Source organism: Microplitis mediator, chromosome 6, assembly GCF_029852145.1.
Source record: "Microplitis mediator isolate UGA2020A chromosome 6, iyMicMedi2.1, whole genome shotgun sequence".
Lineage (NCBI taxonomy): Eukaryota > Metazoa > Arthropoda > Insecta > Hymenoptera > Braconidae > Microplitis > Microplitis mediator.
Genome location: NC_079974.1, coordinates 9,768,692 through 9,840,780, shown reverse-complemented (window position 1 = coordinate 9,840,780; position 72,089 = coordinate 9,768,692). Strand labels below are relative to the sequence as shown.

General features: G+C 33.3%; 2 protein-coding genes across 2 annotated transcripts; one reads left to right on the top strand and one right to left on the bottom strand.

Annotated features, from left to right (window-relative positions):
* The first annotated feature begins 40,710 nt into the window (after positions 1–40,710).
* On the top strand, positions 40,711–44,538 carry LOC130670507 (uncharacterized). The gene has a single exon (XM_057473918.1). The coding sequence runs from the start codon at positions 40,711–40,713 to the stop codon at positions 44,536–44,538; it is 3,828 nt and encodes a 1,275-aa protein (XP_057329901.1).
* A 671-nt stretch (positions 44,539–45,209) lies between these two features.
* On the bottom strand, positions 45,210–48,641 carry LOC130670506 (uncharacterized). The gene is made up of 4 exons (XM_057473917.1): positions 48,108–48,641; positions 47,558–47,981; positions 47,090–47,326; positions 45,210–45,466 (listed from the first exon to the last, which is right to left on the bottom strand). The coding sequence occupies exons 1-4, from the start codon at positions 48,639–48,641 to the stop codon at positions 45,210–45,212; spliced, it is 1,452 nt and encodes a 483-aa protein (XP_057329900.1).
* Between the last annotated feature and the right edge of the window lie 23,448 nt (positions 48,642–72,089).

Genomic DNA, 72,089 nt, shown 5'->3' with positions numbered 1-72,089 from the left:
ACAAAACTTTCAGAAGGATTGGGGAGGCTCTCACATTTTTGTTTAATAATTTTGACGAATTTCGAAAGTAAATTTTCGAATAATTTTGGGTTACGGATTTACCTGTACTACCCGACAATGAATTCACAAGTTTAAAAATGAACAATAAATGAGATTTCTTAGTTATAAAACTTTCCTTCTGTCTTAGTACTGGCGCAATTTTAGACAACGAAAATTTTGAACTCTATTGTTTATCTCTTACATAAAATGCTACGGAATCTTGTGATCTTGTAGTTATTTTAAAGTTGGGAGGCTGTGATCACAATGTGTCCCAATTTTTATGTTTAGAATAATTTGAAGATTTGGTAAACCAATCAAAGAATGTTAAAGAAGATATTTTATCGTCCCCCCCCTCTCCTGAACAAGAAAGGCTGAGAAATAGAGAACTGAGTACGAAATTAAAAAACACTCATTTCGTATGGATGATCTTGAACTACTTTGAAAAATTTAGCATCATTAAAAGGCATTAAATAAAATTTATTTTTATAGAATTCCTTCCACATTACTTTAAGAAGTGTCGAGAAATAAATTTTGTCGCTTATAAAAATTAGTTCTTGATTATTTGATTGTTTGAAAATTTCGAAAGGTTTTTTATATCCTGGAATTTCTTCTAAATCTGCGTTAGCTTTAACGTCCCCCATTTGACACGTCCCTGAATTATTGATATCTGAATCCCTTATTTCAGATAGAAGTTTAACTTTTGGTTGCCTTTCTTTAAAAATTTTAAATTTAGAATCGTTTAATGTTGTACAATTTTGACTAATAGGAGATTTTTTGAGAGAAATATTTTTAGTATCTGCAAGGATTAAAGGTTTTTCCAAAATTTTGACACTTTCAGACCTTTCTTCAACTAATGTACAACTTGGCTGGAAAGCAGAAATATCCGGACTGCTCAAGTTAGAGAGAGATTCCTCACAGAAAGTTGCTTCTGGAATAATTTGGACGGATGCTTGATAAATCTTTTGTAAAACTTCGACTTTTCTTAAACGCCCAGACAGTAGAGTAAAGTAGGTTGTAATGGGTGTGCTTATTATATTGGTTTAGATTGTGGTCCCAATATAATAAGTGTCTCACACATATGCAAAACTTGAGGCGTTGTGCGAGCCTGTCTGACTGTCTCAGTGTCTCCAAGTGAGGGTAAACCCCGACTGGACCACGCAGTGAAAAATAAAATTTAAGAGAGAGAAAATTCGTTGAAGCTCATACTTGTAAAGGGAAATGTTCAGAAATAATTAATATGTAGATTTTATAAAATTAATGAGTCTGGCATTTATTTAAGACGGGTCGTCTTACAAGATTTTATAATGACAGGTGAACAATATAAAAAGGATGATGAATTTGACTCGACAATTTACTTTGAAAAGATTTATCTGACTCTACTATTCTAATACTATAAGTGACTCTATTAACAATATTTCTAAATGACTCTATTAACAATTTTACTAAATGACTCTATTAACAATATTATGATAACTCTATTACAATTTTACAATCGAGAAAACTCTACTCAGTTCAACACTTTTGCTCCAACAACTGTCCCAAGACCACCGCCAATCTCTCCAACAAGACTCCAACAGATTTCGCTGGTCCTCTAGCCTCTCAGAACCCAATCCTCAGTCACCAGGTCCCAACTCCACTTCCAAAACCCAATTCTCAATTGATCCACAGTAATTGATAATAACCAAAATAAGCTTCCACTTACCAGTGGGTTTATAGGCTCTTGGCAAATGGCGTGTGTATGAATAATTTATTACTGGATGTTGAATGTATAATTTTATAGTATATCTGTATCAGTGCGGGAAGTGCGTCCGTCTCTGATGAACGCCAAAAACCAAGAGAGCGTCTCTCGAAAGTTGTCGAGCCTCGTACCCCTCAATCGCAGGTTGGCCAACGTCTACAAAACAAAACTGCCCCAAAACTCGACAGCAGTGACCCCAGCGATGAGTAGATTATTTGTTTATCGGCCGTTGTTGTAGGAGGAGGTCGCTCTCGTTTTGGCGCGAGTCGAATTTGAATTTGAATTTAAAAGATCTAAATTTCACCTCGTTACAAGGTATCAACGATAATAGTATCAACAATAGGATTTGATTTTTGAATCGGCCTATCAGAGACTCGATAGTCGCTAAAATATCGTCCCCCATTTTTAACTTTCCGCTAAAAAAAATTGTAAATTTTCGAAAATTCGGGAAGTTATTGGTTTCGGTCTGATTTACGAAAATCGAATTTTCATCAGATGTCGACGTTTTGAGGTCCTAGGAAGCTATTCTGACTAATTTCAAGATGATGTCCGAGTGTATGTATGTATGTATGTACGTACGTACGTACGTATGTAAATATCTGTATCTTTTGAACGGGTGAACCGATTTTGAACTGTAAGGTATCATTCGACGCGGCTTGTCAATATCTTGAAGCTGTGAAAAATTGAGCTTGATCGGTAGGGTTGGTTCAGAGATATTCCAAAAATAAAATTTTTTTAAAAATGTTTTTTTTGAATAACTTTTAATGTGCTCGATGGATTGATTCCAAAATAGACTGGGCTCTAGAGCTTCATAAGCCGCGTCGAATGCCACCTCGACTATCAAAATCGGTTCATTCGTTCAAGAGAAACCGTTCTCGAAAGAATTAAAAAAATTTTTTTTTTATTTTTTTTTTAAATATCTCAAAAACGACTTGATAAATCGAATTCAAAATTTGATCAGCTTTAGAACTTGATAAAACGCGTCGATTGCCACCGCAACCGTCGCAATCGGTTTATTCGTTTGAGAGACAACGTTGGAGAAAAAATGGTAAAAAAACTATTTTTTTCGAAAAGAACGGCATACAAAAGTATTTTCGAAGAGCTCGAAAATGAATTCACGATAAAGTTTTCGAGCTCAAGGAGCTTTTTAGATTTTCAAAAAATTTTTAGACCATTTAGTCAAATAAACTCTGAGATATTTAAGAAATACGAAAAAAAAAAAAATTTTTTTTTCGTTTTTTTTTCGATATTGTGACACCTGTTAGATCGATCAATTCAAAAATCTAATCAGCTCTAGAACTCGATAAAAGCTTTCAATTGCCATCAAGGACGTCTCAATCAGATAATCCGTTCAAAAGATATCGTCGACGAAAGAAACAATAGAAAACCATTTTTTGCAATTATCGTCGAAACGACTAAACCAATCATTCCCAAATTTCTATCAGCTCTAGACCACAATAAAACGCGTCAATTGCCACCTCAACCGTCTTGATCGGATAATCCGTTTGAGAGATATCGTCGACGAAATAATGAAAAAAAATTGTTTTTTTTCGTTTTTCGTGAATATTTCGGAAACTATTGAATCGATCAATTCAAAAATCTAATCAGCTCTAGAACTCGATAAAAGCTTTCGATTGCTGCCAAGAACGTCACAAGCAGATAATCCGTTCGAGAGACATCGTCAACGGAATAATATATGTTAAATCAATATCTGCTTTTTTTCATTGAATAACATAATAATTACTGAACAAAATTACTCAAAACTAATATGTTCTTCTTTATATAAGTCATTGGAAGTGACTTCCTAAAAATCGTCATGTTCGCTCGTATCAGGATATACTTACACGATATAGATACAACAAATCACGTAAATACTTATTTTTGAGCTAATTATTGAACATAATTGTGAACAAATATAAAAAATGCTCATTCATTTATTATTTTAGATTCTAAATTTTTAAACTTTAACATAAAACGTAACTCTGTTGAGCTTGATAAGCTCATAAAAATGGGTAGCAAAGGTATCTTCAAGCTCGAAGAGCTTGAAAATGTATTCACAACAATGTTTTAGAGATCAAGGAGCTCGAAAACAGCGGGGGAAGTTTTAGGGCTGGCCCGCAGGGTCAACCGATAGACAGATTTTTTTTATAGCGACAATAATCAGAGGATTCACGACTCGGGGAATGATGAGGTTTATAAGAAATCGCCTCTTGCCTAACCGCGAGGTAAAGTTTTTCCAGTGTTTGAGGATCTTTTCTAGCTGCGATACGCTTCATATAATCAGGTAAATTTTTATAGAATGTGTCAAAGGCAATTCGGTATGCTTTTTCGGACACATACTCAAAACCACTATTAGGGGTAAATGACAGCCAACTGTCGATTATGATGCACAACTTGCAATAAAACTTGACTATGCTATCTTCATCCTCTATGTCAGCGTTTTCCAATTGTGTTTGCCAAGTTCTTGGATTATGGAGTGTAACTCTCAGAGCATTGAGAAGGTCATTGACGCGTCGAAAATGATTTCTTCTAATGTTAAATAACATTATATTCGTACGAATATGGCCCGCCATTCTTTGAAAAATTCTAAGCATAAAAATCTTACCGTGATTGGGATGGATATACGGCATCCATTGTCGAATTACGGCTTCGAACTTCTCAAAATCTCGTTTGAAATCTGGACGTCCACTATCAAATTTCGACAATTCCGATGAAAACTTTAAAGATAATTTATTTTGAAATGACTCAATGCTTTTCTCATGCAACTGGGCATTTGGCAAAACTTCAGATTCATTATGATCCATTTCTTTTAAGGGAATCCTTTAAAGATGAAGATAAAATTTTGAACAGTACTACCAAATAATTAAAGATGATGTTATATCACAATGTAGCTTAATGTTAGATTTGAACAGTCACCTGGTTTTTTGACTGATGTAACCTGATGTACACAGTCAGCAATTTTATAAATGACCGAGAATGTCATTGACTGGGCAAGCTACTACTGACGAAAATGGAAAAAAAACATAATTTCATTGCGAAACAATAAAGTGCGACATAAATTGAAGTCAGCAATGAAATGGATAATTGACACACAAAGAAAATTTTATTTTGAAGTGTCGAAACGATACAGAGACGGTAACGCGAAGTAGGTTACCGACTCAGCAAAAATTTTGGATTTCGATACGAGTAGGGTGTGGTCCAGTTATACACCGGCACAAATAATTTGGATATTGAAATATTTAATTTTCAAAAACCAAAAAAAAAGGAAATTTTAATGAAATAATATTAAAATTTAAGGAAAAATTTTTTCTTTTCAAGAAAATCCGATTTGGGGAAAGAAAACGTAAATGAATAATAGATTTTAAGGTAAATCCAATTTCTCAAAGAGAAGGATTAACACCTTTGAATCCCACCGCTGCCACCAGTTTTCTTTATGTTATGTCCGCCGTTAGATTTAAATTAATTATCCGGAATTTCTCCCTTTGGTAGGGATAAAAAAATTTAACGAGCGATTTGGAGGATGCGGACAACAGTAAAGAATACGAGGAAGGTTTTCACTTCCCATATTTATTATTTATTGTGGGTTTTTCGAATAGTACGAACCCAAACGCCTTCGAGCTTGGTCCCGTTGCATTTATAAATCGATCAATAGAGAGAAAATATTTTAAATGTCTCTTACTTACCTTCAGATGAGTCTTTCTTCTAGTACGGCAGGTTGTATCCCTCCAGGACTTTGCAGCTCACTCAGCCTCTTTCCGAAGGAGTTGGTTGAATGGGCGCGGCTGGGGTAGTAGGATAGAATCTTATGTGCTATTTTCGAATGAACTCACTAAGTTAAGATTATGATCTTTTGTCTTTTTATTTACTTTTTCAATTACAGCACTTATACACTATAATTGTTACAATGGTTTGCACTTATAAAAGATATAAAACCATTTAATGTGGTTATTATTAATTTTAATTATTTTTACTCATTTTTAAATGCGTCCTTATGTAGCCTTATGGCTTTTTATGCGCAGATTATCTCGACCCGAGGTCGGACTTAAATTACACTTGATTGTTGTGTCACTATTCGATCGAGTCGGAGTGATTTTTATAATGGTTGTAAATAGCAAAATAATACCGCTACACGATAGGAACTATCGGCCAAGTACCTTTTATTAAGGACGGTTACTTATTGCCTTATCTAGGACAGATTTTTGCAATAAGATTACGGGCTATCGACGCCGTTAACGCGGACCGTAGGACTCAAAATTTAAAGATCTGATCAACAACCACGACACCGTTTACACGATACCGTAGGACTCGAGATCTAAAAATTTGATCAACAACTAAGGCCCTGAGCCATAGTGCTCAGGCTATTTAAAAACTTTTGATTGATGTTTGATGGGAGTAATTAAATTGCTGTTATTGGTGGGAAATGACGACAAGTTTTAATTTATTCGTCAATCGTTATTGCAAAAATCATCGCACTACTTTTATACGCATAAGTGATGGTAATACTGACGCTGCGGTTTCGCGTGCTTTTGTAAAGAGGAGTTTCGTAAATTTATTTATGAAATAAAATAAATTAAATAAAAAAAATATTGTGGACATAACAGAACCCTGTTGAAACAATCTTATAGATTCTCATAAAAAAATACTTACTCTAGAAAATTAATGAGGAATGGCAGTGTATTTGGCACTGAAATTCCTCATAGTTTTTCATAGAACGATTGTATGAAAAAAAACGCAAAACTTTTATTTTTTATTCAGTTCTCATTAAATCTGATAAAATTTTTATGAGGAATCAAAAATTTTTTTTATGTTTATGATATTATATGAGACATGAAATCATAAGTAGAGCAGTCTATCATTTCACGCAATTTTGAATGAATTTATGCGATTGAAAGGTATTTTCGTCTTATAATTAAATGAGAAAGTATTAATAATCGACTGCGATTTTCCTATGAGGTTTTATGTGGAAATAGTAGATCTTTGTATTTTTTCAAGCGATTTTGAATTGATTTATGCGATTGAAAAGGATTTTTGTCTTATAATTAGATGAGACGTATGAACAATCGACTGCGATTTTCCTATGACGTTTTATGTGGAAATAGTAGATCTCGAAAAATTCTGTCCAAAAGACAGCTCTTAATTCCAATTTTATGAGGTCCTTCATGGAACTTTAAGATTTCCCATTTAAATAACATGGGAAAAAAGTTTTTTAACAGTATTTTATCATGCAAGCTGGGAAGAAATTTTTTTTCGATAAAATGAATGCATAGATCTTTTTAAGCATTTATTTTTGACAATAAATTTCATTGAGTCAAATGTCAATTGTCGATATTTGAGTTTCTACGGATCTTAAAAATTTTAATTTTCTAAAATTTCGCGTTTTCTGCATTTTGCAGCTAAGCTATTGGAGATAGAATAAAAAGTTAAACGGCTATTTTGTAGTTCGTTTGATGCCCTATTGAAAAGTTTTTGTTGAATTTTTCATGTTATGAACAACAACAAAGTTATACCCAGTGAACACATAAACTTAACAGGGATGTCACATTTATAGAATGAAAACTGCTGGTTACGTAAAATCGTAAGTCACATGTACATCACATCTTCATAACATGTATATCACAATATCACACTCATTTACGTAACATTGTTACGTAACATAATGAACGTAACTGTGATGTTAATGCAGGGATAGGGAGTAGGAGTTTTGCTCTTTTTACGAAAAACTCCTCAAGCGAGTACTCCTGTGACTGAATAGCCTAAACTCATTCGCGAGTGATCCCCACTACTTCTTCATCTAGTTGAGCTCCGAGTGAGAGCAAAAGACATTTTCGGTATTTCGCTCCACTCAGGAGTTTTTCGTCGACTCCTTAGAAATGCTCGACTCGCGAGTCGAATGAGAGCAAGAACTCATGAAGTTACTCCTGAGAGGAGCGAGTCGGCCCAAGACGCTTGACCAAAAACTCCCCCCACCTTTGTTTTTCTCGAAGCTCTCTATACGGAGAGAGGTATCTGCTTTACCATAATGAAACGCCATATGCTAGCGCCCTAAACTTGTCGTCGTCATAAATTTCAACTTCTTTCTCATGTTCTCATCATATTCACAAAATTTTTTTTTCTTTTTTTGTATGAGCAATAATTTAGAAATTTTTTAAGAAATCGATCCGACAATGTGTTTATCAATAACTTGCGAATTTCGTTGAATGGATAACTAACTTATCGTGTCAAGAACGATTATGCAACTAAAATTATTTTTTTTTCTATCATTCATTTATCAAACTACTTATTCTATTATTAATATTATTATTAATAAAAAAAAACTTTTATAAAAAATCGACTCGACAATGTATAAATGAATCGGAATTTGCATTTGATTCATATATAACTTGTCAAGACGATTTTTTTTTATTATTGACTTACCGTAATGAAAAAAAAAAAAAAACTTCATTTTGAAAACGTTCTCGTGATGATTTTTTAAAAAATTATTAATTTATTGTTAATAAAAAAAAAATTTACTTTGCGAACATTTTATGTTCATGAGGTCAAAAACGTTCTGAAATTTTGTGAGGTCATTTGAAACCACAAATTCAACGGGGAAATAAATTTGTTACCAGACAAAAAACCCTACGCGACTACTTTTTATTAACAAAAAAACGCGTTTCACGATGCGACCGCGGAAATGAATGGCTCTAAAACAAAAACTGTTTACAAGATCAGGTCATCTAATAACTTTTATTTCGTAGAGAAAGAATCATAGAAACTGTGTACCGAATTTACCATCAAAATATTCGACGCTTTTCAAGTTATTAATGTTTAAAGTCAAAAACGAAAATTTATGAACAGTTAGCCATAAGTATAACTATCAATAATATTTATATATATTGTATATAATGTAATAAACAAATCGTCAAAGTGTAAAAAAAAGAATATGTTAAAATTCTGAGTGTTGAATTTTTAACATTTTTGTGTGTTCATTTAACACACAGTATTTATCTTGTTTAATCAGTCGCAATTGATAGATTTTTTAACACACAAAAATGTTTTTTTATACGAAAGTAACACTTTTTATATGTTACTGTCAAGCCAACATACGAAATACGTTAAAAATAATATCGACTATCACAAAAGAATTCTTGAAAAATTTGTTACTTTTAACATATACGCGTTTTCAGTATGAGGACAAAAAATGTATTGCTGCGGGACTTATAACAAATTGAACTTTACATATCTTCGAGAATTTCTAGAGAGAGAAAGTGGGCATAAGACGTAATGTCTTTCTCTAAATGATTACGTCTGCGCGTATCCCCACGGACAAAGATTATGATCTTTTTTTTTCGTCTCCAACTACTGAAAAAATCGTTTCTACGATGTAGGTACTAAAAGATCGCAAATTTCCTGAATCGGAAAAATAACTTATCGTGTACAGAACTTTTTTTTTTAAGTTTATGTCCTTGTTTATAAAAAGCCCAAGGACCGTGGGGATACGCGCCAGACGTAATCCTTTAGAGAAAGACAACGTAGTTACGTCTTATGCCCACTTTCTCTCTCTAGCAATTCCCGAAGATATCTAAGTCCCGCAGCAAGAAATTTTTCAAGTCCTCATATTGAAAATTTGTAAAGGAAAAATTAAAAAAAATCGACCAAAATTCGTATATACCATTTGATTCAGAATTTAGCGAGATGAATTTCTGTCGTTTAAAAAAAAAAAATTTCCGTAAAAGTTAAAAATTCGTGAAAAAAAATTTTTTTTTCTTTAATAACTTTTTTTACTAATTGGGCTATCGAGCATAACTTGACTTCAAGAGAAGCATCTTTTCATCATCTACATGATTTTCTACATATATATGCAAAAATATCAATAATTGTTATAATAATGGCTAATTGCTTATCAATTTTTGTTTTTGACAGTAAACATTAATAATAAAATAACTAAAAAATTTTTGAATGTTTTGATTTGAAAATCAGTACACATTTTTTATGATTCTTACTCTTCAAAATAAGAGCTTAGATGACTTGATCCAATAAATAGCTTTTATTTTAGAGCTGTTTGTTTACGCCGTCGCGCTCTGAAACGCGTTATTCGCTTATAAAAGTAGTCACACATGGTTTTATTCCGGTGAAAATATTTTTTCGCGGTATTTATAATGTTACGAATCATTCCACGAAATTTCTATACTCTCAATATTTTATACAGTATGACTGAAGCTTTCTTATAAATTTTTAACCTAACGGTTATCTGTTATAGTTCTCTAACTACACACATTTGTGTATAAGAATTAGCATATTTTTTATTTCTTACAATGCTTGCTTATATCTCATAAACAAATAATGTTATGACAAATGTTCTTCTGGACCTTTTTGTTATCCGATTATTAAACTATTCAAATATATTGTTTTTATATTTTTAAACTTATTTGTTTATGTTATTTTGGAATAAAAAATATATACCCGAATAATTATTTTCTTTATACCTCGAATAGAACTTGAAATTCATATTTTTATATTAAGGAACTTCGTTCCTATCTGGTGTCCCACGACACCACATGGTTTTTTTTTTTTATTCAGTACATGTTATGTCCAGATTTGATCAATTAATACTAATTAATTATTGGAAATGGTCGCGTGGGCCTCAAGTGGGAGGCACCGGGCAAACAGGGTGATTTTCCTAGAGGATTAGCTCTAGGTTTTATTTTTGTTGTGGGAACTCGAACGATAAACCCCGTGGGGGCCTCTCTGTGTATTCGATGCAGAATTTGGATGCAATAAATTAAAGAATTTGGTAACTTCACCTACCTTTCGTTGTTCGCTGCTTACTTGTAAGTTGGTCTTTGTAGTGTTACGTCTGGCAAAAATTAGACAATTTTATTTTAATTTGATAATTTTAAATAAGTAAAACAGAATAATGAAAGTATACATTAAGTGCCTCGCTGATCAGTTTTAGAAATCGTTTTGGTGCGTCACAAAAGCTTTTAACGGCTTAAAAACCAAAACAAACAAATAGATGGAAATTTTATGAGTTTTCGAGTACTAGATAAGATCTGAACACATTTTAAACTCATTTAAAAAATGTTTTAACTATACAAATGACTCATTTTTGATATTTTAACTAAAAACATTTCATAAAAATAATTCATAAAAAATGTTTCATAGTCTGATAAATAATAACATTTCATATTTTTATAAATAATAAATAATAATTAGTAATCAAAGGTTCTACCCTGTGGAAAAGGTCTTATAAAATCTCATAAAAAAAAATTGGCTATGAGAAAACGATCAGTATTTGTCCACGAAAAATCTCAAAAATTCTGATACAATTATTTTCTCATAGATGGTGCATCAAAAAAATTTTTTTCTTAAAATTCTCATATAAATTATCAGAATCTGTAAGAAACAGAAGCTGTAATATTGTAATTATAAGTATTTATAAGTTTTTGAAAAATGTAAAGTTTACAATTGAGTAGATTTTGGAAATGAATAAGATTGTATGAGACGATTTCTAAAGTAATCATACAAGATTTGATACTGATTAATCAATTAGAGTACAGTTATTTTCCATATAGTTTATATGCTAAATTATTGAATTTTTTAGCATGAATTCAAAAAGTTTCTATTATGTATACTCAAGAATATTTGTATGAGTATTTACGCGGAAAATCTTTAGCAATCTATTCACGAAAAATCTATGAAATTGAGTCCGTTTATTTATTCATCAAATTTACTCAAGTAAACATTAATATTAAATATTAAAGTCATGATGTATTATGGGATATACCATAGTACAACCTAAACAGGTACTTGTTGGTCTGTCAAATGACAGGAGTACTCGAATAAAATCGTATTGAAATTTGGAATATAACACTTCTGAAATAAATGTCTTACCAGGAACACTACAAATCGTAGGCGCGATCTCGTGGCGAGCACCGAACTACTCCCGCTGCTGCTGCCTAGCACCGGTGACTTTCTCCTTCTCTATATCGATCTTTTCTCCCGAGAAATTTTTTCTCTTGGCTTAAACAACTTTTGTTATTTTGGTCGGAGAATACAAAAAAACTTGCGTGAAAAGAATAGTACTTGTTCCGAGAAATTTTATTCTGTTGAACCAAAAAAATGCAATATCACTACAAAAAAATAATGTATCTTGCACCAAAAAAAAAAAAAATGGGGCAAGATACATTACTGGGTTTGTAAAAAATCACATAAAAACTTATATTTTCACTCATCTCAGAACAGTTAAAATACTTAAAGTACAAGAAATAGTGATAATATTAGTATTTTGGGTGTAAATTCTTATAAAACAAAAATGAAGTTAAGCAATTATTTTTGAATGAATCTGATAAAATTAATATTTTATGTGAATGGAAATTATTTATAAAATCTCATAAGTACTCCATAATATTTTATAAGTAATAGCCTTCTAACTAAAACTTACAAAAACTCATAAATCACATAGCTTTTAAATTAAAATTAAATCTTTTAAGTTTTTACAAGTTAATTCGATTATAGATTTTCTTACTAATTCTCATAAAATTTTTATGAGAAAAAGGTCTGCATTTGTCCATGTGATTCCTGATTCAATCTCATAAAATTTCGAAGAAATACATGTTAAATATTTTCTCATAAAATATGACAAATATTTTATGATATTCAATAAGATATTATCTCCTAGGATAACTCTTACTAAAACTTATAAATTCTGAAAATTTCGTATAAAAAAATAATCTTATTGAGATTTTGTAAGTATTATAACATCGGAATTCGCCTGATCAATTCTTATTGAAAATACATTAGAATAAACTGTAACAATCTTATAGAAATGAAAGTACTTATTGAATCTCATAATCGTTGGCGGAATTCGAGTCACAAAATCTCATAAATTAAAAAATCTTACTCATTCTTTTAAAAATCTAGTACGGAAATCATGATAGGAAAACATCAAAAGCTTTGACTCATAGATTCTCATAAAAATTCATATGAGAATTTTTTTAAATCTCATAGATATTTTCGAAGCTCATAGATTCTCATAAAAAATATTCAATATTTTATCAGAATTTATGAGAGCTTTTCCACAGGGTAGGCGGCTCGCCAGGTCTGATAAATAATAACTAATAATTCATAAAAGTTAAATAGTAAAGATGATGTACATGAGTATGTATATGTGTGTGTGTGTGTTTTGCTCACGTGTAAATGTGCTTGAGTGTGGGTGGACACATATACGAACACATATGTACACATACACATAAGAGAGCATCCACCTGTAGTGGAGTTCATACGACACTCTCTGGAAAAACTAAGAGTGAGGGTAAGGGCCCAGGAATTCGGACACCTAATTAGTCACGCTTTTTCCCTCAATTGAGATCAACTGGAACGCCCCGAAAATCGAGACCCAAAAAATTGGTCGTATGAACTCTCTCTCTCTTGACCAGGATCTCCAAGTATGCGGATCGTAAAGCAAACTTAGGTTCAGTGGCCGGGTTCACCCGGGTTCCTCAACGTAGAACTTACAAGTATATTTTTAATTAGAGTCAGTGAGCGTTATACTAGGTGTTCTCTAGTATATCCTTTTATTTAAATATTTTCGCAACGGTAAATACTGCAAGGTGAAAACCCAGGTATGTCAATAAATATTTAATATAAAATACCACAGATAAAATTTTGTAAGAGACTTTAAGAAATAAACTGGTTACAAATTATTATACTTGAATTTATATGGGAATAGTTAACTTTTGTAAGAGACTAAGAAATAGTCTGTTCACAAATTATTATACTTGAATTTATATGGGAATGTTTAACTTTTGTAAGAGACTAAGAAATAGTCTGGTCACGAATTATTATACTTGAATTTATATGGGAATAGTTAAATTTTGTAAGAGACTTTAAGAAATAGTCTGGTCACGAATTTTATATTTGAAATTGTATTTTGGGATAATTAATTTTATTAAGTGTTGTTTAACATTTAATTTTGCGATTAGAATGTATATTGGAATAATTAATTTTTATTCGGTTTAATATTGTATTTTAGATAATTAATTCTATTAAGTGTTGTTTAAGATTTAATTTTGTGTTTAGAATTTATATTGGAATAATTAATTTTTGTGGTTTAAAATTGTATTAGAATAATTAATTTTTGTTAAATACCGTTTATCATTTTTGTTCGGTTTAATATTGTATTTGGGTAATTAATTTTATTATGTGTTGTTTAACACTTAATATTGCGTTTAAAATTGTAATTGAATAATTTTTAATAACTAAATTTTTGTAATAGTTATTTAGCAAACAATAATATTTGTACGGTTTTACAATATATGTATTAAATTTAAACCGAGAATTTATCATTTAATTTAACCTTCACCAACAATATTATTAAGACAAAAACCTCTGGAGTTCCCGGTCTATAGGCTTCGGCTTGGGCCAAATACTCACAAAAACTTAAATAATTACGTACCAATTTTTGGACGTAACAGTAGCCTTTGGACTGCAACTCCTGGATACGGCTTGTAATGGGTGCACTTATTATATTAATTTGTGATTGTGGTCTCAATACAATAAGTGTCCCACACATGTGCAAAACTTAAGGTGTCTTGCAAACCTGTCCAGCTGAACTCCGTATCTCCAGGTGAGGGTAAGCCTCTTACTGGACCACACAGTATTAAAATATAAAGAGAGAATTTCTTATACCTAACTTATTAGGAAGGTTGTGGTAGATTAAATTTATATGTTCAATTTAAATATAAAACAATGGCATTTATTTGACGAAGCCGCTTTACAGATAATTAATGAGATGAACAATAACCAAAATGACGGATTACACTGACTCGACTAATTTTATAAACAACAATGTGACTCTACTGACTCTAACTAATTGGCTCGACTACTTTAACAAATAACGACTCCTCAATTAATATAATATTATTTAACAAATCAAATAGTTAACCCGACAATAAGACAAACGAGCTCACTTACTCCAACAATCTCCAACCTTAACCAGTCCTTCTTATTCCAACGATCCTTTTCCTTCAAGACCAAAACCATAACCAGTCCTTCCTTCCAAGTCCACCAAACCATTCCAATCCACCAGGTCCAATCCACAATAAATATTTTATGAATAACCGTTTAAATAAACTTAATTAAACTTAATAAAAAGAATAAGCTTCCACGAGTCGTGGGCTTATATGCTCTTGGCCCATTTTGAATGATGACTAGCAGCACGTGTAGCAGTAGTAGTAGATAGATAGAAATTTGTGGAAACCAAGATGTTAGTGGTAGTTGATAGAAAGGCACGTCCGTCCACGGCGGTTGCTGCGAGCCAAGAGAGCGATCGCTCGTCGTCTCTGGCCCTCGTACCTCTCCACTCAGGTTGACCAACCCCTAAAACCAAATGTCGGGACTCGACCGTAGCGACCCCGGCGCATCAATGACTGAATTTCCTCAATTGTAGACAGTTGTTGAAGAAGGAGGGTGGATCTTTTGGCGCGAGTCGAAATTGAATTTAAAATGTAATGTGGAAAGATTCCACCCCGTTACAGGCTTCTGTTGGTCCCTGGTCGAAAGATGAATTGGCTCAGGAAGAAGGGATGCGGTTCTTAATATTAGAAATAATCTAATATGCAGGTTCCCCAATGGTAGATGTTTATTGAAATATTTCCCTATGGGCTCGCCGTACTCAGTTCACAAGATGTTAAATTGTTCTTAACACTAAGGTTCTTTTCTTTCACTCAAATCTCTAAAGATTGCACTTAACTATTAAACTTAAACTTATGGATTTACACTTGGAATTTGTTGAGTCTTCAGCTCATATGAGTTCGGTATGAATCCCCGACTCTAGAAATTCACTCGGACGAGAATCGCTGTTTATACAATTAACAATTATTATAAAAATCACCCACGCCTCCTCGGGTTTTACGCGAGCGGTACTTCCCGTGTGGTGATTTTTGGAAAAGAATATATCATGTTAAGAAGACAATTTTGAATGGAAATTCAACGGTAACAAGCAACTTGCCACGCCTCCTCGAGTGCAATATCGAGACGATCTTCCCGTGGGATTTTGTAGTAACTTGACTGTTCAGATTTATTTAGCGAATATGAACTAATCGGTTTAAAAGAAATGGAAAAGAGAAAAGAGGGTTGCCTAAACGTAACACGGTTTAGAACTCACGCGGGCCAGCAAGGAAGATACATTAACTTCTTAAGCGTCATAGGCTGCCGCACCTTGGTGTTCGTTGTTTTTATCACCTCGGTTCGCGGTTCTAGAGGGAATAATTTAGAATATATAATTTATACATAATTTATAATTTATAATCGTTGACGACGTGCAACGAGGTGTTGGCCGAAGTTGCTATCTCTAAAATTGTTAACGCTGCACTTTGCAGCGAGCGCGGCAAAGAGGCCCCTTTAATTTTTTTCTCCGTGCAAAAAATGATTAAAAAAACAAATAAATTTGAAAATTAATTTTTTTTTTAAATTGCGGTATCCTTCAATTTGACCCTTATTGAATAATAAATTGATAATTAATCATTGTCTATGACAAAAAAAATCTATATTACGAAACAACTGGTCTCTTTTTAAAATATCATTTTAAAATAATCTTTTTAAAACTTTTATTTTGTCCGAAAAAAAAATAGTTTTTTTATTCGAAACTTTCAAAGTACATCATTTTACCTCAAATGCTCTGTTTTTTCTTTGAATCACTTATAAACTCGTAATCACTAAAAAATTGAACAAAACAAATTTTTATTTTGAAAAAAAAAAAAAATGTCCAACAAAAAATGATTCTCATTGATAAGGAAATTCTGAAATGATATTATACTAATAGATCTTGACTACGGAAAAATTTTTTTTTTTTTTGCAAATTGTTGAGATTTTTCATCGTGCCCCTTTTTTTCCACATAGATGATTTATGAAACTATTTCGTAAATAAGAAAAATAAAATCATTTTATCTATCATATAATTGTTGAAATAAACAATAATCTAAAAGTAATTAAATATTTTAGAATTATTAACTATATATTCTATACTTTAATATGAATTCTTATTCCCATATAAGAAAAAAAATTAAAACATAATGGCCTAATCTGGCTCAATCACCAAGCATAGATTATAAATAGAATATTCTTATTTTTGATTCTATAAGTTATTCATTAAATAAAATATTCATTTTTTATTTTAATACAAATTTTTTTTGTTCGTAGAAAAAAAAATCATACAATTTGTATTTATCAACTATTAAAAAATAATAAAATTGAATTACTTATTTATCTAAACAATAATTTGATAAATAAAATTATTCCACTTTTCTAATATATTCAATAGTTTAAGAAACATATGTATGATTTATCGTTTGTTTTAAAATTCATATTTTTCTCTTTACAAAAATAAAAAAATAAATACTTCAAAATTAAAAAAAATTTTTTTTAATTAACTGCAACGCCCCACAAATTTAAAAAAAATATATTAAAAACTATTCTCTGTTTATTAAGAAAATTATATTAAATTTTCATCAGTGTAGATATAGTAGAATTCAGTGTAGATAAAGTAGAAGTCGCTCCCAAATAGCTCTTTCTCAATTTTTACCCCACCACAATTTTAAAGAGTCTTCGATTTAAGCATCCAAGTCTCGCTCCTTTAAGGAGTTTTTGCTAGAAGAGTCTCTCTTGAAAAACTCCTTAGTGAGTAACTTGTAGAAGGACCCAGGTAGAAAGTAATCAATGGAATTAGCTTGTATTAAGCTAATTTTATCAGTTTTAGCCTAAAATTAGCCAACAAACTATGGTTAACACAAGGTTAGTTGGTAACGCTTTGTATCGCTAACATAAAGCTTGCAGTTTTAGCTTGCATAAACAGTGACAATTTAGCTTACTATAAGGTTAAAAGTATATCTTATTCTTAGCTAGAATAGATTTGGTAATTTAAGTTTGAAAACATGTTTACAGAGAAAAATTTTTTATTATTTTTTTTTTTTTTGTACACAAACATCAGATATTGGGCATTAAATGTGTAGTGTTATATATATTTTCCCTAGCGGTTTTGACGTCACCGTATAAACATTTATCTGAAAATAATAATAAAATTTATTTAAAATCATAAAATAATTAATAAGACGATTTGAGGTTATGCATTACCTTAGATGTAAATCAACTACAAATACATTTCAGAATTATTCTAGTCACATTCAATGGAGAAAAATATATAAGTTTTATTAGTATATAAATCATAAATTAACTTTTGTTTGTTGAAATATTTTAAACTTACCCTAATAATAGTGCAATATAAATAATAAACTTTGATTATAACTTGCAATCAACCTCTGTCTAACAAACAAGCTTCCAAGTAGATGGCACTCTTTACTGCCGTGAAGCTAAATTCATTATTAGTCTGTAAATTACTTATTAGTCAGTAAATTTATTCAAAGCTACTGATCTTTCAGTAAATTTTGTAACCACTGAAAAAATCAGTAACATTTTTACTGATTTAACTTAAGAGAGTAAGGACGTTCTAAAAAATTCAATTTTTTTATTATGAGCATTAAAAACTTGTGATTCAATAAATTAAAAAAAATCGAAACTTACTTGCTTAGTATATATTTTTCTTTCTACATGTTGAAAATAAAATTGAACTTATTCATTACTTATAATCAATAACACAAAATCCTAATTAACCTCAAACTTCAGTTTTCAATGTACGCTTGGAGTAATGTTAGCAGATAAGGTAGTTTTAAGTTTAGAATCCAAGCTTAGAACAAATCTTATCATATGCGTGGAAAAAGAGCTAACAGCAAGGTATATTTGAAGATTAGTTACACTCTAAAGACTTGTCATAGAATTCATCCTAATAACAACCTAGAATAAAGCTTACAAAACAAGACTTAGATGTTAAGCTAAAATAAAGCTATTTTGAAGTTTCAAACTTGTCCGACTAAGACAATTTTCTACCTGGGGAGTATCACTCATGACGAGCTACATTCTCTTGCTCTTCGTTAGAGTTACTCATCATCAGAGCGATGAGTAGCGAGAGTTTAGGCATCTATACTCTCATGCGTCCGAATCCTACAATGGGTTTAACTCCTAAGGAGTGGGGAGTTATCGAGGAGCGAGCGGCTTTTGAGGAGTTACTCTCTATCCCTGTGTTAATGTGACGTACATGCTACATTGGTGATATAACTGTTATGTTATTTGAATATCAATGTCAATATTAATGATAGATATAATAATATTAATATATTAATGATAGACATAAAATTTGAATAACAAATACAAAGTATCCAGGTGAAAATATTTGGCTGAAAAAAGGCCGAAACAGCTTAATTTGGCCGAAATCACGCCGAAATTCTAAAATTTTATTGAAAGAGACCGAAAGTTGAAAGAAAACACGCCGAAAATTTTTTAATATTAATAAATAGGCCGACAATCGGTCGTAAGCAGCCCGAAAAATTTTTATTCTTCTTAAATACGCCGAAAATCGGCCGATATTTGGCCGACAACTGAATCGGCCCGTTTTTGGCCTATTTTCGGCAAGAATATATTTTTTTTTTCAATAAAATTTGCTTATAAATAATTGAAATAATTCTTTTTATTGTTATTAATATATTCATTTTATGATTAGACATTTTATTTGGTTTTTATAATTTTTATTGTTATTATTCTTTTTTATTAAATTAAATACAAAGAAACAACGGTAAAAATAATTATTTACAAGCAGGAAGAAAAATTAATAAAGTGTCTAAAGTAAGAACATGCAGTCACTGCAAAATGAATATTTGGTAGTTCAGGAACTCACCGCTGAGATATTCATGGGCACGCAAATTGTTCCTCCAAGGATACATATGATCCACCTCTTATCCCCCATTCAAGGTAACAAGTCCAACGGAAACATTTTTGTCTGGTATCGACACATATGGGACGATACTAAAAAGAAGAAATAATATTTCAGTATCGAGAAAAATAAACAAAAGTAAGAACTTGGAGATTTTCAAATACACTGATGGAAAAAATTAAAGGATCAACAAAAAATTCCAAATTTTTGGGCGATTTTCAACAGGCGCTAACTTTGAGAGAAATGGTCGTACATGAAATAAAAAAAAAGGAAATTGTAGCTCCAAGTGTCTACTTTTTGGATTGGAACTTCAAAATTTTTTAGCGTCAGCAATTTTAGAGTAATCTTAGAAAAACCAGCGACAAAAAAATTTTTAAATTAAAAAATTTTTTTTTTTTTGGTCTTCGGGCGTGGAAAAATTTTTTCTTGCTTAACCACTATGAGGATCGGATACCTTTATTATTCAGCTTTCATTTCTTTTTTATGGACCTTGATACGTCCACTTCTTGCCGAGATATCGGTCTTCAAATGGAAAAGGATCCTTTTGTCTTTGATTATCGATATCTCAGAAACCAATAATCGTACAAAAAGTTAATGGTAGATTTTAAAAACTTGAATAAATACCCTTCGACGATTAGCCATTGCTTTTTCGAAAAAAATTTTTTTTCCTATCGTCACATGAATTTAAAAATGCAACAAAAAAAGGGCATTTTGTGGTTTTTTGGAAAATCAAGCGCTGAATCGAAAATATTGTGGAAATCGATAATGTTAACTGTGCATTTCACAGTTCAATATGTCCACATGAACCCTACAAAGAGACAGATCAATCCAACCAGCCGTTTATTTGTTTCACTCGATCAAATTTTTGAAAAAATTAAAGGATCACGTTTTTTGCTCTGAAAAGCTCATAATCTTTAACAAGATGACACAAACATTTTTTTCTGAGCTTTGTCCACAATTTCATTGCAGACAGTGCTTGAATTTCCAAAAAAGAAAAAAGTTTTTTTTCAAAACAAAATTTTCGAAAAAAAAAATTTTTCAAAAAAATTTTTTTTTGGAATAACTTTAGGAAATTTACGAAACCAACACCCAATCATTTTTAACACGTTCACGTCGCTGCATTCCGTGATTTTACTGATCTCAGTCATTAAATTCAAAAAAATTTTTTTTTTTTGAAAATTTTGTTTTGAAAAAAAACTTTTTTCTTTTTTGGAAATTTAAGCACTGTCTGCAATAAAATTGTGGACAAAGCTCAGAAAAAATGTTTGTTTTCATCTTGTTAAAGATTATGAGCTTTTCAGAGCAAAAAACGTGATCCTTTAATTTTTTCAAAAATTTGATCGAGTGAAACAAATAAACGGCTGGTTGGATTGATCTGTCTCTTTGTAGGGTTCATGTGGACATATTGAACTGTGAAATGCACAGTTAACATTATCGATTTCCACAATATTTTCGATTCAGCGCTTGATTTTCCAAAAAACCACAAAATGCCCTTTTTTTGTTGCATTTTTAAATTCATGTGACGATAGGAAATATTTTTTTTTGAAGAAGCAATGGCTAATTGTTGAAGAGAATTTATTCAAGTTTTTAAATCCCACCATTAACTTTCTGTCCAATCGTTTGTTTAAGAGATGTCGATGATCAAAGACAAAAGGATCCTTTTCCATTTAAAGACTGATATCTCGGCGAGAATTGGATGTATCAAGGTCCATAAAAAAAGAAATTGAAGCTGAATAATGAAGGTATCCGATCCTCATAGTGGTGAAGCAAAAAAAATTTTTTCCACGCCCGAAGACCAAAAAAAAACAAAAAAATTTAAAAATTTTTTTGTCGCTGGTTTTTCTAAGATTAATCTAAAACCGCTGACGCTAAAAAATTTTAAAGTACTAATCCAAAAAGTAGACATTTGGAGCTTCAATTTCCTTTTATTCTATTTCTTGTACGACCATTTTTTCCAAAGTTAGGGCCTGTTAAAAATCGCCCAAAAATTTGGAATTTTTTTTTGATCCTTTAATTTTTTCCATTAGTGTATTTGTCCATACGTCACAAGTGACACAATAACTTTCAGCATGGTTCAACTCATCGACAATTTTCTCTTTTAGCATTTTATATTTAGCATGCATTAATTTTGTCATTGTTGTTCGACTCGGTAAAGAATAAAGAGGAGCTACAATTTTCATCAGTCCTTTAAAACCATCGTGCTCTACAGTAGATAATGCCATTTGATCCGCTGCTATCATATATAGAACAGCATACGTGATTTCATCAGTTTTCGTACTACCAGCTTTGTTTTAAAAAAAAATCAAATTAAAAGAAATTTAGGTTTGTTGTGTTACCCGACAACTTGTACGATTCTTCGCACAAGTTGCATTTTGCTTCCGTCTTACTGATTTTTTTAAAATAATCTCATGCATCACTATTACTGTAAAATTAAAAGATTGCACCTATTTAACAATTCTTGTTTTAAAACTCTGATTGAATCTTATAAAAATAACGAAATTCCAAGTGACTATTATTGATCTATTAGCAGAATTAATTAAAATTTAGTTATTTTTGTATGAGTTTATCAGATATTTTACACAGAAATAGCTTAGAAGGATGAGTTATTAAATATTGGTAAAAATAACTTGTTAAAGCATATGGATTTGCAAATAATAAAATCGTAAAAATGTATAGCTTGGAGCGGAACTTATGTCGAAGAGATAGGTTGTGAGGCATTTTTTAAAGCTGCAAAAATTATTAAAAAAAAAAAAGTAAACAAAGAAAGATGATTATCATTTAGTGAACTGTCAGTAAGATAACTGAATAAGACAGGTTACGAAAATAATTTAATTATAGGTACCCTCGCAGATTTGAATCACGGTGGAAACACAGTGGGTTTATTCCATTTTACCACTGTGGTTACGCGGTGTATCCACCGTGATTCTACGGTGGCTTTACCACCGTGCATACACGATGTTTTTACTGTGATTACGCGGTGGATACATCGCGGAACCACCGTGGTAAAATAACCTAAAGCCACCGTGGAATCACAGTGGATACAACGCGTCATCAGAGTGGATACACGCCCTGATTAAAAAGAGGGATTTAAAACGATTCGAAATAAAAAATTTTAAATACTTTCTAATGCTTTTGAATGCCTTGAATACTTTTGAATCCATCTTCTTATGGGCATTTAATATTGCAAATCGTTTTAAATCGCTTTTTTTAATCAGGGCGGTGGTAAAATGGAATAAACCCACCGTGTAACCACGGTGTTTACACTTCCACGGTATTCCCACCGTGATCCCAATCTGCCAGGGTACCATTTATAACACGATTAAAATCAGGCGACTGAAATTGTAACGGGGTAAAAATTTAAATTTACAACTTTAAATCAACCTGATTTCCCGCAGTTGATTAATTACCCATAGTACCCCATATGCGTTACTATTTTATCGACTTGTCGCCGGGCGCGCTAATTTAAGGGGCTCGTCCCCAAGACCCAATAAGGAAATAAGTTGGAGTGGTGGATTTTCCGATAAGGGCTGAATGATCGCGAACTTAGATTTGATAAGTGAGTGACAAGAGTGAAAACGGACACAGTCGGACGGACCAGCAGAAGACACGGACGAATGACCTCACGTGAACAGCAAGAGAAGTTGGAGGAAAGAACCAAGTCAACGGAAATCAGCAGGAAGGCTGCTATAAAAAGGGACGCCACGATCGCTGGAAAAATTTAAGGAGAGGTAAATAAATTGTCGGCCGGTTGCCACAATTAAGTAATTAATTAATTAATTAATAATTGAATAATTTGTGGGCAGTCACCATTTCCGATCTGATTAAAATAAAATACGAATTCTCGGCAAGAAGGCCAGAATTCAAATTAAATTTACACGTGGTCCGTCTGATAATTTCTCGGCAGGAGGGCCAGAAATTATAAATAATAAATCTAGTCATTAAGAAATTATAAATAGTAAATTAATCAATGTATTTAATAAGAATATTATACAATTATAAAATTCAAAAGACTGAAAGAAAGTAAAAGTGCTGTGAATTAGTGATAAAAAGAAAAATTAAAATAAGTGATAAAAAATTTATCAGTAAAATGATGTCAGTCATAATTGTAAAAATAAAATTGTTGATGCAAATAGAGAAAGATAGCGTCTGTCGCGGGCAGCAGTTTTTCGGTGTCAGTAAATTCACACTCAACAACTTGATATTCGAAAAACTGAAAGTATAAAAGTATGAAAGAAATAAATTTACAGTCGGGAAATTTTGAGTATAAAAGAAATAAAATTATTGCTATGGAAATTTTAATGATAAAAGTTTTAGAATAAATAAAATTTGAGATTAATTAAAAGTGCGTGTGAAATTAATCGGGAAAATAATAAATTGTAACCGCGTGTGTGAGTATGATACAGTCCTGGGGACTCTAATGTAAAACGTGTGTGTGTGTGTGAGAGAAAATTAAGTTTCCTGTGGAAATGTTTTAAAATAATAGATCCAGGGGATCTGGCAAGTTGCCAAATTGTTTTAAATAATTTGATCCAGGGGATCAAGCCGGTGGCCATATTCGTGAAAGTCCAGGGGACTAAATTTTAATTTAATTAAGATCCAGGGGATCAGGCCGGTGGCCAAGTTATTATAAAGTCCAGGGGACTCATTCGTTTATTTCAATTCGATCCAGGGGATCAGGCCGGTGGCCATTTCGTATAAAAGTCCAGGGGACTCGTTTATTTAATTAAGATCCAGGGGATCAGGCCGGTGGCCATATCGTATAAAAGTCCAGGGGACTCATTCATTCGTCGTAATTAATAAAAGATCCAGGGGATCAGGCCGGTGGACAAAATTTTATTTAGTTAGTGTTAAGAATAAAAGTCCGGTGGACAATAGTGTTAAAAATACTTATAAGTAAAATAAAAGCCCGGTGGGCATAATTGTGATTTGATGAATAAAAAAGTGAAAATTATATTGATTAAATTGTGTCTAAAAATTAATTTAATCCCTCAATCTCCTCACTCTTATACTTTTCAACGACCCTGATTTATAATATTAACATCTCCGGTTCTGGAAGGCCGAGTCTTATCTTCCAGTGGCGCCCTTATTAACATCAATTAATAAAGGGGCCAAACTTGGCAAGGTTGAGAAATACCCTATTATAAAATGACTGGCTTATGGTACTGGTAGTACTGTTACTCAAAGTTATTTTATGACATTCCAAGGACTGCAATGACAATTGCTGCTGTTCCGGATCTTGAACTTTAGAATAACGAAGTACATCGAGGAAATTAATATTAAGAGATTTACTAGCAAAAGAAAAAAGTGATTTGTATAAGCATCATAATGATTATGAAGTTCGTAGGAGTTGGAAAAACGATAAGAAAATTAATGTTTTAACTTACTATTGGACACCATCATTGGATTTCCACATAGTTTCGATATGTTCATCTTTGTTGGATATCGTTTTATTTCTAAGAAGATCCACAATGCATTTATATAACTCGTAGTCATAATTTGTTTCAAATGAATTTAATTTTAATTATAATAATCAAAAAATTGATACTGACAATTAAGTAATTTTTATACCGTTCAAGAGTAGATAAGATCTGTAGTTTCAATCTGACATTACAAACGGTGTTTGGTTGTTGATTCGAAACCAAAATGTATACTTATCATGAAGATTATCATCGTTGTGAACATCGTCTTTTATTTCTGCAAAGTTAAAAAAAAAAATTAAAAAATATATGTAGTTTTTAGGGTTACAAAGTTGTCTAAATTTCATTGTTGATTGATTTTCCATTAATAAATTAATATTATATTTTACCTTTGATTGAATTCATCGTGGAACAAATTCGTTAAAAACAGAACGATCTTAGTAAGCACTAATAAATTAATATTTAATATTTAAAAATGGACACTCTTGAATAGAAGTTGTTTATTATGAATTGAAAAAAGCCGTTGAGTTATTCTGCACTTCGATTCGAATATATCTCACTGCGCATGCGTAAAATAATGTTTAACAGATATATTTTTTATTTCAAACTTTGTATAGCTTATTAATTATTTATTTATTTTTTTTTTTCAAAATTTATTATTATTTTTTTTTCCTAAAATTTATTAATTTTTTTTTTAACCATCGACATCCAATGTTTTTTTATAAAAAATTATCGGCAATCGATTAATCAAGTTTAGACAATATCGATAAAATAGTTTTCGATTATTCATAAAAACTATCGATATTTCGATTAATCGATTTTTATCGCTCATCCCTAGTCTAGCTCACAAGTGTCAATGTTCTTTCTAGTTACTTTTAAGTTTTCATTATTTATAGCTCCAACCAATTTCATTGTACCACTTAAAGCTGTAAAATGAATTTTTAATAATTTGACATTTGTATTCGTTTCATTAAAAAAGTTATGATTTTTGACATCTTTAAAGTATTCTTCGCTGATAGCTGAACTCGCCATTAGAACTGGTGAAATGTTGTCTAATTTATTTTTATAAAATGAAGTGGACACAATAGCTGACCACACAACAAAAATATCTGCATAAACCTGTGAGTCTATCGGCAAAGTCCCTATTAAAATACTTGTTTGGAGTTCCAGTTTGTTTTGTAGAATCGCATTGAATTTTCAGTTTCATCGAAAATATTTTAATCGGTCGAGATATCTTTTTTTTCACAACTTGTGTTAATTTTTCTTCATTTTAATCATCAATAATCAACAAATTTGCAAACAAATGATTGTCAGGAAAGTAAGGTAATTGCTCCGATCCATTCTCCATTAAATCGAACAGTTTCTTCTTGTATTTAAAACATAAATTAGTTTCATCGTTTTCTTCATACGCAGAATATGCAACAGATAATACAGCTGTTACAATGTTTGTAAAGTCTTCCAAATTAACTTAATTCTATTATAAATTAAGAAATCGTAAATAAAAATTGTTTTGATGATAATTTATAGAATTGAAACAAGGTCATAACGAGACAAACTTGAAGAGATGCGCTACATTGACTCTGGCGATTTTTCGCTTATTAATTGATACATTATTCGTTATGTCATCAAAGCATTAATCAATATACTGATTTAGGGACATATTGTTAAAGGCTACTGTCGATGCATTAAGTAGTGCTAGAGAAAAGTCACTGACAACTTGTTTCGGAGCTTGAATCCCACACCGCAGCCATTCCCTCAGCCAATATACCAATGTATTAGAACCATGCTTCTCTGTTACCGATTGGAGAAGAGGTAGCGATGATTTTTCATACGGTGCAATGACTTGATAGTATAATATAACATGCTTCGAGTAGTCTTTAGTGGGTAAAGTTCTTATCAAGCTCCCAGTTGCATCAACGCAAATGCTGCCTACTGGATCTTTCTTGATAAAGGCTTTATATCGAAATAAAACCGTCCATAAAGCACACCTGGGCTTTCGCGGTTGAGGTGAGCAATTGCTCTGGTAACCAGTACATTACATACATTTTTTGTCAATACAATTTTCTCTGATGCTTTCAGCGTATTTTGGATCGTTTTTCAAATCTAGCACGGCATGAATTTGGTGAAAAAATGTTTACAAATCTAAATCCTTTTTCTTTTCCGCGTATTTAGCATTTCTCAAAGGGCGTTCTGTAGGTAAGTCAGCTGGCTCATTGTCTCCGAAGTCCATAAGTTCATCTGCTTTAAAACGTCGCCACATGTATGTTGATTTACAATTCACTTCAGTTACAAAAGCTTTGCGACTACTACCACAGAGTTCTCTTTTTTTTAAGTGGTTGATTTTTTTTGTGTCATACGTAGAAATATGGATGCCGATTCCACTTTCTGCTAGCTCTTCATAGCTAAATAAATGAATTTCATTTTGACACTCAGCACAAGTACCTTTAATTGATAAGAAAATATCACTGTCTCGGGTAATTGTAGGTGTTTGGAAAGAGAAAGTACAAGAAAGTTTGAAGTTATTCCATATCGAATGATAAATTTTTTTAGTCCAGCCAGGCTCAAAAACTTCGTATTCTCTGGCATCATTGTAGCATTTAATTTTAAGCCCTAATTTTTTCTATTGCAATGCTGTCAGGTGAATGACTTCTTTAATAGCTAATAAATTCTTCGAATTCTGCTTCATAGTGTAACAGGGAAAAATTAGTTATTATATCGACCAAAATCGTGATCTTTCACTGATGGTCGTTTACTCTACCCGGACCCCCAAACAAGCATTTGATTGAGTTTTTCGACTTGTCGCCGGGTGCGCTAATTGAAATTACTCACAAGCTAGGCCCAATCAACATTGAGTAGAGGGGTAGTTTTCCGATAACAATCGAAGACAACCGAGTAAAATTATTAAAAATGTAAGACAGCAGCAGAGACGAGACAGAGCCGGCAGGACCGGGTAGTCATCAGGACGACCGGAGTAGCAGCATAGCCCTGTTATAATAGACCAATTGGAGCTGTTAAAAGTCTTCTTTTTTGTTTTCTTTTTTTTTAAAGGCCCATTAATTTTTCCGGAAATACCGTTCTGATTTTGTGTGATATAGAGCCGAACGTACTCTAAGGACATTCCAGGCAATAATTCTCCAGCTTTTTTCCAGACTGAATTATTGTAGTTTAGGTACTTTCCATCTTCAATAAATTGAAAATGTTTTAAATTTTCATAAATCTTTTGAGGCGTGTATAATGGTGTTCGCGGCATTCTAGTTAAAATCAGGCGGTAATTCTTCTTTGTATCATATAAAATTGTTTTTAATAGTCCAGTAAAAAAATGAATGAAACCATGATATCACCAGTTTTGGTGCAATATGTAAAAATATGTTCTTTAGTATGTGAATAATAAGATCATATAACAAATTTTGATCAAATAATAGGGGAAGAGGGTAAAAAATATTAAAAAAGGGTTGAAAAATGCTTTTTTCTCAAATAACTTAAAAACCATAGGAAATACAAAAAAAAGTGCCGAGTAAAAGTTGTAGAGAAAAAAATTCTACACAAAAAGTATTCTATTCATTTTTTTGCTATCTGCTTTGGTTCAGCTGTAAAAAATAAAAAAAAGATTTATTAATTTTTAAGCCATCATAACTCATGAGATTGATTACGGCCCTGTACCACGCGGCGCACGCATCACATCTACAAACACTAACACAATTATATGCACTTTCCCCTCCGACGATCGCATAGCTGACTAGTTATCATAATAACGCATGCGTACAACTGTGATAAAAAATAAACGCGCGATTTATTTTAATTTTTGAAACGCGGAATGACAAACTTGGATAAATTTATATTATGGTGGAAATATTTGTTAACTAAAAATGTAAGTGATGCATAGTAAGCAATAGAAAATAATTTGAAACCTAAAAATAATTTATCTTGAAAAAACTTACTTTCAATTAAAAAATTTTTAAGAAACGTATGTTAATGAAAAATTTATTATTGAAAAATGGCAACATATGTACATAATCAATTGATCAGACTTGCTATATTTATAATTAATTCAAAAATCTGTAAAATTGATCTCCTCTTCTTCATAAAGTAGTTCATCAATTTCGTCAGAACTACTATCAGGCTGCTCATATTCCAATGGCTGCTCATATACCAATGTTTGCTCAGTTACATCGCATTCCTAATCTCGTTCAAACTCAACTTGCATTGAGATATGGCGACAGCTAGATTCATTGCAATTTTTACATAACTGAGTACACCGCAAGCCAGTTTTTTTACATGTGCATCGTGCTGTTGTACATTCACCTGTGCACCCACAGCTGATCTGTAAAAAAAAATATAACATGTTTAAGAATATATTGATACAGATAAAAATCTAAAATGATATTTTTAGAATCATGAATTACCAGTTTTAACAAATCTGACGGAGCTGGATCATCAGTATTGGTGATAGGAAGCATCATAGTGGTTGTCCTCTTCCACCCCCATTCCTTTGGATTTAATTCATTTCCCAACCATTCTTGAATTTGAAAAAAGACACGACTCGCATGTTGACGTAATGATGACGGAGTGGGTGGTAAAATTGCTAATGATAATTCTATTTTAGCTTGCGCTATTGTTGATATAAATAAAACATATCTTAATTGCTCAAGGGACGTTCCCGTCGATGATTTATTTGTCTTATATAAGCCGAAAATGACCTTTTCAGCGGCTGCATAAAGTACATCACTAGAGCTGTTAGAGCTATAAAAGCATTGGCATACACTTTGTAACGCTTTGTCTTTTTGTAGTATATTCAAAATAGATTTTTTGCCTTTTCGGAATAAATTACTTGTACAATCACATCCACCGAACGCATGTGCAAATAAAATAAATGATTTCATTTTTGTGTGAGAAGCAGTTGAGTAAACCCTCGCGGTTTTGGAAATACCGAAATATTACCGGAATTATACGGTATAAATACTGCATAAATATGGTATTATTCAAGTTATTTTGGCCAGTTTTTTTGCCGCATTACTACCAAAAATTTACGAAATAAATTTAGAATATTTACGGTAATAAAACAAAAAATATACGGTATTTTAACAGCATTAAAACTGTAATTGTACAGCATATTTTCGGCATTTTTGCAGCATTAAACCGTTCTACCCGGAACAAAAATTACATATAATTATATAAAATTTTATTTAATTATATATAATTATATATAACATTATAAAGTTATATGTACAATAACTGTAATGAAAAAAAAAAGAAAAAAAAACCCGCCGACTCGTGGGCTCGATCCCGAGTCCTAATGATTGAAAGCCTGATCTGTTAACCATTATGCCAGATCGCTTATTCGAAAGTTGATGCTAATTGTATTTATATCTATACAAACAAACTTAAGAAAATTGAAAACCTCAATTTTCCCGGATTCTTATTTTCACTTACATTCTTTTGTTTCAATAAGAAATGTGTGAACTAATAGAATAAAATATAAAATTTTACACTTTGCACATTTTCGATGATTTTAACCGCAGAAGCAAATATAAAATAAAACCAAATTTTTTACAATTTTTCATTATATCAGGATAAATCTGGCAAAATTGCAGGATATCTACGGTATAATTACCAAAAAAATACGATTTTATTATTATAAAATTATCGCATTATTGCGGTATTTATATAGCATTTTTTCGGTAAAAGTTCGGCATTTTTATAGTTTTTTTACGGCATTTTTTTGGTAAAAGTTCGGCATTTTTATAGTAATTTTACTATAATAATCTGGTAACTCTACAGTATAAGTACAGCAAAAAAACTGGCCAATATAACCATATTATTACCAAATTATTACGGTAAATTTACGGCATGTGTAGAAATGCCGAAAATTTACGGCATTTTTACGGCATTCGCAAAACCGCGAGGGAAACGTGTATGGTTTTTTGCCACTAGATACCTTACAGAAGTCTAAAATTGAATAATCTGGAGTAAGGGCAATCATTATAACAAATAAGTCAGTATCACATCCGATAATAATTACTGGATTATTAGTCCTTTCTTTAATGCGTATTGCCATGTTTACAATAAGCACATAAGCATATTCACGAGCGATTTGTACGTTTATATTGTTAGCTTTTCAATGGGCTGTTAAAAAATCTACTAATTTTTTTTTTGTTAGCAATGTTGGATAAAAACTTAGTCTTATGTTACATTCTGGCTTATCTATTAATTAGACAGAATAATTTTAAATTAACCAGGTTGACGTCGTTAGGGTGTCGATAGACCCCAGGTGCGTCAGCTGTTGACCTTCTTATATTTTATTCTAAAAGTTTAACGACTTACCATGGTGGAGATTATGGGCCCCATAAGTCGGCCCAAATAATCCCTTTCTTTCGTAGTTTCTTCTCTTCCGCTGGTGCGTACTCGTCCCTGCCGGTGGCCTTGAAATAGGCCTCTGAATAATACCCGTAACGAGGGTCGTGGAATGGGATGCTTCCGCTGGGTGGATGGACGGATGGAACGTCCCCTGGAATCAGCTGCCAATTGTCGCTGATGCTGGTCCAGAAGGCCGGGTTTTCCTTTGGTGGCTCGTCTGAGGTTGAACGGACTGAGCTCTGGGGATTCAACTCCTCCGCGAGGACAAGTGATTGTAACTGGTTGATCAGATCACCAGAACCTGATGATTCAACACATGAGCTCGACGGCTCAGCAACACACGAGCTCAGAGGCTCAGCAACACACGAACTCAGAGGCTCAGCAACACACGAGCTCGGAGGCTCAACCGAATCGTTGGCAACCACTCGCGGTATTACTAACGTTACCGGCTCAATAAGGACTTCTTCAGATCTTATTCTCGGTCGACCTTGTGTAAGGTCCGCGATAACGACTTGAAGTACGCGACCGAGCTGTACGGCACGTCCTGATCTCCTGCTTCGTCGGCCTCGAGGCATAAAGGTATTTATGATAGGTAATGAAGGAGCCCGAACTGCTGTTTAGCGCTCTGAGCAAGGAAGGGTGGAACAGCTAGTAAGCGCTCGCCCCTTTAAGGTTCTTAGATAAAAGATTTATGTAAAGGTTTAAATTTAGGTTTTATTCCTTAAAACCGATGGAGACAGGTGAATCAGTCAGTTAATTGTACAGAGTTTCGTGCTCTTTGAGATCTCGCGATCAACTGCCTGATCCAGCTGCTCTTCGACTCAATACATTCATCAAAGTGTTAACGTTGCATCTCAGGTTTCCTATGAGAGAATCGTCGTGGCCCGGGTCTCATGCATCGTCATCTGTTTAGACTATCCGCGAGCCACGGCGACTCTCTTATCGCAAGAGATTTCCGTTACATTGTTGGTGATGAATAAAATAATATCGCCAACAAAGTAACGATTTATTAATTTATTATTTATTTGTAATTCTAAGAAGTGTCGAACCGTTTATTCGCCCACCGTGGCGAATAAATAATTCGAGACTTCAAAAAAAAAATTTTCCAAAATTTTTATTTAAATTTAATTAGAGCCAGAACGTAACACCTCCCGACTTAAGTAAGTCGCGGCGCTTTAATAAAATCGGTGCGACTTCTATTATAAATAAAGTGGCTCGATATAAATTTAAATTGATTATGAGACTGACTCTATATAAACCAAAGCTGAATGTGTAAATGACTCTATATAAACCAAAAGTTAAAATCAATTTTGAATACTGTAAAGAAAAGTTCTAGGCTATTGAATTTAAATCTATACCTGAGACACAACGTTTATAATGTTACATAAACTTAATAATATGAAACTAAACGTTAGTATCTAATAATTTAATTACCTCCTGACTTGGTCGTTCGGTATAACAAAATGGTTATATGGATTGATTAATTCTAAATATAGATTCGAATTTATTCATAAGTTACTTTAGAAGTAACTTACTGAAGAAGTTCAAAATAATGCGAGGTAACAACCTCCCGACTTAAGTCAGTTAACATCTTTAATAATTTTACGTATTTTTAGTAAACAAAGTCTTTTAAGATTAATTTATTGTCTTCAAGACAATTTCCTTAAATTACTAATATAATTTATTAAGTCTTAGGCTTCTGCCTATTGATAGTTCTAGTGAGACTGGTCCAATCTGGTTTGGTTGATGGAATTTGAATTCGAACTTTTAACTGCTGTGAGTCCTTGGATAACTTGTACTGGTTCTGTAGTTGTTTTCCGGAACTTTTCGGCTGCTGATGTTGGCTGATAATCTTTTAATTTATGTGTAATTGCATACACTACTACGACGACAGTAACTGCAAACAAGGCACACTGTGCGGCTGGATAAGTAATGCTTGTACTCAGGCATCCGACAATAACGAATCCTAGGATGATGAACCCAAAATTTGGTAGGTCATCTGAATTGCATCCCAGCTTGTCCTCGTACTTGACTTCGTTGCTCGTAGTATAAGTAGACCTCCCTACTGTTGTAGACAAACAGTGGGCGTCGATTATCTTGAAAATTATGCTTGTCTCAATGTGTATAAATTTGACTTTTATACACATGAAACGTTTAGCTACCCCAGCATCATCTGCAGGATTGAAAATTTCGTTGCCGAATACTTCCACGGTACTGTTCCGTTGTACTGCTACAGCACCCAATAGACAATTTTTCGTATCCTCCAAAGGCCACTCCAATGTTGTACATCTCACCAACCAGATTGGATCAGTTCTCAAAAGTTCTATCCCTTTTCTAAATCGAGATATTATAATCTCAAAATCCCATAATTTAAAATTAAATGTTAAATTATCTTTCATTTTCTTAATAGCTAAATATATCAAAAATAAATCAATAGAATCTAAATGTTTGCGGTCCACAATAAAGCCATAGTTCTGATATATTTCATTAACATAATCAATATTATTCTTCAAAAAACTATTTTTGTCCGGAGGAACTTTAATTTTATTCTTAAAGCTATACTTTTCAAAGTTTAATATAGTAAAACAAAATCGTAAGCCTTTCTTCGACGAAGTTAATAGATCATATATGTATTTAAAAAACAATATGATAAAATACATATATTTTATAATGTTGGAGCATGCAAGCGTTACAAATCCATTTAAGTACTTATTGACATTCTCAAATTTCTGTACTTTCTTTTGTTGTGAACTGTTTACCTCCGAAACAATCCACAGCGGTGAATCATGTTTCGAGACCAATGATTTAATATTATTTTCTTCTATATGACCACCTGGTGAATAGAGCAGCTTATTATTAACTGGCAACAAATCTACAGTTTCGACGCGTTTATTTTCTAATTTTCGCTCGATCTCAACTTCCTCATTGAATTGGATCGGCGACGTATGATTTTCCGTTGTCGCGAGAACTACATGCTCGTCGACACAATCATTGAACAATTTGGTACTCAATTTATTTTGAGTAAACCGATTACAATGAGCTCCTGAGATACTAGGTCTAGGTAGCTCCTTAAATGACGCGTGCTGCTCTATTTCCAGTGTACTATCTGTAATGTTCTGTACTCCAATGGTACTTATTGAACAAATTTTTATCATTGGTTCCGATATTTTATTGAAATTGAATTTAAATGGTTCGCTTCCATGCTCAACTTTGTTTATATTTAAGACTGTCCTTCTGCGCGCAGTCTTAATTATTCTTTTAAAATTGACGGGATTACTCGTTTGATGTAAGAACTCCCGTCGGCCCCCGTCAAAATTTCCTACGGGAGTCTCTAATTTTCCGGTAACGAAATAAATTTTCGTACTGGTTTATCAAATGTAAAATTATTTATCCCAGACGATTTGGGACTTATGAAACGTTCGTTAATAAGATCCGGATATTTATTACAACTGTCTGCCGGGCTTTGAACTTGTTTCGGACTCCCATGAGACCCGTCGTCGTTCTTCCCCGGGAGTTCCAAGTTTCCCGACGGCCCATAACGCGTTTGTACAAGCGTTGCAAATTTAAAACAGTTCGCCAAACTGTGATTTACTTTACCGCAACACGGGCACTCCTCCCGATTTTTCTCGGGTTTTCTATCGTTACCGCGAGGTTGGTTTTTATTACCGTCATTCTGGTTTCTCCGATCAACGTTATTGTATTTATTATTGTTATTAAATTTATTATTATTTTCGTTACCTGCTACCTTCTTCTGCAAGCAATCCCTTTCGAAATGACCGCGTTTATTACAAAAATTACAGCGTAGCTCTTTATTTCTATCCGCTTGGCGCTCTTGCCTAGGTAGCTTAGACCTATCAGGTTGATTACTCTGTATATAAGCTACAGAAACCTCGTCCAGTATTTGAAAGCGCTTTGCGTTGTCTTCGTGATTTTTAAACGCGGCTATCGACGACGCGTATGTTTGCTCCAACGTATCGTGTGGTTTCAACAAACATTGGACCTGCAGTAGAGGTGGAATACCATTGAGGAATGCCGAAATCGCGTCTTTCTCAATTTTTAGTTTTTCCGCTTCAAGAAGCGTACCCCTTTCGGTTGTTTCCGCGTGAAGGATATCGCGATAAATCGTACGAGCTCGGTTTACATAAGAAACCATATTTTCTTTGGGTCGCATGATGATATTTTCCAGCTCGGCCTTGCATTGATTCGCAGAGCGGTGACGGTCAAAGACAGTGCGAAGAAGATTTTCGAACTCCTTCATATTACTGTATTCCATATTTTCCACGGCGATTCGAGCGTCGCCTTTAAATTTTTGCCGAACAAGTGTCAAAAACATAAATTCGGCGCTCGGCGCCAACATGGAACAGGCTCGATTACATGATCTTATAAAATCCGAAACCACGGCGCTAGTACCGTCAAAGGTAGGCACGTAGGACAACGCGTCCTTGATTGTGATGTTCGCGTTACAGGTGAGTTCATTCGACCCACTGCTTCTTAGTTGCGACATTTCGTTCTTGAGTTCTTGAATAACGCTTGGCATTTTAGTCACGGTGGACGCTTTCATTTGCTTGAGCTCCGAAGCCCAAGCTTGCAATAATTCGGAGTCGTTTCGCAACTCTTTTTCTTGAGCAGCGACCGCGTTTTCTCGCTCAAGCAAATCACGTTCTCGTTGATCCAGTTTTTCCTGGATCTCTGTTAACTCACGCTCTCGATTGGCTAATGTAACCTCGCGTTTGTTCAATCGCTCCGTTTGCATAATTTTAGCCTGCTCCAGAAGCTGACTCGATTCTGCTTCGCGTTCTTTTAATTCTTTTAACCGACGTTCAAACTCGGCCTTGAGCTCGTTGGGTTCACCCCGATTTATTAATTCACGTGACTTTAAGTCAAGCTCGCGTTCTCCTAAAGAAATTTCTATTTTTCGCAGTTCAGCCTCAAGGTCACGTAGTTTCGATTCTTTTTCAATGTTTACTTGATCCCGCTCCGAAAGGTCACTTAATCGGTCATTAAGTAGCCGTTCCCGGGCCTCAAGATCTGCTTCCCGATCATCGTGCATTCTACACTGTTCGTTTAGTTTTCCTGACAGTTCGAGGAGTTCCTCCTCTGTCATAGGTTCTCTTTGTTTATCCATTTTGAAAATAATTATTTGTTTAAGCTTTCTCAACTATTTCAGTATTTATTAATGTAATTCATAAAATAACCAAAAAGAAAAATTATCAAAGCGATTGCAATTATAACTGAATTTTGATTACATTAGTTAAGGCCTAATGTTCCAATGAATGAGCGGTTTAGTAAGAATTAAAAATTAATTTTACTAAATTCACAATATAAATATAAATGTTTTGAAAAACTAATTAACTGCTCGAAATAGAAGATCATTAAGTTCACAGAAATTTTGAACTAGAACTAATTGCTTTGATAAATTCCGATTATTATTTTTTTTGTACAATTGAGAATGCCGAAGCAAATCATTTTCAAACAAGACCACATTAATGAATAATGGACAGTAATAATATAGAAACAATAATGAATAATAAAACTCCGTTAGATCCAAAAAGATGCAATTCTCATTTGAAATCATACGGTTACTGTTCTATTATTTACACTAACACCGTCCATTAATTCAGCAGTGTTAAACCTCAGATAAATTTTAGAATACATTTGTTGAGTTAAATTTTTACAACTCGGTATCGTTTTATAACAGTTTTCGTACTGCGAAGCACTAACAATCACGAAAATATTCACGGGCGTTTCCCGACGGCAAAAACTTAAATTCATGACTGATATCATAATCCGACGGAAAATAAAATCACTTTTCTAACACACCGGTAGGTCATTTGTTTATCAATTTAAATATTAAGATAAAAATAAACTTCCACGGGAAATAATTTAAAAATTCTTCCCGTTTATAAGGAGTGATCGCGATGATTTAAAATAATAATTTTTCGAAGAAAAACATTAAACACTTTTTAATTCAAAAACAAAACAAACACTCGCGTTTCACTTTCTATTAAAATTTCCGTAGCAACACTTTGTATAATTTATAATAAAATGATAAAATAAAAGAAACTCAACAGCATCCTGGTCACAGCACCAATGTTACATTCTGGCTTATCTATTAATTAGACAGAATAATTTTAAATTAACCAGGTTGACGTCGTTAGGGTGTCGATAGACCCCAGGTGCGTCAGCTGTTGACCTTCTTATATTTTATTCTAAAAGTTTAACGACTTACCATGGTGGAGATTATGGGCCCCATAAGTCGGCCCAAATAATCCCTTTCTTTCGTAGTTTCTTCTCTTCCGCTGGTGCGTACTCGTCCCTGCCGGTGGCCTTGAAATAGGCCTCTGAATAATACCCGTAACGAGGGTCGTGGAATGGGATGCTTCCGCTGGGTGGATGGACGGATGGAACGTCCCCTGGAATCAGCTGCCAATTGTCGCTGATGCTGGTCCAGAAGGCCGGGTTTTCCTTTGGTGGCTCGTCTGAGGTTGAACGGACTGAGCTCTGGGGATTCAACTCCTCCGCGAGGACAAGTGATTGTAACTGGTTGATCAGATCACCAGAACCTGATGATTCAACACATGAGCTCGACGGCTCAGCAACACACGAGCTCAGAGGCTCAGCAACACACGAACTCAGAGGCTCAGCAACACACGAGCTCGGAGGCTCAACCGAATCGTTGGCAACCACTCGCGGTATTACTAACGTTACCGGCTCAATAAGGACTTCTTCAGATCTTATTCTCGGTCGACCTTGTGTAAGGTCCGCGATAACGACTTGAAGTACGCGACCGAGCTGTACGGCACGTCCTGATCTCCTGCTTCGTCGGCCTCGAGGCATAAAGGTATTTATGATAGGTAATGAAGGAGCCCGAACTGCTGTTTAGCGCTCTGAGCAAGGAAGGGTGGAACAGCTAGTAAGCGCTCGCCCCTTTAAGGTTCTTAGATAAAAGATTTATGTAAAGGTTTAAATTTAGGTTTTATTCCTTAAAACCGATGGAGACAGGTGAATCAGTCAGTTAATTGTACAGAGTTTCGTGCTCTTTGAGATCTCGCGATCAACTGCCTGATCCAGCTGCTCTTCGACTCAATACATTCATCAAAGTGTTAACGTTGCATCTCAGGTTTCCTATGAGAGAATCGTCGTGGCCCGGGTCTCATGCATCGTCATCTGTTTAGACTATCCGCGAGCCACGGCGACTCTCTTATCGCAAGAGATTTCCGTTACATTGTTGGTGATGAATAAAATAATATCGCCAACAAAGTAACGATTTATTAATTTATTATTTATTTGTAATTCTAAGAAGTGTCGAACCGTTTATTCGCCCACCGTGGCGAATAAATAATTCGAGACTTCAAAAAAAAAATTTTCCAAAATTTTTATTTAAATTTAATTAGAGCCAGAACGTAACACTTAGTTAAAGGATTCAACATGTCAGGTGTAAAATCTAAATCTGCAGCCATATTTTTTTCTTTTCGTCTATATCTTTCGTATGATTTTACACCAATGTCATCATTGCTGTATCCATCAAAAGCAATGAAAGCATTTGTTCCGAAGTGACTTTTTATGTATCCAAAGTATAAATCAAATATCTGTATATACTTATAACCGTGAGGCCACGAAACTTGGTGCAACAACCATCCTCCATCGATAACAGGAATGTGATGACCAATAAACTCAACGGGATTTTGAATATTCATACTTTTGAATCCCTCGCAGATTTGAATCACGGTGGAAACACGGTGGGTTTGTTCCATTTTACCACTGTGATTACGCGGTGTATCCACCGTGATTCCACGGTGGCTCGACCACTGTGTATACACGGTGTTTCCACTGTGATTACGCGGTGGATACACCGCGGAACCACGGTGGTGAAATAGCACAAAGCCACCGTGGAATCACGGTGAATACACCGCGTAATCACAGTGGAAACACCGTGTATACACAGTGGTCAAGCCATCGTGGAATCACGGTGGATACACCACGTAATCACAGTGGATACACTGTGTATACCCGGTGGTGAAACGGAACAAACCCACCGTGTAACCCCGGTGGATCCACGGTGTTTACACTTCTACGGTGTTTCCACCGTGATTCAAATTTGCGAGGGATACTTTATATAATTCACTTTTCGGTGTTTTTCTCATAAAACCATGTTTATCAAATAAACTCAATGGAAATGGCGACAGCTCATACTGTAACGCAGTACGCGTAAGGCCTGTCTCGCCTTGAATCACTACAGAGATCCTCTGAAATAAAAGAGTTGCGTCCACAGCAACATATTCGTCATCGCTAATATGTACTTGGTTTTTTGCCGCACTTAAATTTTTTACTTTGTTAACATTAGATAAAGAAATGTGTTCAGTCAAGACCCAATTCGCTACCACCTGAGAACGCCGAGCCTCACCAATAGGTCGGCAGCACTTTCGCTAATTCAAACTTACGCGCGAAATCTTGGCCAATGGGGAAATACCATCATTTGAATAATTAGTTCCAACTTTGAATAAAAGAGTTGCGACATGAAACGCTCTCATTGGCTCAAGATTTCTACAAGCTACGTGGATTTTCGCTATTGGCTGAAATTTCGTCATTGTCGGCTATTAATTTTCTGATTGGTCTACCGCTCTGACGTCATAAAGAAACCGTTGTGAGCTTTCACTTTTCAACGTTTCCTCATATTCTCAACGTGCTTTTGAACAGTTCACCTCGTGTACTAAAATCGCTTCGCTATTGTAAAAGTTTTCTTGTGCTTTTAAAGTAATTCTTGTGCTGCATTATATTCAATACTTAGTCAGTAGATCAAGGCTGCTATTTATTGGATATAATTAAATTGTCATCCGCTAATAATAAATTACTCAACGTAATTTCCGTGCGTTTAACCACAAACTACCACGTGTTTCTTTTATACGTGTATTGAGTCGCATTCGCTATCTAGTATTTAGTCGCATTCGCTATACAGTATTCTTACAATTATATGTATAAAGTGTAAATAAACAGTTAAATTTATTTTATTCTAAAAGTGTGTAATTTTTAATTATTGAAGTCACCACACCTACACCAGAATCCCACAGAGCATTCGCTCATTTAACATTTTGGTCCTTCGAGCCGGATCTGGTGTGGGTTCAATAATTAATAATTATCACAAAATTAAAATATCTAAAAAATTGTGAGAAAAAAGTGAGTGATCAGTTTTTTGTGCAGTGAAATCGCTAAGTGCCGTGGGCATTGCTGAGCACTGCTAGAGTGCTGCCCGTGGTGATCGAAATTACACACCGGTGTAATAAAGACAATTAGATTCTCAAGATCGAAAACTTAGCGTCGGTTTTCACTTGTTGCGTCCATTTTGTGAGTGCTGTGTAATCAAGATGGCCGCTGAAGCCCAAGTCGCGCTTCAAATGAACCGCATCGACACGATGCGCAATATGTCTACTCGCTTGACCGACGCCATTCTCGCTACCCAAGGTGCACCCGCTATCGACGCTGAACTCGCTTTCCTCAATGATTTGTGGTCTCGCTTTAACAGAACTCATGAGAGACTGTTCGAGGATGTTCCAGAGATCGTTGCAAACGAATATCATACTGGCAACGCATTTGGTACCGCTAGTCAAGTCTACACAGAGCTTCTAGTGAGACTCTCCGCTGCGAAACCCGCTCCAGTGCCGGCTCCAGAGCCTCAAGCCATCAACCACGATCAAACCGCATATTTTGGAGGCGCGCACAAAACCAACTTGCCTCAAATCAAGTTACCAACGTTCCAGGGAACTTACGACGAATGGGACTCATTCAAGGACCTGTTCACCTCTCTGGTCATACATGAAGATTCGCTTACTGGCGCTCAAAAAATACACTACAATGAAGATGAGGAAAAGTGTGAACAACACTTTGTAAAAACACACTACAGACAGACTGATGGTCGATATGTCGTTCGCTTGCCGCTTAAATCATCTCCAAGTCAACTGGGTGACTCGCTACGAGCTGCGCAATACGCTTTACTTCGTCTTCGCAAACGTCTGGACAAAGATCCAATCTACAAGAAGCTATACTACGACTTCCTGAAGGAATATGAAGACTTGGGACACATGAGACGCGTAAAATTAAAGGATTTACCACCAAATAGCTACATGTTACCTCATCATGGGGTACTCAAAGAACAGAGCACTACCACCAAGCTCAGGGTGGTATTCAATGGGTCATGGAAAACAACATCAGGCGTATCAATCAACGAGATACTTCATGTTGGTCCCAAGATACAAGTTGACATCAGTGATGTACTGATTCGAATTCGCTGTCACCGCTATCTATTCGCTACTGACGTAACTAAGATGTTTCGTCAGATTGCAGTTGACAAGGAAGATCATCATCTACAGTGCATACTTTGGTTTGACGAAGAGGACCTACCAACAGTATTTGCACTCGCTACGGTTACATATGGAACAACATCAGCTCCATATCTCGCTGGAAGAGCACTTTTACAACTCGCTGAAGATGAAGGAAATAAATTTCCTAAAGCTGTTGAACCACTGACGAACACCCGCTACGTTGATGACATCTATGGAGGCGCAGATGAACTCGCTGAGGCAATTCAAGTTGCTCTCGACACAAAAAATATGTGTGCCGCAGGATGCTTCCCGCTTGCAAAATGGGCAAGTAATTCAACAGAATTACTGTCTCAAGTCGCTCCAGTTGAAACCCAAGAAGATACACCACGAGAACTTGGGGATACTACAGTTAAAGTGCTCGGGTTAACCTGGAATTCTACTCAAGATAAATTCCAGTTTGGCTATTCGCTACCAGAAGCATCTCCAACTACTAAACGCACAATTTTATCTGAAATTGCTCGCTTGTTCGACCCGCTTGGGTTTTTGGCACCCATCATCGTAAGAGCCAAGATGTTCATGCAGAAGCTGTGGCTGCAGAACTTCGATTGGGATGCTACGCTATCACCGTTGCTTCTTCAAGAGTGGAATTTGTTTCGAGATGAACTACATCAGATCTCGAAGATTCAGATACCTCGCTGGAATCATGTAAGAACTGGTGTATCAATAGAATTACATGGATTCTCTGACGCTTCGCAACTCGCTATGGCTGCTGTCGTCTACTTAAAAGTCACTGACGCTACTGGAAGCTCCAATATTTCGCTAGTGTGTGCCAAAACACAAGTCGCACCACTGAAACCAATATCTATACCAAGAATGGAGCTCAATGCCGCTGTATTACTCGCTCAACTGGTACTCTACGTAAAGACAGTCTTGAAACTTGAAAATGTACCAATCTTCATGTGGACAGACTCCGCTGTATCCTTAACGTGGATACGAAACAACCCCGCTAGATGGAAGGTCTACATTCGCAACAGAGTTACCAAGATTCAGGAATCGCTACCAAGTGTCAACTGGGATTTTGTTCCTGGGAAACTTAACCCAGCTGACTGCGCTTCAAGAGGTTTAACAGCAGCTAAATTGGAACAGCATTCGCTATGGTGGACGGGACCTAAGTGGCTCAGTCAATCAAAAGAAAACTGGCCATCTTTTGACATCCCTACTCAGACGGTATCACATCTTGAAGAACGTCCAGGTCTGGTTTTTACCATCTTCAAGGCAGATTCACACCCGCTACATACGCTATTGGACAAATTCTCTAAGTTGTCACCACTACTTCGCACGCTTGGAATCTGTCTTCGTGCCATCGCTAAATTTAAAAAAGTGCCACAGTCCACACTGGCCACACCACTCTCTACAGTTGACCTGGAACTCGCTAAGATTTTGCTGATCAAGTATACGCAAAGTCAGTATTATTCGCAAGAGCTGAAACTACTGAAGGATGGTGATTCGCTACATCGAAATCATCGTCTCGCTAAATTGATTCCCTACGTCGACTACAATGGAGTACTCAGAGTCGGCGGTCGCTTGAAGAATTCGCTACTGGATGATGATCAAAAAAATCCAGCTATTTTACCACGATCATCACGATTAAGTACGCTACTCATAGAACATTCGCACCAAAAAACATTCCATGGGGGAACTCAATTGACACTCGCTGATCTAAGGAGATCTGTCTGGATAGAAGGTGGCCGTGTTCCAGTCAGGTCTCATATTCTTCGCTGCGTCGTGTGCACGAGACATAGAGGTGTTCGTGCACAACAACTAATGGGACAATTGCCATCCGCTCGTGTAAGACCATCTAAAGCATTCTTGCACACTGGAATAGACTACGCTGGGCCAGTGACACTAAAGACTTTCCAAGGTCGAGGTGCGAAAACCTATAAAGGTTGGATCGCTGTCTTCGTATGTCTCGCTACGTCCGCTATACATATCGAAATTGTCACCGACTACTCTACTGACGCTTTCGTCGCAGCATTCAGAAGATTTACTTCAAGGAGAGGCGCCTGCAGTACCCTATACTCGGACTGTGGTACAAATTTTGTAGGAGCAGACGCTACGCTAAAGAAAGAATTCGCAGCAGGATCGAGACAGCTACGGGAACTTCAGTATTTACTCGCTACAGATGGCACAGACTGGAAGTTCAACCCGCCAAGTGCTCCCCACTTTGGTGGCAAGTGGGAAGCAGCCGTCAAGTCAATCAAGTTCCATCTCATTCGAACTATTGGTGAATCGCTATTGACTTACGACCAACTCGCTACAGTTTTAACACAGATTGAGGCTGTGTTAAATTCAAGACCGATCGCTCCGCTATCCGAAGATCCTGCAGACTTAACCGCTTTGACTCCTGGACACTTTCTCATCGGCGAGCCTCTAATCGCTGTGCCAGGACCTTCGCTACTGGAAAACAACACCGCTACGTTGTCACGCTGGCAACAATTACAACAAATGTTCCAGACATTTTGGACAAGATGGTCGTCTGAATACTTACAACGACATCAATCAATATCGAAGTGGCATCATCCATCAAACATCATCAAAGTGGGCTCATTAGTCCTGCTGACTGATGAGAGGTTCCCACCATCAAAATGGCCACTCGCTAGAGTACTTGCGCTACATCCAGGACGAGATGGGTTGACTCGAGTAGTCACCCTGAAGACCGCTACCACTGAACTTGTTCGACCAATCGCTAAACTGTGCGTGCTGCCAGTTCACTCTCCAGACGACAATCCTGTCGACACCGTCGCCAGCGCTGGGGAGAATGTTCAGTCAAGACCCAATTCGCTACCACCTGAGAACGCCGAGCCTCACCAATAGGTCGGCAGCACTTTCGCTAATTCAAACTTACGCGCGAAATCTTGGCCAATGGGGAAATACCATCATTTGAATAATTAGTTCCAACTTTGAATAAAAGAGTTGCGACATGAAACGCTCTCATTGGCTCAAGATTTCTACAAGCTACGTGGATTTTCGCTATTGGCTGAAATTTCGTCATTGTCGGCTATTAATTTTCTGATTGGTCTACCGCTCTGACGTCATAAAGAAACCGTTGTGAGCTTTCACTTTTCAACGTTTCCTCATATTCTCAACGTGCTTTTGAACAGTTCACCTCGTGTACTAAAATCGCTTCGCTATTGTAAAAGTTTTCTTGTGCTTTTAAAGTAATTCTTGTGCTGCATTATATTCAATACTTAGTCAGTAGATCAAGGCTGCTATTTATTGGATATAATTAAATTGTCATCCGCTAATAATAAATTACTCAACGTAATTTCCGTGCGTTTAACCACAAACTACCACGTGTTTCTTTTATACGTGTATTGAGTCGCATTCGCTATCTAGTATTTAGTCGCATTCGCTATACAGTATTCTTACAATTATATGTATAAAGTGTAAATAAACAGTTAAATTTATTTTATTCTAAAAGTGTGTAATTTTTAATTATTGAAGTCACCACACCTACACCAGAATCCCACAGAGCATTCGCTCATTTAACAAAATGTTATCACCATTTTTTGTTCGATCGATGCCATTGCTGTTAAACCATTCTCTACAGCTAAATGACAATCAATATTTTGTCCCCCGACGATTCCAGTCGATAATGAAAGCAGTGATGATCTATTAGCAAATGGAGCATGTTCATTTAACCAAAAGACATATCTATCAGTATCTTCTTTATCTTGATTAATACGGTTTTTGCATAAGTCGATGTGTTGTTCATTTGTATAAGATGAAAAACCACAATAATCTTCTAAACAATTCATTATATTAAAGGCTGTCGGCATAGCGAGTAAATATCTAGCTACCACACTTGGCGTTACATCTCGACCATGCTTTAAGGTAGTACTACCGGTTTTAGAATTGACGTTCAGAATTTAATGAAACTTGGCATATTGGTACTTTATAATATCATAATTAAGCAGTTAAATTTTTGGAGGCCTACAGAGCACTGAAAAAAATATATTAATATTTATAAATTTTTCCGTTTAACATTGATCCTTATGGGAAATCATAGACTTTAGTTTATTTCACAAAACTGGACGTTGAGATTTCTATAATTTTGGTATCAATAGAAAAAGAAAAATTTATTGAATATTATGTGCAAATAAAACCATAAACTCAGAGCCTGTGATAAGAACAATTAATAAATGATTGAGAAAAAAGTACTAGTCGACTTAAATGTGGCAACGCCGCAGAAAAGGTTAGGACGCGCGCGAAATTCAAACATGCACCAATGCGGTATGTGAGAATATCAGTGTTATACAGATTTTTAAAAAACATATGATAATTTTTATTTTTAATAAAGTTACATAAATAAATTGAGCAACATGTTATAAAATACACAGCATAATATAAATTATTTTCAGAATAGAAAATTATTTAATTTTTTTCTCGTTACTTTCAAAGTAATTGAAAATTCAGTCCAAAATCTTTTTTGCTTTGGTAATTCTCACTACACCATTCTCATCTTTGCCTGAAAGTTGTGCGATACCAGCATATTCTTAACTTCCCGCTAAGAAAATTGTAAATTTTCAAAAATTCGGGAAGTTATTGGTTTCGATCCGATTTACGAAAATCGAATTTCCATCAGATGTCGACATTTCGAAGTTCTAGAAAGCTATCCTGACTAATTTCACGATGATGTCCGAGTGTATGTATGTGTGTACGTACGTATGTATGTATGTACGTAAATATTCATAACTCTTGAACGGATGAACCGATTTTGATCGTTGAGGTGTCATTCGACGCGGCTTGATAATGTCTTGAGGCCGTAAAAATTTGAACTTAATCGGTAGGGTGCGTTCAGAGATATTTCAAAAATAAAATTTTTTCGAAAATGTTTTATTTGGATAACTTTTAATTTGCTCGATGGATTGATTCCAAAATCTAATCAGCTCTAAAACTCTATAAGCCGCGTCGAATGCCACCTCAACCATCAAAATCGGTTCATTCGTTCAAGAGAAACCGTTGACGAAAGAATTCAAAAAAAATTTTTTCCTTGGTTTTTTTGAAATTTCTCAAAAACGGCTAAATAAATCAATTTCAAAATTTGATCAGCTTTAGAACTTGACAAAATGCGTCGATTGCCCTCTCAACCATCAAAATCGGTTAATTCGTTCGCGAGATATCGTGGGAGAAGGAAATGCTAAAAAATGGTTTTTTACAAAACAATGGCATACAAAAGTATTTGCGAGCTCGAAAAGCTCGACAATGTATTCACAATAATGTTTTCGAGCTCAACGAGCTCGAAAACAGCGGGAAGTTTTGGGGCTGGCCCGCAGGGTCAACTGATAGACCGATTTTTTTTTTTTGTAAGTATCTTCAAGCTGTTCAGAGGTTACATTTGCAACAATCATTTTTTTTCTCATACCTACTGATACACAATCTTTTAATAATTCTAGATCTTTTAAAGCTTTTGGTAAATTTTCTGCAAATTTTATTTTATTGCATGCATCGTCCCAAGTAAAAGAAGAGCTGATTAAATCATCTGAAGTAATATTCAATTGTTTTAAAACTTCACTCAACATCACAACGTCGTAAAGAGCATCATGAGCTTTGTCATTGTTTATCTCCAACTCTCTAGCAATATTTTCTAATTTATTATCACCTTTTTTAGTTTTACAAGTTTTTTTTTTAATCACTGGCAGTGAATCACAGTACCCTAAAATTATACTATGGAAATGCTGTTTTAAAAAAAAATTATCCAGAGCATTCATCAGACGAGGGTAGTCAAATGCGCAATTATGAGCTGTTAAAATGCATCTTCGATCAAGCAAGATTAAAAATTCATAAAACGCAACTAATGCTTCCGACAAAATCATGATGATGACTAGTTTACCATGAAGTTCTAGTTTTCCCAGAACTAACCGTAAACCGTGGACTTTACTAGCTTCTTCAGAAATGGTTTGGATAGGCTTGACATAAACGGAAAACTCATAATACTCGTGCTTTGCAGTAATTTGAAGAATATCTGACGTTTTAGAAAAACTACCAGTTTCGAGATCAAAGAACACAATAAACGGTGCCTTGCAATCTTTAATTGTTACAATAGGAATGCTTTCATGGATGAAATCACGTAGTCCAATATTGCTCTCATAGGTAGTGCCTTCTTTGGCTTCATGTCTATTTTTTAAAGCTGTTTTATTTTTCTTCAATGCTACTCTTCTTGACTTGGCAGCTCGGGTCAAAGAATTAGCGTTTTTTTTTTCATTGAAGAGGTCAACGTCCTTACAAAATTTATCACGATGTATCCCAGATGACATCTTCAAATTTTTTGTTAAATCATTAACATATATTTCCCCTACATTTTTTTTACTAATTGCACATGCAACTCTTCCATCTCCTGCAGGTGATTTACTGTAGAGACGAGTTTTTGGAGCTTTACTAACTATCATTGCATTTAAGCTTTCATTAGGATTACTGGAAGCCCCGCTCACAAACTGACTAGTCTTTAATGCTAAATTATCAAAGATATGTTTTAAAGCTTCAAATAAATTACTGTCTTTGAAACCATCACCAATATTTGTGTGTTGGTAATTTTCTGGGTTAGATTTGTAACTGCACCGGTTACCACAGTCATTATGATGATTGAAAGCGTGATACGGTATATTTTTAATGGCTTTTGCCATGCTCATTACAGCCCCTTGATTCTGAGACACGCAGTAATTGAAGCATTTTTTTAAGTATTGTATCGTAGAACTTGTTAGTTCTTTAAAATTTTTACTTATTTTATATATTTCACCTACCACACCTTTACATGTATGATTTTTATCGGACTGCTTTAATACTTCATGGTCATTAGCGGCTCTGACAGCACAAATAGAGCTGCTGTCATTGTCAGCGATAAATATTCCTACTTCTATGTTACACGCTCGTAGAATAGGATTGTCCTTAGTCAAAACCACGGCCGCATGAGGCTCCATGGCCTTGGCACTGCCCACGAAATTTCAACGGCAATCATGATCATCGAATGAGTGACCACGATCACATTTAGCGCATTTGCGGTTTAGCGTTACGTATGCGATAACTTTTTTCGAAAAAAATCCTATCAATGCTCCTGTTCCCGATAAACTATCATATGTTCTTCCTGTGCCTCTGGTAAACCATCCCATGTCAAAAGACACTGCGACGCGCACGATCTGATCATCTGGAATATTCTTATTTTGAATTTCAGTTTTACTTGAGGAAGGGAATAGCAATTCTTCTTGGTAATTAGGAGATCTAAAAGAAAAGAAATGAAAAATAACAGCATTTTTTCATAGTATTTAATTATTTATTAACATTTTCGATTAATGCTAAAAATGCTATATTGATTATAGCGTTCAAGAGGCGAATAATCATTTTGAAAAAAATTTATTTATAATTGTATTTTTCGCTAATTCATAGTTTAAATGTAAATTAATATTATGTACAATTGCATTTAAAAAAAATCTAAAAAATATTAGGTGCATGATATAAAAGGTTAATTTTCGATCTGGTAAATTATACTTCTAAAAACTTGTAAAAATTTAAATATGAGACTATGACTTACAGCATAGTTTTCAATTGTTCATTATATTCGATAGTCAATCGTCGCTCTTCTTTAGCAGCAGCTAGACAACTCTCCTGAGCTATGCTTTCAACTCCTTGAATGACCTATTTTTCATGTGTTTTGAAATTTTTCCAGTTGACTTGTGGGATATTCATCGCAGTAAAGACCTTATTTACATGCGTGTTTCCGATTCCACTATTCATAGAACCTAAAATAAAAACATAAATGAGAGATTAGTTAATGTTGCTAAAATTGATTATTATAAATGTTCAACACTGAGAATTATTTTAATTGAAACTGTTTTATTGTTACCTACATATTACAAGCTGAGTGTTCGAATCATAATGACTGTTACCATTAGATACTGTGTGCTGTTTATCAGTTGACTCTCCAGTTGTTTTATGACACATCCTGCACTTTATGTACAATATCGATGCTACACCAATTCGTTTTTCAGAAACTATATCAGTTAACGATAATAGAAATTAACATTGAGTGCAAAACATATTTTTGCCTAATGTTTTTAAATCAATTATTCGACGACCATAATCATTGTCCAAATCATCATCAGTATTTATGTTGATATCATCTACATTTTTGGTAGGGTTAGGTGATATGAATTTTCCATGTTTTCCGTTTAATTTCTTTGCCAGTGTGACTTGTTTCAGATTTTTTTATATACCTTTTCGGTAACTCTTTTACCTTTCCAACGAAATACTTTTTTTGTGCAGTTTATTAAATTTAACTCCGACATTTTTGATAATAAACATACGCAACTGATAATTAGTGTAAAAATAAACAAATGTATGCGCAATAGATTTCCGCGCATAAACTCATATGTTGAGTGAAACAGAATGTATTTCTGTCTCTTTAGTTTTTATGCGGCGTTGCTAAATGAAAATACTACTCTAGCCAAATTACACATAGCACTAATTTGACACCTGTGGTAACGGTAGTACTACCTTAAATCAGTTCCGAAAAAACGATTTAAAGTCTGTTCGATGGTCATATCATTTCAAATGCCTGACTAAGCTTTATCGGTCCTACGGATAGTAAAAAAACCTTCTGTTGTAAAACTATAGTATTCTTCATCATTCATCTCTGACTCTAAATTTTCCATATCTTGTAAATAAATCTGAGCACTTTTAGCATATGCAAAATGACCTGATGCGTGAAACAATGGTAGCATATCCCGAACAGCTTGCAAATGCAATTCCCCATTTCCTAAGCGCTCAGCTTCTATAAATTGCAATGCGATGATGACAGACTTGAAATATTAAATCCATAATTTAGCAGTAGGTCCATTTTCTTCCAGTACATCCAATCTTTCAACTAATTTGTTTATCATATCGTCAATTGTGCGGTCAGAAGTGTAATTACTCTTTAAAGGAGGATCAGTATCCCAGTTTTGTAACAAATTTGTAAGGAATTGTTGGAAGCCTTTGTTGAAGCTTATACTATTGCAAATAGTGATACCAAGAGCCGTAAATGTTATGATATGAGCACGTATTGCTCTTGAATAAGCATGACCAGACATCATTTTTTCACAGATTCAGCAGCATTTGCAACACCCCATAAATCTTCTAGACCACTTCCGTCCATGATGTAACCTATAGCTCCCAAATAGGACATGAGCATATGAAAACCACCTAATCGCCCAACTACATTTTGCAATGTTGTTGAATTTGAAACAATAGCTCGAGCTTTCCAATATAGTGGTTGATCGAAAGTTACAAAGCAAGTTTTTAATTTCCTGCGATTACATTCTTCACGAGAGTAGTGTAAAGCGGTATTAAGCATAGTTAATTTTGAAGGAGGCTCATTAATAGTGGCAGACAGAAAATAGTAGAAACCAAGTATTGGGTATCGCAAGAAACAACTTCCATAAAACCTCTCTACGATGGCAAATTCGCAATTTCAAATGTTTTTGACCACAAGTAAGTGCCATAGGATGGTGAGAGCTGTGGTCGGCGTCCTAGTTGTAATTGACTTACATTTTTAAAAACAATTTTATTTAATGCTGTTGAATTAAATGCTCCATACGGTATTATTGGTATTGTTTTCTCTGATGCTAATTCAGCTGCCGTAGGCATTTTCTTAAATTTTTTAGACCCACCTGCAAATGTTATTCCAGACTCTGGTGTAAAACACGCGATGCCTCCCAAACAATGAAAAGGTCTTTTCCCATCTAATGTACTAGTGTTGTGGTCGGTATTATCATAGACGAACTGTACAAAAGTTTCATCAGTGACATGAAATTCAGGAGGATCTTTAAGTGTCGAAGCTTCATGCAATTGAATGGAATGATAAGAAGCACAGATTCCTAATTTAGTTAAAAGATCTATCACTAATCGTGAGCTAGTTTTTCGGTAAATATAAGTGCCGAGAGCTAGCTGTGATGTTGAAATAAAGCTATTTGGTCGAAGTATTGAGACAATAGAATGAGCAATATTGTCACGTTTTATGAAATTTTCTTTTTCCTTATCTGCGGATAACAAATCCCCAAGAAAATACGTTAGTAATGGAGGGATATCTCGAATAACATCATCTAGAAAGTTACTACTGACAAAACTGAAAAAAAAATTTGTTTGTATTTATTAAAATACGATGTTCTCAAAATTCAATTACTTCAACAGTTATTGAATACATTTTATTTATAGAAAAAAAAAATAAGATTCTGGGTCATAGCTTTAAGAACTTATGAAAATTGAAAAAGAGCCCAATTCAAAGAAAAAAAACTGATTATAAACAAGTTGAATCATATCGAGAAGGTATTTATTTTTGCACAATATTCGACTGAAATAATTATAAACAATTTGGTTATTAAAACTATTTAATAGGAAGCATAATTAACAATTAAAGAACATGTACAAATCACAAATTTATTAATAATAAACAGAAAGAAAATGTTAGTATATAAAATTTAATTATGAGTTTATACAGAAAGCTTGCATATACTAAGATGAAAAGAATATTTTGGCACCTGCATTTAACTATCTTGATTGTAAATAGTATAGTACGATTAAGTTAAAAATTGAAATTAAAATATTTATTGGACTCACTATTTGTTTTCTACTTAAAATAATTTATTTACTATTCAATATGAAGATATTTAATATAATTATTATCAATATAAATTTATCGACTCACAAATAGTTACTTGAAATAAATCACGGAGCAATTTTTTTTATTAATAAATATAATTGAATTACCCTGTGGAAAAGCTCTCATAAATTCTGATAAGATATTGAATATTTTTTATGAGAATCTATGAGCTTCGAAAATATCTATGAGATTTAAAAAAATTCTCATACGAATTTTTATGAGAATCTATGAGTCAAAGCTTTTGATGTTTTCCTATCATGATTTCCGTACTAGATTTTTAAAAGAATGAGTAAGATTTTTTAATTTATGAGATTTTGAGACTCGAATTCCGCCAACGATTATGAGATTCAATAAGTACTTTCACTTCTATAAGATTGTTACAGTTTATTCTAATGTATTTTCAATAAGAATTGATCAGGCGAATTCCGATGTTATAATACTTACAAAATCTCAATAAGATTATTTTTTTATACGAAATTTTAAAGATTTATAAGTTTTAGTAAGAGTTATCCTAGGAGATAATATCTTATTGAATATCATAAAATATTTGTCATATTTTATGAGAAAATATTTAACATGTATTTTATGTATTTTTTTTCGAAATTTTATGAGACTGAATCAGGAATCACATGGACAAATGCAGACCTTTTTCTCATGAAAATTTTATGAGAATTAGTAAGAAAATCTATAATCGAATTAACTTGTAAAAACTTGAAAGATTTAATTTTAATTTAAAAGCTATGTGATTTATGAGTTTTTGTAAGTTTTATTTAGAAGGCTATTACTTATAAAATATTATGGAGTACTTATGAGATTTTATAAATAATTTCCATTCACATAAAATATTAATTTTATCAGATCATTTAAAAATAATTGCTTAACTTCATTTTTTTTTTACAAGAATTTACACCAGAAATACTAATATTATCACTTTTTCTTGTACTTTAAATATTTTAACTGTTCGGAGATGAGTGAAAATATAAGTTTTTATGTGATTTTTTACAAACCCAGTAATGTATCTTGCCCCATTTTTGTTTTGGTGCAAGATACATTATTTTTTTGTAGCAATATTGCATTTTTTTGGTTAAACAGAATAAAATTTCTCGGAACAAGTACTATTCTTTTTACGCAAGTATTTTTGTATTCTCCGACCAAAATAACAAAAGTTGCTTAAGCCAAGAGAAAAAATTTTTTGGGAGAAAAGATCGATATGGAGAAGGGGAAAGTCACCGGTGCTAGCCAGCAGCAGCGGGAGTAGTTCGGTGCTCGCCACGAGATCGCGCCTACGACATGTAGTGTCCCTGGTAAGACATTTATTTCAGAAGTGTTATATTCCAAATTTTAATACGATTTTATTCGAGTACTCCTCTGTCATTTGACAGACCAACAAGTACCTGTTTGGGTTGTACTATAGTATATCCCATAATACATCATGACTTTAATATTTAATATTAATGTTTACTTGAGTAATTTTTGATGAATAAATAATCTGACTCAATATCATTGATTTTTCGTGAATAGATTGCTAAGGATTCTCGGCATAAATACTCATACAAATATTCTTGAGTATACATAATAAAAACTTTTTGAATTCATGCTAAAAAATTCAATAATTAAGCATATAAACCTTAATCAATCTCATAAGTTTTTTCGTTACTATATGGAAAATTACTGTAATCACATTGATTAATCAGTATCAAATCTTGTATGATTACTTCAGAAATCGTCTCATACAATCTTATTCATTTCCAAAATCTACTCAATTGTAAACTGTACATTTTTCGAAAACTTATAAATACTTATAATCACAATATTACAGCTTCTGTTTCTTATAGATTCTGATGATTTATATGAGAATTTTAAGAAAAATTTTTTTTTGATGCACCATCTATGAGAAAATAATTGTATAAGATTTTTTGAGATTTTTCGTGGACAAATACTGATCGTTTTCTCATGGCCAATTTTTTTTATGAGATTTTATAAGACCTTTTCCACAGGGCAATTTTATTTGAAATTTATTACCAATTATTCATCAATTAAAAATCATAACTTTTTTAGAATGTATCCAAAGGCAAAATAAAGAAATAAAATAGTAAATCTCCGTTTCAAGTACAATTAAAACAACGTAGTATATATTAAATAATTTATATTAAATATTTGCATAAAATGAACAACAAAATTGATACTTACTTTCACTATATTAAAAATCACTTGTAACTTTTAATTTTTATTCAGAAATTAACAAAAAATGTAAGTTTTGTTTAGTTTATAAACATATGCTCACGATATATTTATGTATAAGCCCATGCTTTTATTTTGATCACGCGCAATCGGTCAGAACAGTCCATGTAATTGTGATAGTGTTTGTAGATGTGATGCGTGCGCCGCGTGGTACAGGACCGTAATAAATCTCATGAGTTATGATGGCTTAAAAATTAATAAATCTTTTTTTTATTTTTTACAGCTGAACCAAAGCAGATAGCAAAAAAATGAATGGAATACTTTTTGTGTAGAATTTTTTTTCTCTACAACTTCTACTCGGCACTTTTTTTTTGTATTTCCTATGGTTTTTTAATTATTTGAGAAAAAAGCATTTTTCATCCCTTTTTAAATATTTGTTACCCTCTTCCCCTATTATTCGATCAAACTTTGTTATATAATCTTATTATTTACATATTAAAGAACATATTTTTACATATTGCACCAAAACTGGTGATATCATGGTTTCATTCATTTTTTTACTAGACTATAAATCTGTAAACTAAAATTATAACTAAATTACGATTTTACTATTTAAGCATTAATATCACCAAAATATATTTACTGAAAACCTCATCGACTCGAACAAATAATCATCTTTATGATATTTGACACAATTAAATCATTTAAGAACAAGCCGCGTCGAATGACAGGTCAACGATCAAAATCGGTTCATCCGTTCAAGAGTTATGAATATTTACATACATACATACGTACGTACGTACGTACACACATACATACACTCGGACATCATCGTGAAATTAGTCAGGATAGCTTCCTAGGACCTCGAAACGTCGACATCTGATGGAAATTCGATTTTCGTAAATCGGACCGAAACCAATAACTTCACTGATTAAAAAAATGTATTTGACAGGATTAAAAAGGATTAAAAATTTAATACTTTCAAATCCTGCTAAATACTGTAAATCCTTTTTCAAAATTCACGATTAATCATATTAAATACTTTTTAATACTAAAATAATCGAAAGGAGTAGAAGGATTTGAAAGGATTTAACTAGCATTTAAAATTTTTAATGCTATCGAATACTTTTCAATCCTGAAATAATGTTTTTATTTCGTTATCTTTTTAGGATATGAAAGGATTCAACCAGTATTTAAAATTTTCAATGCTATCGAATACTTTTTAATCCTGAAATAAAGTTTTTATTTCAATATCTTTTTGGGATATAAAAGGATTCAACTAGCATTTGAAATTTCTAATGCTACCGAATGCTTTTTAATCCTGAAATAATTTTTTTATTTCATAACCTTTTTAGGATATAGAAGGATTTCACCAGTATTTAAAATTTCTTATGCTACCGAATACTTTTTAATCCTGAAATAATGTTTTTATTTCGTTATCTTTTTAGGATATAAAAGGATTCAACTAGCATTTAAAATTTCTAATGCTACCGAATACTTTTTAATCCTGAAATAATTTTTTTATTTCATAACCTTTTTAGGATATAATCGGATTTAACCAGTATTTGAAATTTTTAATGCTATTGAATACTTTTTAAACCTGAAATAATTTTTTTATTTCATAACTTTTTTAGGATATAGAAGGATTGAACCAGTTTTTAAAATTTCTTATGCTACCGAATACTTTTTAATCCTGAAATCATTTTTCTATTTCATAACCTTTTTAGGATATAAACGGATTTAACCAGTATTTGAAATTTCTAATGCCACCAAATACTTTTTAATCCTGAAATAATGTTTTTATTTCATAACCTTTTTAGGATATAGAAAGATTGAACCAGTATTTAAAATTTCTTATGCTACCGAATACTTTTTAATCCTGAAATCATTTTTTTATTTCGTTATCTTTTTAGGATATAGAAGGAGTGAACCAGTGTTTGAAATTTCTAATGCTACCGAATATTTTTTAATCCTGAAATAATATTTTTATTTCATAACCCTTTTAGGATATAAAAGGATACAACCAGTATTTAAAATTTTTAATGCTACCGAATACTTTTTAATCCTAAAATAATGTTTTTATTTCATTATCTTTTTAGGATATAAAAGGATTCAACTAGCATTTGAAATTTCTAATGCTACCGAATATTTTTTAATCCTGAAATAATTTTTTTATTTCATAACCTTTTTAGGATATAAACGGATTTAACCAGTATTTGAAATTTTTAATGCTATTAAAACAGCCTCCTGTCTTTTAACGTGTACCGCATAATACGGTAACCAGATCACCGTGCCATATCCCAGTATGGGTCTAACTAACATCATATACAGTTGTCGTAAGGTTTACAACTGCTTGAAATCTTTTCGCAGCCTTATTATACAACCTAATACACTTTTCGCTCTAGTTATCACATTATCCACTTGACTTATAAAGTTTAATTTATTCAACTTTGAATTTAGTTCAAGGAAAATTAGGAAAACGATTGATCCTCAAGTCCACACCTGCAACTTCCCACTAATTTCATACTGAAGCTCTCAAAATTGCAGTTATTACGTTTTTGAGCTCTTCGAGCTCGAAGGTCTGATAGAAGTTTAATAAAAGACTATTTTTTGAATATTCAAGCCGCCATAAGTTTTGAAGGAATGAGCTGATTTTCACGCGATTGGCGGGATTCACCGCAGTTTTTTAAGCCGCACAAAGAATTTTCAAGTTTGAATTGATCGAGCTAGGAATTTCGGAGTAATTCCAAAAAAAACTTTTCGGCTTTCTTTCGATAACGATAACTTACAAACAAACACACACACACACACAGACAGACAGACAGACACCATCGTGGGAATAGTCAGGGAAGCTTCCTAGGACCTCAAAACATCGAGATCTGATGAAAACTCTATTTTCCAAAAACGAAATAAAAACAATAACCTCGATTTTTGAAAATTTTTAATTTTCTCAGCGGGAAGTTAAAAAGTTTTCATCTCTAATAAGTATTTTAAATCGTAATTTTATAAAATAAAAAAGTATTTGAGCACAGGAAAAAAAATTCTATGTTATTAGATATAATTATATGAAACTCTATATAATTTTATATAAATTTGTATAATTATATATGATTATATCTAATTTTTTAAAAAATTTTATGTTTAATTGTATATAGAAATATATAATTATTAGGGTGGTCGTTAAAAATTAAATTTTATTCTCTGGTGCCCTATAAAAGCTTCTTTCTAGTGAAAAAATACCTGAGAAATTTGGTTTTTTCGTTTTAAGTAAAAATAACACGTGCCTTAGGACGATCAAAGTTCATTTTTTGATACAATCACGGTTTTTTTTTTAAATATCTCATGAAATATGCAGATTAGAGGCAAAAATCAGAGTAACAATTTTTTAGGAAATTAAATTTTTGACAAAAAAGGTCATATTTATTTTTTTTATAAAACGTGTATTTATGAAGATATTTAAAAACAACTTTTTTATATCCTATCAATTGGGCATTTTAAGAATAACGAATGATGATAAGAACGTTTTTTCTTAAATATAGACAAGTTCATAACTCGTAACATATCAATTATTTATGCTTGTTACAGTTTCTATATACTTGGAAAAATGTTATTTTCAAAATTTGTAATCCTTAAAACGCTCAATTCATAAGATCTAAAAAAGTTATTTAAAAATATCTTCATAAATACACATTTTATTAAAGAAATGAACACGACCTTTTTTGTCAAGAATTTCATTTCCTACAAAATTGTTTCTGTGGTTTTTCCCCCTGATCTGCATATTTCATGAGATATTTGAAGAAAACCGCGATTGTATCGAAAAATGGACTTTGATCGTCCTTCGGCATCAGGTGTCCTTTTTATTTAAAACGAAGAAACTAAATTTCTCACGTATTTTTTCACTAAAAAAAAGCTTTCTATGGAGTGCCAGAGAAAATTTAATTTTTAAAGACCACCCTAATAATTATATATAAATATATATAATTATATAAATTCATATATAGTCTTAGATAACACTATATATATTTATATAAATCTTTCTAATTTAATAAATTTTTTTCAAATAATTTATATATGATCGAATAATGTAAGATATTATTTGGAATATCTGATTTTACAATGATTTATAAAATTTCATAAAGTCTAAAAATTTTTTGGATTTACCGCATTCAGAAATGTTAGAAAGTATACAAACTTTTTTCAAATTTCTTAGAAATACATTAACAAGACCAAAAACAGGATGACAGCAAAAAAATTTTGAAGTTTCAACAAAGAATTAAGTTATAAAAAACTGAGATATAAAAATTAAACAAATTTAAGTTAAGTTTAAAAAATTTTAACTTCTGATTTTTTTAATTTACCAAAAGAAGTCATTATCGCCTTGATATTAGTGGGTATACCGCTAATGGTCTCTTGACTCTATCAACAATAATATAATTTACTACAATGCTAATAACCGAATCAATCATTTATTGATGTCTTTAATTTTCTCAAGTTCATTTGAATTCAAATTAATACAATTAACACCTCTTGTCAAGTCTGTAAAACAGCACTGTGGATAACACCTCAGATTTCAGACTAGCAGGTCCCGGGTTCAAGACCATGAGTCGGTGGAATTATTTTTTTTTTAGCCATGACAATTATTGTATATATTACTTTATAAAGTTATATATAATTATACAAAATTATATATAACTATATAAAATTAGATCAAACCAAAACTCATATCTCTTTTTATTTAAGCATTTATATAAAATTTTATATAATTATATATTAAATTTTTTTTCCCGGGTATATATACTATATAGAGTGTTTCGAATTTCCAATTATCTTAAATCTTTTTACATCTTATTTCTAGAATGAAAAATTACTGAATAGTATTCAAAATTTTGAGTCGCCTTATATTATTATAAATCATATTTTTAGGATTTAGAAGTATTTGGTAGTTTTTAAAATTTTCAATTATCTCAAATCCTAATTAATCATATTTTAAGGATTTACAAGCATTTGACAGTATTTAACCGTTTAAATCATTTCAAATCCTGTTAAATCATATTTTTAGGATTAAATAGTATTTAAAAGTATTTAACAGTTTAAATCATTTCAAATCCTGTTAAATCATGTCTTCAGGATTGAATAGTATTTAACAGAATTAAAAAATTTGAATCATGTTAAATCCTTCTGAATCATATTTTCAGGATTCGATAGCATTCATAAGGATATAAATTTTTTTAATCCGGTCAAATACTTTTGTTTAATCAGGGTTCCCGAATTTTTAAAAATTTACAATTTTCTTAGCGGGAAGTTAAAAAAAAATAAGTCAAAAATTGTTTTTATACGATTTAAACGATAGAAAAAAAAGTACACAACTTTTCAATCTGTGGTATTTTTAAATTTGTTTATTATGTCGATGTAGTGATATAGTTTTTGAATTACCTCGGAAAATATCATCAAAATGACATAAGTAAAAAATTTAAAAATCATTCCGTCATTGTTTGAATCACAGTTTATGTGAGATTTGCACTGTTGGAAAAATTTGCAAAATTTAAGGAAAAAAATGAAGATAGGACATCAAAAATAATAGACTTATCAACTCGCATTAAAAAAATTGATAGTTACTTACCTTTTACTTTGTCGTTATTTATTTGTCATGTAATTAAATTTGCCTATAAATAGTAATTCCATACCCAAAACAGATATGACTAAGAGACATTCACTACTAGAAAAAATTAAAGGATAAAAAAAACTCAAATTTTTTGGGCGATTTTCAACAGGCCGTAACTTCAAGCGAAATGGTCGTACAAGAAATGAAGTGAAAGGAAACTGTAGCTCCAAGTGTCTACTTTGTGCATTAGAACTTTAAAATTTTGTAGCTTCAGCGGTTTTTGAGTAATCTTAGAAGAACCAGCGACAAAGAAATTTTCGAATTTTTGGAGTTCACTCCTTAAGAATCGATTTTCATATAAGGAGCCTGGTATGGAAAAAAAATATGAGGTGTAAAATCTACTCAACGAATGACCTCGATACGACTTTCACTTTTCAGGGGTGAGTGTATAGGATATCCTACGAGGCACCGTACGAATGCATTGTATGTATACAATATACCTATATATATATTGAGACAATGTGAATTGTCTTCTTCGCCTTCAGCCTTGCGGTTCCCAATTTTCTCCGTCTCGTTGCCGTCTGAGACCACCTAAAGCTAGAGTCATAGAGCCATGGTCACATGACTAATTGTCACCTCAACGCATGACCGTGAGGGGAAGTGGAGAGCGAGCCCAAAAACTCAGCCCTAAGACCCTACGGTGATTGAACTTGACTTCGATCCTGGATCCGTTAACGTTCAGACGTTATTATCAATTAATATCAGTTGTTATACTTGCGATATCACGTATTTTATATTTTATAAAACGCATATTTTCCTGACAATTAACTTGCAAAATAGTATTTTTTATATTGTTTATTAGTTATTTAATTATAATTAAATTTAAGTACATTGAAAGTATTATATGTTACCGGCGACATATTCGCGGTAATAAAACTAAATTAAATAATAAAATCAGTGTATGATAAGAATTTAGTCCACGTGGCCACTACTGCGTATCCTGCATTCCAGCCAGGACCATTACTATTGTATTATGCGTGAAACGTTATTGTAAGTAATTGAGTTTATTATAATTGGCAATAAAATTGCACATTGTCCTAATAAATTCCCTATTTTATTCATCACCTTATTCTATCCCTATTTTAATATACTGGTGGAATTATTTGATACGATAAAGTAATTATTAATTAAGTTAGAAATAATAAGTAAGTCAGCTGTAAGAAAGCAGCATAGAAATTATCAGCCGTGAGGTAAGTTGATAAGTCTTTTTTTATACGTTGCCGAGTTTGAATAAGTGCGGGTCTTTGCTTTGCAAGAACCCCAGCCCACTGCTCTGTCCGGCATAAAATAAAATTTGTTAGAGGCCAACCTAAGCCAGGGTTCAACCCGCGAATTCTGGTGGCTGCTGGTAAAAATCGCGAAGACAAAAAGCGATTTGTCTCAATATATATATATTTAGCAGGGTGACCCAAAAAAACCGACTATTTTTTTTTCGAGTCTCTTATGAAAATTTGTTGATTTAAGATGGTTTAAGAAGCCTCTCCAAAAATCAGCTCGATAAAAAATTTTGAAGAGGTCGCTCACGAATTTTGAAAATATCAAAAATGATCGAAATTCGGATTTTTTTGTTCTTAATTTCTTCTTTCTCGTGGCAGCTATAGTTAATATTCATAAAATCATGACTACGGTGAAAATTTCAGCCCAAAATGAAAATATTTAAACGTCGCTCAAGAATTTCGGAGCGGCTATAATTCGGGGAGTTAAGAACTTTTTTACTAAAATTTTCTGCTATTTCAGAAACTTTTTTAGTATTTGAGCTATCACTTATACTTTTTGAGATTTTGCCAAAAAGCTGGACGGCTAATTTTTTTAACGGTTTTTTGTTCATAACAATTGTAATTTTATTTATCATTTTAGCTTGAGTCATTTTATTAGCTTAATAAATAAAATGTGAACAGACAATCTCTCAGATTCAGATCATAAACAACACTTTTGTCAGCTGTTGTATATACGACCAAATACGCCAGTGGGCGCGTCGGTCGTGCGGATCTTTTTGCACATAAGACGACTGAGTCGATAACATACCATATTCAATGAATAAAAGCGACAATTTGAAAATAATTTTAATATTACTGCAAAAAAAACTACATAATTAATTAAAAAGTGGTTTTTATTTTTTTTCTATATGGCATACCTTTTTTAAAAATTTTAAAAGCACTTAAGTCTATAGGAAATTGGATGAGGAATCCAAAAAAAATTATTTCATAATTGTACCAGAACCGTAACATCGTGAAAAGTCGAAATTAAAACTAAAAAGTCATTTTTTTCGAGGTTGTTGTCGACCGATCAAGCTCCTAATTTTTTTCCGAGGAGCTACTATCAACCCCCAAAACATATCCCGAGTATAAGTCAATCGATAAAATAGTCTCTGAGAATATCCATTTTATCTGATTTTTACATATTTGGCTTTTTCTCGAAGACCGATTGATTTCAAAAGCTGAAACTCTCAGGATCTTAATAACTTATTAGTACCTAAAAATCCCCGCAGTATCAAGCCGATACCTTTCGGGGGCAAATTCACCATGCTTATACCCCTAGGGCCTTTATAATTATTTTCAATTTCTCTTGTTACAGTTTGAATTTACCGCTAGTTTTCTACTAGAGTTTGTATACTAACCTGTCAATTAATTAATTTTTTGTTTCCGGTAACTTTCAAGTTACGACACGCAAGCCAACGTTTTAATGTGACAACATTATTGTCTTTTACGGTTGCAAATTTTAATTTTGCTCCAGGAACGTCTTCTTCGGTCAAAAACATGTTTTTTATAAGTCCACTTTACTATGTGTTTAAATGGAGCTCTGACAGTGTTTGTCCCTTCCGAACTACTAGCGCTGCTAGTGAGTAATTTTTCGGACTTCAGGAAAAAGGCTCATTAATCGAATGGCCTCTGAGGGCCTGGTAATACAATGCTAATTAATAAATAAGAAATTGTCTCGTTCTACGTGAAGCGGACGTCAACTTAGATAATTACCTGATAGTTAAGTGCGTCTGATCCTTCTAGTCATCCGACTAACTCTCATTTTCACTTAGGCGTCCATCGCCTCCAGTCGTCCGACTGACTCTCTCGATTTTCGATTCCGCACTCCCTTATATCTCTTTGATTCGGGTACCTTTGATTTACCCCCTGAAAACTCATTCCTACTAATTTAATTAGCCAAGGAGAGGGACATATGTTCGGGTCTCACTGATTAGCGACACCCGGTGACACGTCGAATCAATTTAGTTGATCGGGTTATAATTAGGACCTGTTATCGACCGTGGACAAATTCAAATTTCAAAACTAATCAATAGTCATCGGAATCTATTTTACCCTGTTACAGCCGGTGGACCCAAGTCAGGTATAAATCTATTTATCATAGAGGTACTGTACTCAAAGGGCCACTCCCTAATTTCAAAAGATTTACAACTCATAGAAAACTTGCTTTTCTTAACATTACACTACGGATGCTAAATAATTTCTAATGACAATTTAATTACTATAGCATTTGTGTAATGACATCTAAAACACTTTCTTCACTGTCTCTGTCCTTAAAAATTTATCTAAATATTCATTAATGAAACACATTACATCGTAATAAGTGACATTGCAGTTTTTACATTTTGTTGCACCTTCGTGAGTTATCAATTTTCCAATATTTAAAATTTAATCCCGCAACATTATTTACCCCTAATTAATATTATTTACCCCGATACCTTTCGGGGGCAAATTCACCATGCTTATACCCCTAGGGCCTTTAAGATCTATTTCAGAGTGAAACATGAATGAAATATAAATAGTAATAAATAAATAATATAATAAATGAATACGACTAAGTAACAGATAGAGGTTGTATGTCATTCTAATTTATATCCAATATAACTGTGAAAAAAATTTGCTATTCATTTTTTATTCATTAAATTAATTTCAAAAATAATTTTGAAAACATGTAATTGATGATTCCAAGTAATTAGTTTATTAGTTATTCAGAACTGTATAATTTCTGTTCCGTCGAAAACGGAAGTCTGGAAATAATTGTCAGCATAATAATATTTAAAATTTAAAACATTTAAACCAGTCGCCATCTAACGGTGTTAAAATACATCCCGTCACCAACTCGGGTCGCACCGCGAACGCGCGCGCTCAACGTAGCGTCGGTTTCTCAGTGTATCTTCGTTGCACTCATGCTTTCAGTATATCTCTGTCGCTTGGGTGTCTAATTTTTCCGTTCCGTCGTAATGACGACCCGGCGTCACCGCGTCTTTTCATCAGTTGACCACAAGTCTTCATACTGTACACACTTGCTGTGAACGTTCTTTTCGCTACATTGCCAAGCCAATATTAAAATTAACAATAATTGTTAATTAATTGATTATCAATTACGAATTCGTGCCATCGTGCCAAGATAAGTATTAATTAATACGGTTTAATAAGTTTTGCTAATTATTTCGTTGAGTTTCACTAATCTTTCGGGAATTGAATAAAGACCGGGTGTTTTATTACGTCGTAGTAAAAACAAGCCGGGACTTGTTGCGCGTGGGTCTCACCCATCAAACATCAAATATTCAGTTGTGTTGCTATTAATTATTCAATAAGATTGAATTCGATATTTAATCTTAATATTCGTATTAATATTAAATAATAATCGATTCAAATAATATTGAATATTTAATAATTATTGTCTTACATTAAATTCCGTCAGGTCATCGATCTATTCGTTTACATCTTAATTACCTTGCAATAATTAAGCATTCATAATTATTATACATGCGTGATAATCTTAATATAAATAAAACTAAAAATTGATTTATTCGCGCTTTAATAATCATCAACGCATTTGGCCGTTGTCATATAAATATCATATATAACTTCATTCGCACCATAGCCGCGTGCTAACCACATCCATCAATCCAATTGATGAGAATTTAATTAACTGCAGTTAAATAATAGCCTCTGTTGCAAATAATAATAATAATAATAATAATAATTTAACGTCGTCATATTGTCTTTGGAATATCCCATTACAATTTTGACATCTCAATTCATATCACCGATCTGATCAATCGGTAACATCGTCGCGACGCATATCAGAACCTAAATATTTAACGACGCAATCGTTATCAACTGAAAGCTTTCACTCATTCGCTCGCATTAGTACCAAGTACTATTCAACTGTCCCGCAGTGGACTCTTACCATGGCATTAGTACCAAGTACTATTTAACTGTCCCGCAGTAGACTCTCTATCATCACAGTACACATTAACACACACACATACACACACATCTCTATATTTCATTTTGTATCAATTGTTCAACGAGTTACCCTCATTCTCATTATCTTAACATTCTCAATCTTTCATTGTATTTCTTCAAAGGGTTTTATGCCGTAGCGCTTTCCCTATTTTTTGGGTCAAAATATATTCTTCGATTTTGATATACCCAAACCACGAATTTTATTAAACAATACCTGTCATATCCTACCTATCATTATAATAAGTTAATTACATTCCAATTACTAATTTAATTTAATTTACAGGTAAATTTAGATTTTTAAATATAAAATTAAAATAAAAAGAAAGGGAACATTTTCCCACAAACAATTTCGTAATCTCTTATTGGAATGCATTAGGGTCAATGATTGTATAAATAATGGAAGAGAAGGAGTTATTTTTGAAGGTGCTGATAAAGGAGTACGGTTAATTAAGAAACAACAACGCTTACAAGCATCTTCAACGGCAACATCGGCATCTACATCTGGATCAACATTGACAAAAGATTCTTCTACCCCATCGCCTATCCATACAACTTTTTATCCTAATGATAATTGGCAAATTTTTCCATCCAAACAGATCCCCCGTTCATTTTGTTATGGTATTATACATGAGTATATAACACAGGGCAAAAGTTTACAGGAGAGCGATGATGACGAAGTTACAGATGATGATTTAATGCCTGTTTGTGGTAATTCTAAAGCCATTCAAAGAGGCAGATTATATTGTATCAGCGATCATATAAAAAAATTTGCAAGATAATAGCTGTAAAAATATTTATTATTTAAGGGCAAAAATCCAGTCATCTTTCAAAGTAACCGATAAAATGTTTTGAGCACACATATGAATATTTATTAATTTTTTCTACTGTTAAATACACTCTCCTTGACGCATGTATCCATTTATTGCATCTAACCTCGTCAATATGAGGTTATACAAATGGTATAAAAAACACATTTTCCTCTGGATTACGATTATCCGACGTACACCTCGCAAAACTACAATGTTTTGTTGGCATAGTGGTTATTAAAAAAATTTTTTTGTGTTTAAATATTATTTTTAGATAATGAAATAATATAGCGTAAATAACACTGTCGTAAATAAAAATATTTTATATTTGTCCCTACTACGAGTGCTGCCTCTCGTGACACGTTCGCTGTACTGCTCTCAGGAAAAAGGCTCATTAAGTTATACATATTCTAATGCGTACTGTTCATTGACAGATTAAACATATCACTCAAAAAAACATCATTATACGAGGCGCAAAGAGGCGAATATTCAAGGCGAGAAAAATATAGAACAACGGAGATCCAACTAAATTTGGAGAAATCAACACCAGCTGCAAAACTACAGTAGACAGCAGTTACCTTCCATCAAGTGTTGCTGAATTAAATTAGAGGTAAATTGTAGTTAATTAAGGCCCTCGATTAATTTATTAATCAGCCGAATTAATTATAATAAATTACTTAATATCTTTCTGTTGATCTCGTGTAAAGAAACGGGTAGTTTCAGGCTCTTCAGCCGGTCAATTACGTGTTCTCGAAAGTTTCATCGCATCTCGTTTTGCCGCTATCAGTTCTCTGAAACTCTGCATTATTTTATTCAAGGCTTATCGGCCGGAAGAAAAATAAAGTTCATCGCGTAAATAATCCGGTAAATAATTTCATTAAATTCATTATCAATTTATTAATTTATTCCAGGCTCGTCGGCCGTTATAAATTAATTTCACAATCGCGTTAAAAGATTAATTCAGGCCGGAATTTATTTCGTCGGCCGAATTAATTCTCAATTAAGGAATTTACTTAATTAGCGTCAATAAATTCAGGCCCCGGGTGACGCCAAATCACTGGCCGAATTTACTAGTCAAATTTTAACTCGATTCTAGTCTTTAATTTAACCACATATAAATTAAATCAAATTTCTAAATAAAATAAATTGAAGATAAAAGGACGCTAAGAATTTTGATAATTTATCATTTAGTAAAAGAATTCGCTGACACCGTTACACTGGACACTGTTTACGCAGGACTTCAGCTACATTATTATCCAACTCTGGGGCAAACACCACAATGCTTAAGCAATTGAGAGGGTGGAAATCGGCCAGTATAGCAGAGGGTAATTCTTTTATTTATTAAAAAAAAATCAATATATTTCTTATAGTATAAAAATTTCAACGTATTCGAAGACGTGAATCTGTTGGTCGATCAGTTGACATTGAAAATTTTATAAAATTTGATAAAATTTGCAAGGAATTAGAAAATACTAACAAGGCGCCATTACTTTCTAATGAACTCTATGGAAAATTGGGTGATGAAGCTATGCACCGGAAAGAATTTAAGGCTAAAGTGCAAGAACGGTTTGAAAAAAATACTGATATTTTCTTCAAGAGGCACTGGAAAGACTGTCATTACCATGACTAAACACGTTGATAATATTTTACTTCGTCATTATAATTTCAATTGCATGTCTGAATGTAACCGACAACGTACAGATGCTATATAAAAATGTGCAAAAATTATTAGACGAGATATTTGGGAGACAGAGTACGATACTTTCGCTTATCTTTCCACGAACTCATGACAGTAATTCTGACAATGAAGAGACTATTGATTCTGAAAAACAGAAGGAGATTGATGAAGGCAAAAACAAGGAAGAAAATGGTAACGATGACAATGAAGACCTAGAGTAAGAAATAATCTGTTCATAATCAATTCCAAATTTATAATATTGGAAAAATTTTGTTTAATTTATTTGTGGGTTTATGATATAATTTTCAAAAACTCTTTTCTTTTAATAATAAAAAAATTCATAGAAAATAAAATGACTTTCTGATGAATAATAAAAAAAAATCAACAAATTTTTGAATATTAATTATAACCAAGGCCTGGAAGTTGGGGCCTACAATTAAACGTAAAAAAGAGAACAAAAACAAGTTCGAAAGCAATAATAGAAAAAAATTTAACGAACGCATGCAAGTTCGGGTGAATGAATTCGTACTACAGCCTCTAACTCAAATGTCAAATATTAAAGAGGTTGACAGCAAAACACGTGGAATTCAAATAACCAATCGCGATTTCGAACAAATCAAATTACTGCATGAGATTTTGCAAAATATTTGCGACTATGGAAAATTTGTGGAGTTAACGTGGATTAAATCCTTTTCGGAGTGAAATTTACTCCGAAAGTGAGTTTACGTCAATACTACAACTCCGAATCAGAGAAAATTCTGATTTGAATAAAATCCACTCCGAAATCACTCCGCAGAAAATACACAGTACCTATTCACACCGTATGCGGAGTAATTTTTTTTCAAACTCCGAACTCCATGTGACGAAGTGAATACGGATTTAAATAAATTTCCGATTTTTAACCGTGTGACATCAATTCAATCGTAAATAAATAGAAAGCAAAAATTGTTTTTATAAAATTTCAGATACTTTTGGTGTAGCACAGTAACCTTCCTGATGGTCTCGCTTGTCGTCCAGCTAACGGTCATGTTCACAATTTTGCTGATGATCTTGCTCGTCGTCATGCTCCACATCTTGCTGGTGATCTCGCTTGACATCTTGCTGATGGTATCGCCCACCATCTTGCTCGTCATTTTGCTTGTGATCTTGCTCATCATCGCACTGACCATCTTGCTGATGATCATGCTCGACATCTTGCTGGCGATCTTGCTCATTATCACGCTGACCATCTTGCTGACGATCATGCTCGTTATCTTGCTGACGATCTTGCTCATTATCGCGCTGACCATCTTGCAGACGATCATGCTCGTCATCTTGCTGACGATCATGCTCGACATCTTGCTGGCGATCTTGCTCATTATCACGCTGACCATCTTGCTGACGATCATGCTCGACATCTTGGTGGCGATCTTGCTCGTTATCGTGCTGACGATCTTGCTCGTCATCTTGCTGACGATCATGCTCGACATCTTGCTGACGATCATGCTCGAAATCTTGCTGATGATGAGACTAACAGCAAGGTTACCAGCTAGCCACTTAGTAGAATCATCGGGAAAAATACCAACAGAACAATTAGCAGTATTGTTTACGTAATCATTAGAAGAATTACTGACAACACTATCCTTAAGATAAGCAACATGACTTTCAACATGATAACCAGCATGAAATTTAGCAAAATCGTCAACAAGATGTCTAGCATAGTCACCAGCATGATAAACATTTAGATAATTACCAAGATTGTCAGCGAGATAGTCAGCAAGATCACCACTTTGTTACCAAGATCTCTACTTCGTCACTTGGTTAGGATGACCAGTGCGAACATCAGTAAGGTAACAAACAGGACATTAGTAAGATGTTCAGTGAGATAACCTGAAATGTAATCAAGTCAAACAGCAAGATCACCGCACAAAGACAATCAGTGGTACTACTAGCCAGGTAATCAGTAAGATGACGGGCAAAATTAATAGTTTATTAAGAAATAAAAGTATTTACAGCCAATATTTAAAATTTTTCAATTGCACCGGCACACAAAAAAAAAAGTTGTCTGTACTTTTGACGGGACCGGTGTATCTTTATGTATATTGACCCGCTGATTCCGAATCTGAGGTCTATTTGACCCAGACATGGTCAAATTTTCGAGAAAACTTTGAAAAACCGAAAAAATGACGAAAATCGGCAGTTTAGGTGATTTAAAAAAATTTTTTGACCTTAACTAAGCATGATTTTTATCTATTTCAATTCGCTAAATACTTATCTGAAGTTTATTTAGACCATAAGCCGTTAAAAGTTTAAGTAAATTCCAAAAAACCCTGAAAAATTGCAAAAAAAAGCAAAAAATTCCAGATATTGTGTTGAAAAAAATTTTATAAAATTAGATCAATCGTGATTCTCATGTATTTTTATCCGCCGAATATAAATCTCGAACTTCTAAGGCCCAGAAATCTATAAAAATCCAAATAAATGGCAAAAAAAACACTGAAAATTAAAAAAAATCAAGTCTAGTACGATAAAAATCAATTTTTTAAGAAAAATATAAAAATTTTAACATGTTATCCGATCTGTGGGATAGAAATTAAAATTTTTTTGATCTAAAACCTCAAAAAATTTTATTTAATTCTACTTATTTTGATTTTGTTTTCATTACACTACTGTCTTGGTGGAATTTTAAATTTATATTCCACAGATCGGATAACATGTTAAAATTTTTCAATTTTTATTTAAAAATTGATTTTTATCATAACAGACTTGATTTTTTTATTTTCAGTGGTTTTTTTACCATTTATATAGATTTTTCGAGATGTCTGAGCCATAGAAGTTCGAGATATATATTCAGCGGACCAAAATACATGAGAATCATGAGTAATCTAATTTTATAAAATTTTTTTCAACACAATATCTGGAATTTTTTGCTTTTTTTTTGCAATTTTTCAGGGTTTTTTGGAAGTTACTTAAACTTTTAACGGCTAATGGTCTAAATAAACTTCAGATAAGTATTTAGCGGGTCGAAACACTTAGGAATCATGCTTGGTTTAGGTCAAAAAAATTTTTTAAATCACCTAAATTGCCGATTTTCGTTATTTTTTTCGGTTTTTCAAAGTTTTCTTGAAAATTTGACGGTGTACGGGTCAAATGTAACTCAGATTTGGATTCAACGGGTCGAAAAATATAAAGATATACCGATCCCGTCAAAAGTACAGACAAATTTTTTTTTGTGTGTCGGTGTTGTTAATAAAAGTGAAGAAAAATTACAATTTTAAATTATTAATTTCTTTTTGAATTTTTATTTCCCTGCTAGTTTTTTTTTATTTTTACTTTATGGGTTCTGCAAATTGTACAAAAACAATGACACACACCTGTTGAATTCTGTTTTCGTCATCTAGTTTTCTCTACTTGTATTCTGCCATGTAAACCCTAAAAGAACACGAAACATATAGTTATGTAGATAAAATCAACAATTTTATAGAGTGGATTTGAATTATTTACTTTCAACAGCAGCAAGTATTCCAGTAAGATCAGCATCTTGATAAATGCTACTAACAGTCAAGTTTTTCAATCTTGCTGTCCCGACTGTACTTAGTAGTAGCCGCCTAGTCATTTCTTTAGGCTTGTTGATGAAACGCAGGATGTCTTGTAGGTCAATAAATCTCACATGAACATTGCTACCTTTCATCAACTCAATCATGTCGTCATCAGGGGGACTGTTTATCGCAGACGTAGTAGCAATCTGGTCACTGGTAGCTGTATCAGCGGTAACCGTGCTGACAGCAAGTATATTTGGGGTACTCGTATGAGTATTGTCAAAAATTTGACGAAAACTAAATCCAGTTGAAGTAGACGCAGTAGCAATAGCACTACTAACACCAGGAATGATATCACGATAGGTAGCAGTTATTTTTTATTTTTTTTTAAGTGAGCGAGGGAATAATGCTTTTTACGCACCGTAGGAGGCATTGGTGTTGATGAATGCTGGTGGTCTGCTTCTATTGTTGTACCTCCCGTGTGCCGGACTTTTCCCCTAAGGATTTTTATTGAAAGATGTTAGTAATTAGTAAAAAAAAAAAATTGTTGTGTCCTTAGGGGCCCTACCGGCTATAAACCTCACTCACTTCCTCCAAGGCCTATAGCGCAGGACCGCGTGAGCATTACTTCCCTAACCATAGTCTTCCTCTTCATCTCG

Coding starts and splice junctions, on each gene's coding strand:
- LOC130670507 (XM_057473918.1), top strand. CDS start 40,711: ATGGCCGCTGAAGCCCAAGTCGCGCTTCAAATGAACCGCATCGACACG.
- LOC130670506 (XM_057473917.1), bottom strand. CDS start 48,641: ATGGAGCCTCATGCGGCCGTGGTTTTGACTAAGGACAATCCTATTCTA. Junction 47,982..48,107: donor AAAGCTTAAATGCAATGATA/GTTAGTAAAGCT, acceptor AAAAATTTGAAG/ATGTCATCTGGGATACATCG. Junction 45,467..47,089: donor AAAAGATTGTGTATCAGTAG/GTATGAGAAAAA, acceptor ATTGTTTAGAAG/ATTATTGTGGTTTTTCATCT.